This window comes from Coffea eugenioides, chromosome 9 (assembly GCF_003713205.1).
Source record: "Coffea eugenioides isolate CCC68of chromosome 9, Ceug_1.0, whole genome shotgun sequence".
Classification (NCBI taxonomy): domain Eukaryota; kingdom Viridiplantae; phylum Streptophyta; class Magnoliopsida; order Gentianales; family Rubiaceae; genus Coffea; species Coffea eugenioides.
In genome coordinates this window covers 23,231,613-23,303,399 of record NC_040043.1, presented here as the reverse complement: position 1 = coordinate 23,303,399, position 71,787 = coordinate 23,231,613, and the positions used below count along the sequence as shown (strand labels likewise).

General features: G+C 44.8%; 2 protein-coding genes across 2 annotated transcripts; both read left to right on the top strand.

The window, feature by feature from the left end:
• The first annotated feature begins 14,418 nt into the window (after positions 1 to 14,418).
• Positions 14,419 to 15,472, top strand: LOC113781917 (ribosomal protein S7, mitochondrial). The gene has a single exon (XM_027327785.1). It carries the CDS (start codon positions 14,710 to 14,712, stop codon positions 15,154 to 15,156), a length of 447 nt encoding a protein of 148 aa, XP_027183586.1. The 5' UTR covers positions 14,419 to 14,709; the 3' UTR covers positions 15,157 to 15,472.
• A 16,119-nt stretch (positions 15,473 to 31,591) lies between these two features.
• LOC113783853 (cytochrome c oxidase subunit 2-like) lies at positions 31,592 to 35,180 on the top strand. The gene has a single exon (XM_027330092.1). It carries the CDS (start codon positions 33,427 to 33,429, stop codon positions 34,867 to 34,869), a length of 1,443 nt encoding a protein of 480 aa, XP_027185893.1. The 5' UTR covers positions 31,592 to 33,426; the 3' UTR covers positions 34,870 to 35,180.
• The last annotated feature ends 36,607 nt before the right edge of the window (positions 35,181 to 71,787 follow it).

The following is a 71,787-nucleotide window of genomic DNA, read 5'->3' as shown; positions in this document are numbered from 1 at the left end:
AGGACTCTAAGCCTTCAGGCAAGCAAGCGCGAGAGAAGCAAGCAAAGTAGAAGTAGAAGCTTTGCCGGAAGCAAGACGAGGAAGCAGAGCTGTCTACGAAGCGGTAGCTTCCCCCGACCGACTAAAATACAACAGTCGCGACCCTACTTTGATTCAAAAGAAAGGCGAAGGGTTTGGCAACAAGCAAACGGCTTTCTAGCAAGGGGGGGTTCCAAACCTTAACTACTTAAGTACCAAAGGCTGCTTTCGACTGGTTTCATAAGGGGGCTGTTCACTACAAGCTATCAGCGCTCAGCGCTGTCTTAGATTGAAGGTCGACTTATCTTATTGCCGTTCAATCTCTAAGGCGGGTTTCCGCTGAGAACGGAATAATGTTCGTGTCCAAAGGTGAACAAAGCCCTAGCTTCTAGAGTTCGCTGCTTTTCCCAGGCCGGAGAAGGGCTTATACTGCTCGCCTTTGTTTGATATCTTCATTCAGTACCAATACAAACTAAAACTACACCAAAATAGAAGGGCCACTATAGAAGGTAGAAGTAGCTAGCCTATAGTGCCTAACCAAAGCGTCACGACAACATAAAATTAGCCTTATGAATGGAATCTTAAGTAGGGGGCTTAGCGCGCCCGCCTACCAATCAAAGAGGCTGAGAGTAAGCGTAAGCTCACCCGTAAGCTCTTCGAGCTTCCCTTCATTTGCTTCGCGGGAGCTGCACAGCACATAGCTGGAAGTCAGAGGGCCCATACTACCTGCCTAACCCTTCGCTCCGAGGGACCGTAGATCGGAAAGCGCCTTCTAAACCACCCCATTCATCCAAAAGAGAAGGGAAGGGGCCTATGTATTTGCATGACCCCTGCAGATTTAACCCTATCTACACCCGGAGCCACTCCCCTAGCGGTCCTGCCACCACGTCGCAGAACGGGAGCTCGTGTGGAACCTTTTATTTCTGGCGTAACAGCGGTAAAACGTAACAAAATATTACGGCCGCCTAACATAGGGGCCGGAGGTACGGTAAACTCGGCCAAAATATGACACCCGAAGGGCCCGGCACGCACAATCCTATCCTACCCGAGTCCGAGTTTACCCCTTGCACTTCGGGCAGCCGTCCGTAGCATCATAAGGAAGACCTCCCTTTCGAGGCCGCTAAGGAAAGAGTACGGTACATAGGAAGTTGGTCTTTCTCAACGTGGTGTATAGCACGAAAAACCTTTCGATACAAGATAGGGCCGTTCACATGAAAGAAAACATTTTTCCTTTCTTCTCTTCTTTCTCTTTCCCGAGGGGGAAAGAGAAAGAGGGGTCTTATGGGGGAGGCGAAAGGCTTGGGCCTACCTATCCCGATAGGACCCCATAAAAGAACGGGAGCTGTTGAGAGGTTCCATATTGCCGAGACGAAGGGCAGCACTTCTGTACGTGATCGTAGTATGTCACGTCCTCTCGTCCCCGCTGCATCGAAGAGTACCTATGCACTATGTTCCGGTTCACTGATAAGGAAGATAGATTTGGGGTGGGGGTCTACGATGTGATACTCAAGTATGACCGGGGGAGATAATGCTAACTATGGGTAGGAAGCAGGAACCATTATGTAAATAATTTCGGGGGAATTACAGATCTCTTATACTACCATCGATCGACAGAGCGGAACGACCAGAAAAAGAAGTTAAGTTAGAAAGCCGTATGATAGGTGGTAACTATCTTGTACGGTTCGGGGGGTAATCGGCGTACTCCGATCAGTGGAGGGTTTCTTTGGCTCTATCGAACATACAGGGAATTGGAGGTAGCATTCTACCGATGTCAAGTCATGGACTGGTTTCTTCAGCCCTTTTTCTATGTGTTGGTGTTCTATATGACCGACATAAGACTCGACTTGTTAGATATTACGGAGGTTCAGTGAGCACCATGCCGAATCTCCCTACCATTTTTTTCTCTTTCACTTTGGCCAATATGAGTTCACCTGGTACTAGCAGCTTTATCGGGGAATTTCTCATCTTAGTAGGAGCTTTCCAAAGAAATAGCTTAGTAGCCACATTAGCAGCGCTTGGGATGATTTTAGGCGCGGCCTATTCCCTTTGGCTATATAATCGTGCGGTTTCTGGGAATTTAAAACCCGATTTCCTCCATAAATTCTCCGATCCAAATGGCAGAGAAGTTTCCATATTTATACCTTTTTTTGTTGGAGGGGCGACCGTCCGTTAAACTACCAAAGAAATAAGGGTAAACCAATGTGATCATGACATTGTAGGTGCTTGCGATGGGACGGATGCGACTTCCCTCAGTTGGTTTGGGTGGCATAGCCCGTTGCAGAAGTCCCCCCTTTTTTTATCCATTTCTTTCGTCTTTATGGAGCACTTTACTAAACTCAAAAAAAAAAGGCTCGCGCTAGGCGCTTACCTTTTTTGGCTGAGCCCTATCGTATCTTGCTGGGTGGGACCGATAGAAAGAAAGGACGGGGGGCAACCATGCATGGTACTTCTCGACCCTGTCTCCGAGGGACAGTTGAACGAGCGACTCATGAATGCTGCCGGGTCGGACGAGCCAATAACTCGAACGCGTTCGGTCTGTTTTTTGAGCAAGAATCACAGCCTTACCTTATCTTCACCATGATACGGACTCCAAGTTCTTATGGCAGAGCACGAGGAGATTTATCATAAAAAAAATATGATGATGGGAATGGAAACCAGAAGCACGACTGGGATCTTCGTGGTCCAAGATAATCAAATCATCAGTAACAGTAACGTAAGCATGAGACTTTTTGGTAGTACCGGTGAACCAGATGGCCGCGGCGATGCAATCTGGGACGGAGGACTTGTAGTATCTCTCTAGATCTGGCAAAAGCGAAAGAACCCCTAAACATAATTCGAATGGAGGCTGACCTCTTTTTTTATTGATTCAATACAATAGGGGAAAAGATCGTACAGTTCCCTTACCGATACAAACTCTCAACGGATCCTCCGCGCGCTGGGCATACATACCTCTTCCCGCGTCTTTCTCGTGGCGGGAACAGAACAACAGAGAAAGACCCAGCCGACCGGCCCAGGGCGAGCTTTATTTATTTAAGAGAGAATGGGGAGTGAATCGAAAGGCTTCCGTTTCCGTTCTTGGTTTGGGGGCTTTCGGGCCTTTTTCGTAGTTGAGAAAGGGGGAAGGAGTCTAAATCAATGGACATTAATGAACCATCATTGATGGACGTTGCACATGACACGATCAATTCTACTCAAGGTCCGGCGCTAATAGAAGTTGCTTACTTTCCTAGTAGCGAAGGAAAAGGGCAGGGCTTTTTTCGTATTAATAGTAGGCGGGTCTCATGAGATCTTTTCTAGGATTCCTTATCACGCCACACATGGAGACCTTTCCATTGATAGATAAGAGGGCCCCCCTTGAACAAATTCTTAAGGGTTAGGTTACTACCTGCTTCTACGGAAGAGGTTGACTTTGTACCGCCCGGACGTCATATAGATGGGAATCCGGAGCGATAAGAACGAAAGGGTTGGTGTGGCCACAGCTACGACTACTGGCGCTTCAAAAGGCTTAGATTCTAAGGGCGCTACTGAAAGCCTTTTTTTAGGTCGTGTAATAGGGGAGGTGTAAGCCTCGAATTTGGTACTTCGGTAGGGCGAGCAGCCCTTAAACCAAAAAAAGGTTTGGAACCCTTCCCCTATTTCTTTTATGCATTTCAGTCTCTATTTGGCCCGCTCCAAACAAAATGAGAAAAAAGGGTCGGTCAATAGCATAGCTCTTTCTTTCCCCGGGCTCCTTTCGAAGGAGAGGCCTTCGTATTCCTAATCCGGTAGGGCCGGACGCGGCTTTGTTTGCCCCAGCTTGGCGAATCGCATCCCCGCACAACGACATTGTTTGTGCGCCCCTTACCGTTCTCGCTTAGTGTTTCAACGGCTGGGAAGGCAGTGGTAGAAGCGAAGCCTATCGCCACGCCGACCATCAAATAGGAGATTGGGCCCCTTCTCAAAGACCTGGCGAATGATGGCCCACCCCACCCAAGAGGGCTTATGTCATAGGGGAACTCATGGCTGGAAACAATCCTTATGGTTTGTTTTGATATCCGGTAGGAATAATAAGAATAAAAGTCCAGGTTGGTTGGTGAGCCTAGTGATAGGAGACTATCTAGCTTGGTTCGGAGAGCACTTGTTGGGTTAAAGATTTTTTTTTTGCTAAATGTTACGGCCTAAATGCTGAACTATTGACTCTACTTGTTCGGATGGGTGTTCACCCCAAAGTGTTCCCGGACCGCATGCATACATCCGTAAGTAACTTAGTGCAACATGGCAAATTTCATTGAGAGGAATCAGCAAAGAAAAGAAAAAGGGGTCAACAACATCTTTATGTGTATTTGAGAGATTGTCCTCGGGCTGAGGCTCGATGGAATTGAGTTCGTTGAGGTGTCTACACAGGCCTGTGGTCCTCTTTTATATTCTGTCGAGAGTTCGGATTGCTCCACCTAAGTTAAGTAGAACGAATTGGAAATGAAAAGGGAGAGGAAATTGACTTCTTAAGGTCGCTTTCCTGACCCGGGCTTTCATCCTTTTTAGCCTATCAGGAAGAGCTAACCAGACTAATGACCGTGAGTGCGACGGACACGGCAACCTGGTCCATGAAATCGCCATTACAAGCCGGGATGAGACAGTCGAGATAATACAATCTGTGACGAAATCATACGGCTATGCCGCCAGGGCGAGCAGTGCTGCTGTTCGGCAGTCACCCGCTTTGATCCTGACTTCTTAGTCATCCGTAGAGCTAAAGGGATTTTCTTAAGCCTTAAGCCATTCCCACACACCGACCGGGGTGGGTGTTCAGTAACTCCTACCCCTAATATAAAGGAGAAGAGAAATTGCTTGCGCGCTTCGTCAAGTGAGAGAGAGAGGATCTTATGCCGAACAGATCACCGGCTCCGAAGGCTCATTTAGGTGCCTATATTGGGGGCATCTTTGGCTCCACGGGTTTCTAAGGCTGCTAGAAAGCTCTCCCAGAGCTTCCATAACCTAGCTATATCCCACCTTCCTTGACTGCTCTAGACTGCTTGGCTTGCTCTTGCGCCATCCTTTTGTGGTTTTTAAGGAACCAACCCAACAACAGTCCTCGGCTTTGAAAGCGGATTGACCCTGCGCATAGCTCAAAGAAAGGCTTTCTCTGCAGGGGTCATGGGAAGAAACCTTCTGTGATCCCTTGATTCTTGCCAGTCATTGAGATGGGGAAAGAGAATCCATCGAGACTCCGTGAAACTCTGAGTAGTAATAGCAGAATCAATCCCGCAAGCGGGGGCCTTCCCTGATGGGGAAGCACACAACTCACTAAATGAATGAAAAGTGCCAAATCGTCATTTGAGGAAGTTTCATTTGAGAACTGCCATCTTTCACAATGGTGTCGAAATGGATCGAAACCCAGCGTATGCAGCTTTCTGAGAAGAGCTGCTCGCTCTCCCTCTTGGTGAAGAAGGTGCTAGCGAAGTTAATTAGCATCGGTTGACTCTATTGCTAAGGGAAGGAGCTGTGAGGTATTACCTGTTGGTTGAGGAAGAGAAGTAGAAAAATCCTATGCTAGTATTTTCGCCTTTGCTTCTGCCACTCTTGCAGCAGGAACACACTCTGACTTAAATTTGAAAGAAGGAAAGTAAATCGTCAATCAAGACTGGTGCTACCCGCGCTGACTCATTTTTTAAGACTATTCTCAGGCTCCGCTGACTAACTCCTGATTATTAGACTATCACCTCCCACTGCCTTCACGAAATCGTGCTTGAAGCTCTCGCCTTACACTCTGACTATTCCTAATGGATTCTTATTGGTACCTAGTACTTATTCGATTAGTCTTTTAAAGAAGAATTACCGTATGTCCTGTCAATTCAATAGTGTCTGGCTTCCCGGCTGTACTTCTTTGACTACTTCCCCTTCTTCTTCCCTTTACGGCAGTGAAGTTGCTCTCGTCTTCTTTAGTCGTGAAAGGTCCATAAGCAGTCCATTCCGAAAAAGCATTCCAATCCGTCTACTAATCAGCTTCATCTAAAACCTCAACTCTACCCCTAAGAGAAGTGGGGGAAGCCGAGAGGCAGGGTCTAGCTTTTTCTAAGTCCTGTAGTGGGCCCGCAGTGAATCAATCCTCCTTTCCTTTGTATTTGGCTTTGGCTGACCTGACATCCGCCTCTTCTTTTGGCTAGCCTTATACCTTCTCCTTATTTCGTGAAAGTAGACGACAAGTCAAAACCAGTTAGTTAAAGGGTGTTCTGTGGAAGCACATGTTATTTACAGACCTGTGGGTTCGGTCATTAGTTCTCGCGTCCCTGTGCTCCCCAAATGATGAAAGTCAGTACCATCCCGTTAAGGGACAGGTTTATAGGAGATATTTTGTCTGTCCATAACTCCCAAGTACTCGTAACGCTCAATTATTTGATACGCTCGGGTTCTTCAACAACCAAGGGATCGTTGTTATCACTTGATACGGACGATTTCTGCTCACTAAGTCGGAAGCCAACGCTATATCTCTTGCTATGGCCTTGCAGGAGCGAATTCCTATAATTGAATTGGTAAAACCACCTCCCCATCTCAAGGAAGGCCTACACTTCTTCTGCTGTCTCGTCGACCTTTCTCCTTGATGATTCGTCCAAACAAAATGTCATGCTTCGCACTCCTCGCACTTTCGGTTGATTCTTCCCAACTTCGAGAGTGAAATTGATCCGACCAACCAAACAAGGGTTAGTTGTGCGGTAGCCTGTACATACATGGCTAGTTACCAGGCAAGCCATCCATATAGGCATAACCTTCTTATATGCCATATATATAGCTTCATAGCCGGTAGTTTCCCTTGATTCAGCTGCATGTGAGGGAGGCAATTGTTGATGCAGAGAATGCCCTCTTTAATAAAAGAAGCTTCCAATCCCCTGCTTGAGAACCGGGCGTTAAGATCTTTCCATATGTCACTTCCTTACTAGGGATCCTTCCGTAGGAGTGCTTAAAGTCTTCCTATGATTCAATTGAACAACCCCCTTCTTATAGATGATGCAACCCTTTCATGTGCAATGGATTCTTAAACCTTCTTCCAATCCTTCCTCCAACAGCCTTTATTCCGCAACAAATGGTAAGGCTATCCCCGGCCCCGGAGGAGGCGGATGCGGACAAAGGGGAAAGGGAAAGCTAAGCTAGTCTTCTTACCGATCCGTAGCTTGAATGCGGCTGAAGAATGGCAATACATTGAAAGAATAGTGTTCGGGAGGGAACTGATTTAGCAATACAGCTAAACCATTAATTATCTATAGTATGATTAACAAGCTCTCCTTTCTGAAGTGAATGAGTTGTGTTAAAGTCGTGAATACGTAGGACTCGACTCTCCCTTAATTAGGTCGAGTAGTCCTTAGTTAGAGTTACCTTTCATGCAGGAAAACCTAAACATATTGTGGATGAAAACTGGGTAGACTCATTCATCTGCACTCAAGCGATCTACTAAACGAAGTTGTTCTTTAGCAAAAGAAGAGGTCCAGGAAAACTATCAGCTGACTAGATAAAACCACATCCCGAACCTCCTCCATAGCTGGTAATCTGGTAAGTAATTTATTATCCTCTTCATTGAAAAGTTTCGGAATGAGTTGAAAAATTGCTTCATCAATATAGTGTTCCTCCGAAGAAAGAAGATATTTTTGAAATAGGTTTCAGATAAAGCACTAATAGTAAATTGATCTTCCACCCAAGTATTGTTTGTTCTAGTCCTAGAACTATCATTTATAGTGCTTTTATCTGGCCTTGGGAGTTCTCTTAATCCAGTTGGTGGAGTAGTCCATTCCATCCTGCTTAGATTAGCGTATTCGGGAAAAAGGCTAGTCACTTAGTAAACTAGTAAGCTTTTCTCTCTTATGGGGGACATCCTTTCTAATAGGCCTTTCCCGGACAAGGATTAGCTTCTGATCTTCTTGCCCTTGCCTCTTCTTCTTGGCACGCTTTCTTGCTTTCAAGAGTTTCATTGGGTGGCCTTTTCGCTCCTTAAGAACTCAAGAACTTCGGAGCTAACTTGATTAAGCCATTAGGTCGATGGTTCTCTTCTTCCCGAAGCCAAAAGAAGGCAGGTTCTGAAAGAGCTCGACCGATGCATCTATTGATGTTACCTATGAATGCCTATTTGCTTTATTCCTTCATTCATGGAAAGCTTTATATCGTCTTCTTTAAGAAGACTTGTTACAAGTGATGAACCTTCCGCCTATTCGATTTATCGGAAGAAGTTTTCTGACTATAGATCAGATCAGCCTACGAAAAGACTTCCTTTACTACTACTACTCACGAACTGAGCTAGCCACTCCTTAAGAAGGAAAGGCAAGGCAGATGAAATTACCCCTTTTTAGAGATCCCCTCGTCACCTACTAGTGAGCCGGAAAGCTTAGGGACGCCTCTCATTTATTTTCCCCGTTTGACAACCCTATCTCAGAATGAGAATGTTCGGATGATTCTCTGGAACCCCCTTAACTAATAGATGCTTTAATACTAAAGAATGGGGATATATCGTTGGAAAAAGCAGAAGAAAAGGAGCAACAAAAGGACTGGTTGGAGAGGAGATAGAACGGCAGAATAGGAAGGCAAGTCTGTAACGGAAGCAAGCTCGCTAGCAAGCCATTGCGGATCCTCTTGAAATGTCATTCCCTTTATCTGATTGGCAACCTAGTCGATGCCATAGAGAAAATATGCTTTTTTCCCTCCCCATGTGCAATATGTGCAATAAGTTCCTTCACACCAGTCGTAAGGTCAAAGTCTGTTTTCAAGGGTAGCGGGTAAGCAGGACTAGGTCTGATCTCGGATCTTGCCGGGTTAAGCACGCTAATTAGAAGGCCCTTTGCTATCAATAAGAAGGAAGAGCGAGATGCGGCATTACTAGTACCAACTGGAACGGAATGGGATGACTGATAATACCACATTCCCTTTTGTTCTTCTTCTGGTCCGTAAAAAAAGCTAGAATGTAGAGTGGAAGGAAGGAAAGTGACTTCGTTTAGGTGCATAGCAAGGTAGCCCAATAGAGCTGGTAAACTCAGCTAATAGCAGGCATTCCGAAAGCAGAATTGAAACCCTTCTTCAAGGGTGCTTTAAATAAGAAGATTAAAAAAAAATGCGTATGTAAAAGTATCTGGTGTTTTGTCTTCTCGATCGAGATTGGGTTAGCGAGGAAACAACAATGGATGTTCCTACGTACCACATTAATTCAATAACATAGTTAGTTGGACAAATGAACAGGGGAATGCTACCTGATGGCACCAGTTCCTTCTTTCCTGATTTCTTCTTTAGAGACGAGTTACACCGGCCAATAAGGAGAGATTTTGGGCTTATCGGATGCACTTCACTAGCAAGAGGGTCGACTGAACACCAAACTGATCTGATTAAGTTTTCGCATCCTGTTTACATGCGATTTGGCGGGTCAAGTTCTTCGTTTCTCTCCTGTTGGTCGAGTTACTTCGTTCCTTCTTTCGCTGGTTGCTCTTTCGCTTTACTTCGCTCAGTTTCATACTTTGGGTTGGAGCACTCGCCCCGCAGGCACGATCAGGTCTAAATTGAGTGTGACCAGCTACATCGGCGAGGGAAAGGAAAGGTCGCGATCCCATCTGTATGGACCAAGGCCTTGTCACGAGCTGGACTCAAACCAACACTTCTTGGGAATCAAAGAAAACCCCAGCGAACTACCAAAATTCTTATTATCGTTACTTTTGTGGACCCGCTTCCCCACGCGGCGCGGGTGGGTACGTCCGGGGTTGGTAGTGTCAAGCGACCGACTCGCTTTACTTACACTAGCCCTACTACCAGGAAGAGCTACTCTTATTACGAAGATTTTGATCAACCATAGCGCTGATCAGACACCATGGCAGACAAAGAGATTGCAATACATAAATGTCTACCGTCACGTACATATTTAACAATAGGTAACAGTGACGGGACGACGACCAAGCTCACAAAGACATAAATCTTCATAAGAGGGGTAGCCCGACCTTTGCAAAATAGTCCGAAGCTTCCAAGAAAGACCAGATAGCAGGTCTATTTCTTGAACTTGCGACCGATAATGCCTTCTGGAAACAACAGGAGCATTTACAAAGTCAGACACCTTGATATCACTGGAAACTTAAATGAAAGCATACCATTTTAGATAATCAAGCCATAGCAGCATCCATTTTGCCCCCACCGTCGCCTCCAAAAAGAACTCATCGTCCCCGTGAAGATAGAGGTCTGACGGACAGGCAAGCAAATCCGCCGGCCTAAACGACCGCAGTACAAAACCTAGCCCCAGTCTAATAAATCGAAGGGGGGTTGGTTGAGTTGATCACATCTGTCGAAGTAAAGAAGACAGTCAATCCCAATCGATGAGAACGAAGTATTTGATTATTCGACAATAAGGGGGGATCTAGTAGCTGCTTAATCTATGTCAGTAGGTCTCGATACCTTATTTTCAGGTAAAGCCCATCGGTTTAGGAGGACTATCAATGGAAAGGGGCCGCCGATGCACGTCCTGAGATCGAACCAGCGACAAATCTGAAGTTCGAAATAGGAAAGAAAGTCATTCTGGTTCTTAGTAAATAAGCTATCAAGCGCCTATATTAACCAAAAGGGACTTCCTTCCAGCTGTCGTCTACTCAAGTTATGTGAAGGCAATCATAGAAGCCAGTTCGATACCATTGGGAGTTTCATCTGTCCCTTGTCCTCCATTCGAGGAACTTAGTTAAGGTATTACCCTGTTCGTTTAGTAAACATAAGTGCCCGACTCTTTCTAAATCCAGCTTCAAGCGAGCTCACCCGATGGAACTCAGGCTTCTTCATTGAAAACAACCGCCGGTACCAATAGGTACAGGAGGAACTGATCGACAAAGAAAGAAGTATGGAAGGGAAACCAACCAGATCGACTAAGAAAAGAAGGAAATGAGGGGTTCCCACCCGCACTCTTTTGACTGAGAGGCGTAAGAGAGAGGGAGTTCCCCGTTCTTTAATCGAAGCTTTAATCCCGCGACCCGGGACTGGATGAGAGACTGACTTTCCTTGTACTTAGGGCCAGATAAGTCTCATGGTATCTTCCTCTTTCAACTGAGCGGCAAGCCGAGGTTGAGTTCCTTTATGAAAAGTAGGGCTAAAAAAGAAAGGATTAGCAATGTTGCCCTTCCTTTATGAAGGCTGAGTGAGGTTAGCAATAGGATAGTTACTTGAGGGAGAGGTTCGACACTTAGCTCGGCAGTTAGGGTAGGAATTCCAAGGGGCGAAGAACGAAGCTCAACTAAGAAGTAGGTTAGGGGAGGAGTGGAAGCGAGACTAAGCTCAGAAGCTTAGGTTCTAAGATGCTCTTAGACAGGAGTGGCACTGTGAACTTCGGGAATGCAGTAGAGGGGCAAGAGAATAGCTTGACTTCGAGTTGAAGGTGCGGGTAAGGGTCACGAACGGGATCGTGTGGTACTCCGTCTCTACTGCCAACTCCTTTCACCAGGTCTTGTTGAATCTCTTTCATTTGCTTTGAGGGTATCGTATTATAGAGAAATGGCTGCATTTTGCTTTAAAGCCAAGGCACTAGCCTGTCTTACTGATCTTAGTTTGAATTGGCTCAGTTGGCAAGTGGATTGCGTGCCTGGGTAGAACCTTAGCTTACCCACAAGATGCAAAGATCGTAAGTAACTTAGCGCAAAAGCCATAGCCTATTTATCTTTTGAATTACTCCTTTTTCATTCGAAGTATGATGATAGGTCGATTCTCTCCCCGCGTGCTCCGCTTTATTTACTCATTCATGATCATTTTTCTGTTAGTCGGTATCTCTTATTTGGTTACTCTGGTATTAGATTCGAGTGACGTTTTTTGGGCCTTGCTCTTAAAGGCGGGGTTCTCTCTGGGGGGTCGAGCCCTCTCCTTGGCATTAGGAGCGTTGGGCTGCTCCGGCTTTATAGCCGAGGCTATTGCCTTTTTCATTAGAATCCTACTCGAATCCCCGCCTTCTATCGGTAAAATGGTCTTACCTGCTGGTAGTGCCCCTGCCCTTGCTTCAGGTGGATCCACTTTCTTTGCTACCTTTATAGTATAGCAGGTTGTTATCCCGAGTGAATTCGGTAAAATAGCTATTTCTTTCCGGTCAAAACCTGCAAAAAGTTCTGAACCTTGCTCCAAGCGCTGGGTGAGTTGGGCGAACCGTGCCCTCACCGCTTTGGTCGGTTCGTTCTGGCGGACGAATAAAAGCCCGCTTTGGGGAGAAATCCTGTTCCCGAAGTGGTTGCTACTCGACTGATGTCTTCATAGAGAGCCGCAGTAAAATGCCGCCTCTATGAGATCTCGGTGCTACTGCCCTGCCATAAGAGCATTGAGACTGTCACAGGTAGGGTTCGATTTCCGACTCCATACCCTTTTGGCTGACCTGCCTCCTTTGTGTGCTTTCGCCCTCTCAACATTGCCGCCCTCAGATCTAACGGAAGGTAAGCATATAGTTTCCCTAAAAGCAGGGCCAGTCCATTTAATCGATTTCTTTTGTGTTTTAATAACGGATGATAATCCACTTTTTCTCCCCTACTGTGGGAATTCTGTCTTTATTCACTAGTCATCTCGTATCTTAGCTGAACGGTAACCGGCTTCGCGAGACCATTTCGGTCTACGCTGGAGACTTTCTCAGTCCCTCTGGCTAGGCTCTTTGGGCCGACAGTTTATCGATCAACTAGATGACGCATTTGAACAAAGACAGAACGAATCAAATCCTTATATTATATACAATATTTTGACTGATGCCCGTGTGGTGCAGACTCTATTTGAATGGGTATTCTTGTTATCCTAGTTGAATTACGCTCAGTCCTTCATCTTACTGACCTGTGCATATTCACTCAAACCAAGGCAGGAGATAACTTTGATTACCCGTTCTGCACCTGGATGACTGAATTGAATGCTTCAAAGCAGAGTGGAATCAGGCCCCTAGCACCGAACCCTAGAAGTGAACTAGTCGAATTCAAAATAGGTTAATGAGTCCGCTGCACACTTTCTATATCCGTACCTCATGCCCCAGGAAATCCAATCATTCGACTGAGAGTTCCGATCCATGTACTGTGCCTCTGAACTAGGACTCCGGTTCGGGATCTACTGCGGAATCTTGGTTCTAAGCAGCAGGAGATTCGCTTTCTTAGCTAAGGCTGACTGAAAACGGAACAGAACCCAATACTGTGCCCTATTCGCTTTTACTAAGGAAAGGGAGAGAGTTGCCCCAGGGGTTAGACATTTTCTTATATGGAAGAAAATTCAATGATGCGACATTACTATTCGATTTCCCCTCAAGCTAGGCATCTTTCACTCCGTAAGTGCGTAGATTCGTTATCTAAGACTCCTTCCTTTCCTTCAACCAAATCATCATGCCTCAAAGCTTTGCTTACTTCAGTGGTTTCTCACTTTAGTTTTTGAGAGAAGGTGTTCACTCAGTGCAAAGAAAATGAAAGGAATTTGTTTCAGATAGGTCATGATAAACAAAAGTTTTCTTTGTCTCAGCTTTCTCCTGGGATAAGGTTTCGCTTTTTCTCCGAGGTAACTCAATCGTATGAGAGAGAAAGAATACGAAGCAAGGGAAGGTGAAGAAAGAAGATAAGGGGAAGACGATTTGGCATCTCTTCTTGGTAGAATAGGTAGAGAAGGACTTCCTTCAGAAAATTGGAAGAATAGGGCAACTCCATTCAAGAGGGAGGGAGAGCAACATTACAAGTCTTATTCTGCTTTGCGGGGTACGAGCGCGCAGGGCCCTTCAAATGCTCCTCGATCCAATTCACATTATTCAGTCTCAGCTCCTTCCGATTGTTGTCAAATAAAGTAAAAACTTCCTCTTCTCTGGGTTTTTGGTATAAGCCCCTTTCTATTTCGGATGGAAATTCGCGTTCAAACCCTGCGAAAAAAGCATTCTTAATTCTCTCTTTTCACTCGCTGACTTCAAATTCATTGAGACGAATGTCCCGTGGTAGAATCGGCTCCCTTTCCGCGTCGAAATCCGACTTGGCAGAATGAAAAACCTCCTTGTTGGAATTGGTCTCGTCCGATGCATGGCCGAGAAGGGAGGCCCCAGACGAAGAAGAAGAAGGGGACGGCGTCTCCGCCAAGCCCTTTTCGCCCGAATCGCCTGCTGGAGCCATCATCAACCACCAGCTCCCGCTATCCTCAGGAACCATAAGAACTGCTACTAAGAGACCAAACCACCCGAGACTCCCTCACTTCCCTATAGGTTCTTTAATAGGTTGAATTTGCTTAACACTAAGACTGAATAAGTCAGATTCTTATACAAGCCCCAACAGCAAGGGAGCACTCAGCTCCCAGCTACATACATTCATCCTTTCCTTATGTACGTTTGGGCTCCTCCTCATCGGGGAGCCCTTCACTCTCTTTCAGAGAAGGAAGGTCTTGAATTAGTTCAAGATCAAACAAAAAGTCAAAATATCATAAGAGAAGAAGTCCTTTGGCTCAAAAGCATCCTCACACGCTGTGTCATCTGCTAACGGAAGAGTGAGGCTAGAGGAATATAGTAAGAAAGCCTGCTTTTTGTTCTTAGGATAACTCTTGCGGCGGACTCCGCCATCTTCTTAATAACCAAGGCAAAGGTCATCTTTGGGGAAGACAGGTTGGTTTGAGGACCCCTTGGTCAAAGGAAAGATGGAAACAGGGGAGTTGGCTGAGAAAGATGGACAGTAAGGATTGCGTAATATAAATTATTCGGCCTCGTCATCGAAAGCGGCTTCCAATTGCTCGGAAATTATAAGCTATATGGGGGGCTTGGATCGTGAACAAAAACAATTGATCAAGAAGTTGGTCAACTTTCGCATGAAAGAAGGTAAAAAAACAAGAATTCGTGCTATTGTTTATCAAACTTTTCATCGCCCAGCTCGAACTGAACGCGATGTAATCAAACTTATGGTTAACGCCCTAGAGAATATAAAGCCCATATGCGAAGTGGAAAAAGTAAGAATAGCAGGTACTATTTATGATGTCCCTGGGATTGTAGCCAGGGATCGTCAACAAACCTTAGCTATTCGTTGGATCCTTGAAGCAGCTTTCAAACGACGTATAAGCTACAGGATAAGCTTAGAGAAATCTTCATTTGCTGAGATACTGGATGCTTACCGAAAGAGGGGAATTGCACGTAAGAAAAGGGAGAATCTTCATGGACTGGCTTCCACCAATCGAAGTTTCGCGCATTTCAGATGGTGGTAAAGTAAGACCACATAAAAAGCTCTTCCTCATTCAGTCAGTAAGATATGGTTCCTCTTTCTTTTTTGTTTGAATCTTCATATAGAATTTACAATTCCTCATACTCCTCCCTTCATTCATTGAGTTGGAGGAATCCATAGGAGGCCCGCCCGTTATGCATTGCATGAAAGAACCTTTCTTTGTATGACTTCTCTTTTGCCTCAGGTCGAATGAATACGAAAGGGGGATCAATCCAAAAATAGGCCATGAATGAAGAAGTAGTGGGCCTTTCACCCTCTTTCTAGTGACTCGGGGAGCTGATCTGATAAATGCACTTCAAAGGGGAAAAAGCTAGGTTTCCCGTGTTGGTATGGCCGGGCATAAAAGATTTTGAAGTTCGGAAATCAAGATGGAAACAGGGGAGTTGGCTGAGAAAGAAATATTGAGATATGAGAGTGGGGTCCATCATCATTCATTTTCTTTTTCGGAATTTTGCTTTTTTGTTTCGGTTTGCTCTTTCGTATTTTTTATATCAAACAAAAGAAAAGGTGGATTATACCACTATTTCGATTCTTTCTTTTTCTAATAATATATATATATATCTATTATCTACGCATCTTCTTAGTGGCTCATTTAGGTGCTTATGTCAATTGGGCGCTACCCTTTGTAATTTTAGGTGTTTCCGGAAAGGAGATTCTTGTTCATTCTGAGACATCAAGCTCGTCCTCGTGGACGGAGGATTCCTTCGAGATGCGCGTCTTGTTAGAACCATTTTCCGAAGAAGGCACCTCGGTGAATCCAACAAGGGTGGCGGCCGACGAAGCGGGCCCTTCGCACCAAAGATCTTTTGTCCCAAATGCTAGCTTGGAATCTTCACTAAGGAATCGAATTGTAAGACTCGAAAATGAAGAAAGCATTTTTCTACTAGATAAAGAAAAGAGAGAATATTGGAACGATATTAAAACCGCCCTGGATCAAGCTCCCTCTCAGAGAGAGTATAACCAATTACTCGAGTTCGAGAATAGGGATCTCCAAATCCGGGAGCGGAAACACTCTTGTTATTCTCTTTTTCAGCTAGTCCTTTCTGAAAATCCTGTCTTGGGGGAAAATGCCCCCTACAATCCTAGAGAAGCCTTTCTCGACTTCTTTGACGAGAAGCGAGACGAGCTTGACGCCCACCCCGAATGGAGCACAAAAGAAAGAGACACCCGAGAAATCAAATTCCTGACTCAAGTTGAGCAAGATCTCAAAAAACGGGGCGCCGACTCTATCTATATGAAACAAATTCTTGGATTTACTTAATTGGTTTTTTTTTGCATATTTTAACGGTTGAGGGGCAGCTGACCGAAAGGAAAGCAGGTAGACCGCTGCTGATTATTGGAAGAGTTTAGGCAGGTGCCCTTTACTGGATTGCTTTTTTGGATTTGATTTTGAACCCGGACCACACCTCATACCGCCTAGGGAATAGGAATTCCACAGTTGACGATTGGGAAATCGACCGAATTGTCAGTCTGAAGAACGAAATTCTTGACAGAATGATCGAATTAGACCACAGCCCGTTCTGGAATACCCATCGAAACAGGCTAATCCGGGACTTCATACAACCTCCCCAGGGCGGGGAGTATAGAATTCCTGTTTTAGAAGCGAAATTGGGGTCTTTATTTGGAGAAAATCCCGCTAGCTCCTGTTTCTATAAAAACCTTATTAGATTGCGGGACTCATTCCATATAGATGCACCGTTTCGTGGTCCTAGAGGGAACTGAAAGGTTGGTCTGTTCCGATTCTTCCTTCTATCTTGGTATTTCATTGAGAAAGACCTCTGACGCGGTTAAGGGGCAGCTGACCGAAAGGAAAGCGGGTAGACCGCTGCTGATTATGAAAGCAGACCACACCTCATGGGCGCCCGGGCCGACCGACAGGCTAAGGGCAATGGAAACGAAAACAAAAAGGGAACCTGTGCCCAAAAAGAGAGGGAGAGAGATCTCTCGTTAGGTCTGGGGTCTTGTCGGTCCGGAGGGAGGGGGAGGGCCCATGTTAAACAAATGGGGCTCACAGAATACTTCAGGGCTGGAGTGAAGAGCCACAAAAGCACCTGTCAGGAACTGTATAAAAAGGACCGAGAACTACATGAGGTCTGATGCCCACTCCCTCGAAAAGATGGAACCTGGGCTATGTAGGCACCTAGTCGCTCAGAAGTAGCGGTAGATCGACCTTTAAGGTAAAAAGGGCGATATAACAGCCTATACTTTATCTCAGACATCGGACTATTCCGACTACACCTTCTTTGATCCACTACTGCTGCGGGAAATGACACTAATCTAATTTCCTTTTCATGGCCTATGTCGAAGGGAATAGAATGACGGTCTCTGCCTTTGCAAGCGCAGGATTTTCATTAAATGAATAGATGTTATTAGCTTATTATTCAATAGATAATAGGAAAGCTCCTTTTTCCGTAAAATAAGAAGTGGTGCCCTTCTATCTCTAGCAGGTCTGTTGCTCACGTGACCGACAGTGATAGATCTGTCACTTACGGGGAGGAGTTCTGTTATGAGCGAGCTTTCTTTCAGTCCATTTCTATATGTCATTGGCTGGAGAAGATTGATAGACGTATCCGAAGCGAGCACTATCAGTACAATCTCTCTTGCTGTTTCGGATTTGATCCTATCTTTTGTGCCTTTAAGCCTAATAGAAGTTCTCGCACTTGAGAAGGAATATCTTTTTTAGTGTCTTTCTCGAGTTATCAATTCTTTGACCATTTATATGCCGAGCTTTAAAGCCAATGACATAGGGGAGTCTAGCATTCACTCTATCTATCGATATAAGGCTATTTTAAGGCAGTGTAGTACGATTACCTGACTACAGTACTTTAGTAACTCAAATGCAACTTTACCTTCAGCCAGAAGGAAATTAGAAACTTATTACCAACGCGGATTAGCTCTTAAGACTGCTCCGCTCACTAGGATACCGTCTTACGCGGTACCCGGTCTCAGACCGGACAGAACGAAAGGACTCTCTAGCTCTTTCTGTAGCTAATCGAGGAGAAGTTCTCTAGACATCCCTGGTTGTTACCCTTTATAGGAAGTCAACTCTTGCCACTCCTACCTCAGGTTATCAGGCATCAGGAAAAAATCACCTAAATTTGAGTTCTAAATAGAGGGGAATTACTAAATGCCATAAGATCCCGTGCTATCAGGGATCTAGGCACAAGCTCCCATCCCTACTAAGTCTTAGCCGAAGCTCCAGGCTAATCATCGGCTTGGCTTTACACCGTTGATACTTCATTTTCGCTTTGAAAAGGCATTTTTATTGTGGTTGCTTGCTTTATTAATACCTTATCTTTTGCGTATTAACACAGGCAACTCGAGCAAGAAACTTACCTATATGGTTATAATGGTTATTAATTATAAAGCTTGCTTGATCCGAAAGAAAAGCTTGACAGTGGAATCTGATATCCCATCTCCTCCTCAAGAGAAGAATCTAAGGTTTTTCAGGCGGAAGGATCTTACATCTTTCTAACCCGAACTAGAAAGCCATTCCCATCATGGAACCCGTCTACCCGCTCATAGCTCGTACCCAACAACTAGGGTTTTTCTCTCTCGCTCACCGGGAGAATGCTCTCAAACTCACTTGGATGCTGGCATGTGTTATTGACCAAATCAGGTGATACACAACCAACCAGACCTCGGGGGGTTTACATGTGCCCGGATGTACCTTCTTATCCTTACCCAAGGTTCACTCACTTTTTTTTCCTCTCAAGCGCCGGGGGCTAAGTTACCTACCGCTCCTCTACTTTCAGTCGAGCAATTTCATACCTCTCGCCCGACTTATTCGTCTTTCTTTCACTCATTCCTGAAAGTCAGAAGCCTAAGATGAGTAAGCAGACTACGCTTTCTATTCCCGCCAGTCAATCCAGGGAAGGATTCCTAGAGTTGCTAGTAGGGCATTCTTACCTTAGTTTCTTTCTAGTTCACATTGAAATAAGTAAGAGAACAACGCAAACGCATCAAACGAAACCAGAGAATCCGTTTTCAACTCGAAGTTAGAGATTTGACTTTCCTGAACCAACTCTGGAAACTAAGAAAGCGGCTTTCCTATTTTCTTTGAGCCAAGCTTTCCGGCTAAGTCGAATAGCTTTTGCACCTATCCCATCCCTGTCAGTCGAGTGGTTTAGTATTGCTGTAAGCCCTTCCCTTGACGGGAAGTTGCTTTTCCGGTTGCTTTAAAGACTTTCCGATCCCGGTATTCGATCTAAGTTAAGTTTCCCTTTCCTCTGCGCGGATGAGGGACTTGTTGAAGAAGCTTTCCTTGATTCTCTCGGAACTACTTCTTTCAGTCTAGCATTTTCGCCCCTTGCCTCAAAGTCTTAGTCCAAAGCGTTGGATTCAGAACTTCTCTTGTCGATACCCAACTTTTGTCTCGTACCCAAGTTTCTAAACTACAGTTGTAGCCACCCCAAACCCCTGTGTTAACTGCCTTCAGCTGGGAACATACTTTCCGAAGTAAACCCCTATTAAGAAGGGAGACTCACTCTGCGGGGGAATAGGTTTAGCATTAACGTCTTTCACCTCCAAACCTTGATTCGAACCTAGTGTCAACATCTGCGAACATCGCCTCGATTTTAGCTTTAAGAGAAAGCCTTTATCGAGCTTTCCAGGCTCTCGTGGTGTAAGGTGGCTGCTAGGAAGGCCTGGGAGGCCTGTAAATCATATGCCTTGACTGTCTGAACCTGTTAATACAAACATGAGTCTTTTTCTTGTCTTCCTCAGGAAGGAAGTCTTAGGTAAGGCTTCCGACTGAACAAGCGAAAGAAGGAAGGGTTGGGAACCCTTCCGATTGCAGCGATAAGTCAAGCGCACCCGAAGGGACAGCGACTGTTGACGAAAAGCTATGTGAAGTAAAAGAAGAAAAGGTCGACGATTGCTACTAAGAACCTAACAGACCCGACCCGCTCCAGTTCCTCACACTCAAAGCAGGATGCCCAGTTAGAAGGGAATCCCCTATGGTTTAGTCTACCCTTTTCTTCACGCGGGCAAAGCCACCGCCTTGACAAGCGTCAGGGAATTCGTTTTCTAAAGTCGCGAAGTCTCTGGGTCCCTCACACCAATAGTCAAAGGTCATCTCTCTCCACATCTTGAAAGACTTTTCAGTTCATTGACACATCTTCTAGCCATTTCTGATATCTTTCACAGTGGGCTCCGTTCCCCATGGATGGAATAAGAGAAAGAATCCCCACGGCCAACACTTTCATAGTCTAATTGATTCTCTTCATCTTTGTCCAAAGCCTTCCCCCTTTGGCAGTTATGCCGTAGTTCCTTTTCACACTTCCAGAGGTAGAGTGACTGCTGCCCATTCCAAGAGGCTATTCAATCCTTTTCCAAGCAAGAAAGAAAAGAGACTCAAAAGGGTCTATTGACTGGATGAAGATAAGACTTGACAGTAGCACTAGCGGGAAAGAGAGTACCAGAACCAGATGGTTTGACTTGGGAAGCGGAGTGACTATCTCACTAATAGTTGGGAAGGTATGGAGGGACTACTACTAATGGATCACACACGCCATCTCGTCCTTCATTGATCCGGGAATCCAAACATTGGTTGGCTCGGGGAATCACCAAATAAAGGTGAGAAAGCCCCTACAGATATTCAACTTGACCCAGAAGCCTTTCACCTAGTCGTCATGCCAGCATCCAATCGCATCTCCCAAAGGCCGAGTACGAAGCCCAGGGAAGGAAAGAGGAATGAAATAGCTCGACTGAAAGGAGAGGAGCGAAGCCAGGGTTAAGTGCCACATTAAAGGAAGGCTCAAAGCCAGGCCTTAGGAAAGATTCCCAGGATCATAAAGAAAGAAATTGATATGATTCAAAGACTCCCGACCAGCCTTTACTAAAGCTACAACAGCTTCAGCCATATACCAAAGAAAAGATAGGCGAAAATCCATCAACCTCTGGGTAACGGGCAGGCTTTTCTCTTTAACCGGGCTAGCGCTTCGAGTTCAGGTGCGACTTCGTGATTAAAGGAAACTGGCCATCTATGCTTCACCCAGGTTGCTCTAAAATCCTATCCCAGCACCGCTTCACTCGATAGCAAGTGAGGAAGCGAAAGCGAACGAAAGAGAAAGCCCAAACTAACCGAAGAAGGGTTTTTTCCGTAGAGGAATGGAGTTAGCAGTAAACAGTACGAGTGGAATAGACGAAGCCAGTAAGTAAGGAGGATGCCGGATCTGTGAAGAAGCTTAGAGGATCAGAGCCAGGGATGAATAAAGGTTAGACGCGCCTAGTATAATAAAAAGGAAAGGCCCAAGGGGCCCAACTAAGGCGAATAGAGCCTGTGTTTCGACGAGCTAGTTCAGGGTTACACCAAGGATAGTAACAACCGGTGCAAGGGAAGTCAAGCAGTTCATCACTGAGATTCGCTCTGTGCATCCCGACTTGAGCCATGATCAGGAGGGTGTTCCCTCACCTCTTTCTTATCAGTTGATGATGCCCGCCGGAGAATTTGGATTGAAGGTTTGCTCGTTGGTCTCGTATCAGTTCTCCCACGATCATCAAGCTGCTGGACGTGTACTGGAAAAAGGCCATCCTCAGATGAGCTGGGAGGAGCATTAGGCCTAGTCTGTACCGGCCCTTCTTCCACAGCCTTAGAGGAACTGGCTGTCTGGCCTTGAGCTTTTGCTGGTTTGGGTTTCCAATTGGGCTGTTTTGGCTTAGCCACAGCCTTTTTTTCGGGAGCGGTTAGAGTCCACCCTTTCATGGGCTGGGTTTGAAAATGTAGGGGTAGAGACTCCCTGTATCCTATCCTTGAGGCTCTGAACGTCATCCGCCTCCTCCATCTCTGCTCCCTCCAATTGATCCAACACCGCAAATCTCGAACTTGTGCTAATCCCGCCAAGATTGACGCCGTCATTATTCCGATTTCCAGCTCCATTAACGGTTGACTTATTCCCAAAGATTCTGTCCTGAGTTTGCGGCTGGACATCCTCCATCCGGTTATCCACTTCCCTATTTTGGATCCCATTAGAAGGACCAGCAGTATCATCCCGGCGATTGTTGCCTTCCGGCCGCCGGTTCCTCTGTGCCGGAGCACGTGACACCGCTCCTCTCCGCCGAGCATAGCTGGGCAACATCCATGGCCTAAAACCCCCAGACGAGTGATCCTCCTCCACCGGTTTTGCAGCCGTAGTTTCCCCTGTGTTTACAGACCCCTCCTTGCTAGGGTTTGCATTATTAGGGTTTCGCATGCACGTCTCAGCCCGATGCCCATATTGGCCACATTCGAAGCAAATCTGGTGAAGTCCCTCGTACTCCACTGCTTGAGCCTATCCCAGTAGATGGATCATAGTTACCAGCGGCTTTGTTAGGTCGATCTCTACACACACCCTGGCGTATCGGCCCCGAGTTGAAAAGAGTGCTATGGCGTGAAAGGATCCGATTCTAATCTAGAATAGAGATCGGATCTTGTTCTGCAGAAGATCCTTAAAAAGGGGGCCCTTTCCCCATTGTAATGTAATGAAGGTTTGGTCTTCAGTCTACCATTCCAATGAAAATGCCTGGCTATTCAAAGCTAGCGTGGTAAGGAGACGGTGAGTGAAAGTGAATCGGTTAACAAGACTGAGGAAGATGCCTAGCTAGTTTTGAACCAAAGCAGGAAAGTGAAATAGCTAAATCGGAAAGTTAAGCCCTAGATTAGCGAAGAGCCTCCCAAGGAGCTCTCTCCGTTTTATCTAATTGGACTATTTGCTAAAGTTCAAAGGCCAGTTTGAAGAAGGTCCAATGGTCCCGTAAGTGAAACTGCCGTTCCAAAGCTTTCTAGAGGTGCCTATAAGGAGGTGGAAAGAAATCGGATAACATGATTCCAGCCGTAGTTTATTGGCTGTTAGGTCGGTGAAACTGTCCCTATAGCTAAAGGAAAGCCAGTAGTTCGAGTTCGCGCTCTAGTTCAGGACAGGATAGTATGGGACCTCTTTCTTAGGGCTTTGGAAGCGAGAAATCAACCTCCACAAGCACTCGAACATAATTTCCATAGTCACCCGCGCTCATCAATTCTAACGGGGTTGCCGGCAGCCTTGGCAATCCCAAGTATAATCGATGGATGCCAATCCCAACTCAACAATCCTAACCCAGCGACAGAAGTACGAATTTTGTATGGCCACTGCTGAAGTCGAAGAACACCAGGCTTGATATTCAAGATTCCACGAGCAGCCATTTTGTACCTATCGGCAGAGGAATCAAACTGGATGTTGAAAAAAACCTTGACCCAGGGGTATGAGCTTCCATGGGTATTGAGGCGACCACAGGGCCTGTAAGCGAGATTTAAGATCACCAATCTTCCATGGCTTATCCCCCCTTTGGCCAGCAATAAACGTGCAATCAGCGAGGATGAGCATTCATTAACCCGTCGTTGATATAATTCCTCGTCCACTGTAATGGCGAAAGAATCCCCTTTTTCACCGGGATCGTGATCAAGCGGCGAATTAGAATTGGAGTTACCAGAAAAAAGAGATTTGTTTATCAATGAAAGAATTAGATGAAGAATGTTGTGGCGCAGCAGTAGTCCCCGAGTATGTGTAGATGTCAAACTAGGGTTAGGGTTTGCATGCCTATGAACCGACTTAGAAGAAGTCAGGGCAGGATGAGAGAGCGAGCCGACTGGCGAAACATCATCGGAGAGTTTGAGGAGGAAGGAGTCCCAGGGGTGCCGGAAATCATTGGCCTGGGTGGCGAGTTGTTGGCGCCGGCAGCCATAATACTAGACCTAGGGTTTAAGGCGTGAGGGAAGGGGAGAGAGATGAAAGCTAGGATTAGCCGGTGACTCCAACCGCATTTCATATCATATAGGGTGATTGCTAACCAAGTCCCCTCTCCCTTCTTATTCTGCCTTCAAGCGAATTAGGCAAAGACAGCCGTGTAAAGAAGGTATGAAACTCTTCTATTAACTTACATCTTGTTAAGAAAAAGAACTCCTAATAAACTCTTAAGGCGCCTTTCCTTCCTCTTTCTTTTAGGAGTGAGATATGTAACCTTAGCAGCGGCAGGAGAAGAGGCGATTCTTTAAGAGAAAGAAGGACAGTAAAATGTATTATTGCATCCTATAGAGGCGAACCGTGGAAGGAGAAAGGAGTGAAATAAATAGGGGATAGGCGAAGCTGCAAATAGCGTTTACCCTCCGGAGGGAGAAGGAGAGAGAAAAGAGGAAGTCAATTAAGATGCTAAGCCGGGCGTTAAGAAAGAGCTGTTAAACCGTGCGACTTAAGAACTCGAGGATATTCTTTGGGTAATCTGCCATTCGTTCGTGTTAAGAGTGCTTCGATGCAACTGCTATCGAATTAGCTCCTGGGGTCCGGAAGAAGATTTTATTTTGGTTAAGCCTTCGGCACGGTAGGAATGGAATCCTTACTCGTGAAACCGAGCACAAGATCGTCCGCGAATCGAGCATAGCAGAGTGCTTCATCTTCGACCAGTCGTCGATCAATGGCAGTCAAATACAAGTTCATGAGGATCGGAGATATTGAACTTCCTTGCTATCAATCTTTCCAGCTACTGGTCTTCCTTTCCTAAGTCTGAGAAAGCGGTACTTCTTTGATAGGGGACAGATCCAATGCAAAAACTCTTACTCTATCTTCTCGGTTCACTTCACTCCTTTGTTTTTAACATACCTTTCATCCGAACTACGCTACCATCGGACTCCTCTTATGATCTTTTTCGCGTAAAGGGATATTTAGATTCTACGATCCTTCCCTCAGAGCTGATTCGACAACTGTCTTCTATCAAATAGTGTCGAAGGGATATAAAAACAAGACCGTCTACTAAAGCACCAAGAGCGTAGTGCCTTTGCTGCTTGCCTTGCTCTGCTGACCCTCCTTGGGAGCTGCTCTTCCCCTCGTCTGCTAGTAGCTTTCTCGTGGTGAAATCAAGAAAAGAAGGACCTTTCCGGAGAACGACGCAGTCTGATCAACGCGCATCGCTTTTTGGTACCGACATGCAAAGGTTTCCTACTTGGGCAGATTTGACCTTGTTTGCTGGTTCAATCGGTCCATTTCCTTATCCTCAGGAATCAAGTCGATGATGGACAGATCTCTCCGGGGGAATTGGCTAGCGGGATCTCTTGATTGACCTCGGCGCGGTTATATGATTTGTTTCGAGTTTCGACTGATTACCTAGTTAACCAGGAAAGCGGCTAATCCAGATGGTTCGAGTTCTGTTCCTGACTTCTACATCTTCCACTGCGGATTCAGATGTTGCTTCAACAGTTACGCCGACAAAAGCAGGTATGACAACTGTGGCATTTTGCCTTCAACCAGATGATTTAATAGCAACACCGGCTATTCACCCAACAACTCGAGCCAACGATAGAACAATCTTTTAGAAGCGGTTACTTCCTACATTACCAAGATGAAGGCCTAAACGGAACCAATACGAGCAAGCCGACCGGCGACTAGAGAAGACACCCTTATTGTTTTTGTTTTGGAGACAGGATTTTCACTTAGTTCCTTAAGGTTTTTAGCCTTACGAGCTAACCAATTGCTCTACTCCGCGGCAAAGGGAACTTTCAAGGATACATCTTCTATGATAAAGCGCTAACAATTGTTGGGCGAAGAACTCTAACTCGATTAAGGGACGGGCATAGGCATACATTTAAACAAAGCAGGCTGGGTAAGCTTTATCACCTGGACCTATAGCTAGGTTTTTCGAAAAGTAAGACAAAGACCTCAAAAGGCAAACATCTGTCCTAGTCCTAATCAAAAGGCTTAACGCAAGCCAACCAAGGGTTGGAATGTCGTAAGTGGAATTGAATTCCATCATCTATTGAACGGAAATGATAGTCACACTGACTTAGTATGAATGGGAGGACACTCCCACTGAATCGAAGGTAGAAGGAAGAAAAGCCCCTGGTTCGCTATATATAAACCACTTGTTGCTCCATAATGACCACTCGACTTCTATTCATAACGGATTTCTTTATTGGGGAGGACTTTTGTTTGAATCCATCTCCAGAACGTTCGACTGCTTTGAAGTGATTCTACGGTTTAGAGCATTACCAATTAGCTCCTAGTAGCTCTTAGTAGATAGCCGGGCTTTATACTTCCCAACGACTTATATTGATTCGTTCCCGGCCTTGAGAAATGCCCCACCAGAGAAGCAATAAAACCTTCATTCGATCGACCCTCATAAAAAATGAAATTCCACCTCCTTTCGTTCGTTTCACCCTCGGTCGCCCATTCCCTTTCCCCCACGAGTTGTTGCGAAGAGGCCAGGCTTCTTCTATCACTTGATCCGACTTCAATAAAGGGAAGACTATAGGCGCAGAGGGTTCCGACTCGACCGTTTTCGGGTTGCTATAATTCACTTAAAGTAAAGCAGATGAATGGATTCGCTTTCTCACCCGTTCCCGGAAATGAATTCAAGATTTGCCCGCATCCCTCCCCCTGAGAAACCCGGAGAAAGAAAGCAGATAGATGTATGTCTGAGCTAAACCAACCTCCCCTTGAGAGATAGATAGACTCCTTCACTAGCGTTATAGGGGTTCCATAACACTCGAGTAATAAAATACCTCGCCATGATCTTTAGATGCAAGTGAATCAAACCATCTTTCTTTCTAGAATGCTGGGGAAGAGGTTGGGGATGGGTTCCGATCGAAGAAGAAGAGGTGCGATATGATATAAGGGGTTACCCATGACATATAGATGCTTGATGGGGTGCCTGGACGGGGAAAAGGAATCCAATGCTTGAGAAGGCAGCAAAAGTGCAAGCTAGAGGTCGTCACCGATATTCTTCTACGTGGAGTTCATTGGAAGGAAGCACCCAGCCCAGAGGTCTAAGATAGGGGTCAATATGCTATCCAATCGAAACCCGCGAATGAACAACCGGGTTACCACGAATTGACTTTTTCGCCCAGCATCTTTCTCAAAGGGAGGAGAAGTAGAAGATTGGTATTTAGGTTTGGAAAGAGTCTGGTGCCGATGAGGTGCAAGATTCTCTGCAGCTTTCTCTCCTCCGATTGAAAATCTGGATCTCTTTCCTTTGAAACATCCGACAGAAAAAGCAATATAACATATTTGGGAAGATAGACTTGGGAGTTCTTTACGGAAAGCTCTTTCATTTGCTTTAAAAGTTCTTTTAAGCCTAGTTAATCTTCTCTTGGGAAGAGGAACGAGCTATAAACATTTAAGGTGCTGCTACTTTCGTGTAAAGTTCAATCATTGCTTTCCGTGCTTGTTTTTCTTGTTGTTTAAGTGCTTTGCTGCTTTTATGCTAATTCATCTGTTCTTTTCATTCCTTTTTTGTTCACCACCTCCTAATTAAACTGTATCTCCTCTGTTCCCTTTTTTTCTTCTTTGTTGAAAGATGAGCACGGATGATCCAATCAACTCAATAATCATCGAGAAAGAAATTTTTTTTAGCAGCCGGTCAAAAGCCTTTCTAAAGCTTTGAAGGTCTCCCATTCGACCGGTGCTTTAACTACTTACTTAAATGTAAATTTTTTTAGAAGAGTTTAGTTTTGGGGAGAACAGAGGGAATCTACTCGCAACGGGTCGCACTAAGGAAAAATGACTACTGACTCACGCATTGGCTACGGTCGATCCTTCGTTCAGGGGACAACAAGGGTCTTACTAATAGGGCTAGAGAGCTTTGGAATGAAATCGCGCCGAACGGGCCTGTCAAGTTAGGCCTTCGTAAAAAAGTCCACAGGGCGTTAAGCTCGGTGAGGTGGGTTCGAAAGACAGAGAGTTGATGAGGAGGCTTTTCTAAGAAAAAAGGCATGGTTCTTTCAATTCCGCATCCGGGGAAAGCAGCTTCCGCTAAAAACATATCTCCCAAGGATGTACATGGAGCGTTATCCGAGCTTATGATGATGAGGCTGAATGGTGGGTGCGTCTGGTTCGGACCTAGAACGGCGGATCCTATCCCCTATCCAATGGGTATGCCCGTGGTTGAGACCATCTGGTCCTTATGTTCTTGGTCACTTTTCTCTCATACTTATTTGACTTCGCCGCACTACCTTTGTAGGCTCGAGTTCTGAGGCAATTCCACTATGAGCAAGCTATTCCGAAGCTTGAAAGAGAAAGGTGGATAAGAGCTCAACAAGCGTCTCATAGACTACGTGGAGAAAGAGTGGAAGTATCGCAGGCAGCGGGGGATAGACCGTTTCGTTTGCAACTGACCGATGACTTCACCCCAGCTCCTGAGTATGTAACCTGGCTAAGAAAACGCGTGGAGACCAACCACGGAGGCGAACATGAAGAAAGCTAGATTGACCTTCATCCGCTCAATTACATCGATCCTTGCCCGCGGATTAAACAAATGTTCGTACTTCGAAACTATTTAAATAAAGATGGGAAACTCCTTATTTTCCTGCTTAGACAGAGGCCTTGTCAACTACATATTCAAATTAGCATGAAAGTCCTACTTTAGATGATAGGCCTCGCTTCGCTCTCTCTTGGGCTGTGAAAACGGTGCGAAAGAAGAGTTAGGCTACCTTGAGAGCTTCCCCGGTTACTGAGTCTGTGATTGAATTCTAAGTATTTGCTTCCATCTCGAAATGCTCTTTCATGATTGTATGTACACAAGTTCTCGCGCATAAGCATAGCCATATGATGAGTTGAAAGCTTCAGAGGTGGGGAACCCCTCTATAATGGAGCATATTCCCACTCTTTTCTGTGTTCATTCAATGCTTTGCTTTGCTTGTGGATTGGAAATGCGGTAAGGTCAGCCCCTTGGTATGCTAAGATTAGTATCACGCGATTAATCCACTCACTTGGCTAGAAAGAGAGCAGCTAGCAGTTGAAATTCGGTACTTACAAGCCAAAGATGCTTCATTCCTCAAACAACAGGATTCACTGGTAGCTGAATTAAAAAAGGCTAACGAAGGGATATCCAGAAAGCTTGCAGAACTGGAAGAACGAAGCCCCGAAACTCGACTTTGAATGCCCACAGATCTGCTGGAAGTAGGCACCCGAAGATGCCAAAGAAGCTAGCCACTATCATCGTATAATAAGGCAGAAGCTAAACTCTTTGGCCGCATGAAGAGCTACACTGCACTTTTGTGACTAGCTGAAAGTAATCATCGATAACGCCTTGCACGCCCACCTTCCCCGACACTTTGGCTTAGTCTTCTTCGTTTTCCGCTACGCGCCTTCGGGTAGGATGAAGGGCATCTGAACGTAACGCTTCCTATAGTACTCTCTCTTTGACTTTCAGTCTAGTGCCAATTATATATTGTATTATAATGAAATGATGTTAGCATATATAGCGTCAGATGTTATGAAAGTAGGGCTTTCGTAGAAAGAGAAAGCGAAGAAATGAAATCGAAGCGCATTGGAATCATCGATCATATAGAATGTGTGCCGCGAGTGATCAGTCTGCGCAAAGGTAGAATAGCGGATTGGCTTGTCTTGCCTCTATCTTCCCGGGACTCCTAGGGCCCTTTCAATTGGCCTTGTCTCGCTTAACTCGTCGAGTAGTGATTATCCTGGAATGAAGATCTGTTCGAAAAGTCTCGCCGTATAATGATTATTATTGTAATAATACCTAGCCCCTGCTTCTATCATTGGTGCTATCATCGTATAATAGATCACTCCTGCAGGACTTTTTTCTATCAATGGAATAAGAGAAGGTAGAAAAGAAAGGGATGGATGGCCGGGCATTGAGAAGGAAGATCTAGTGATTTCTGCAAAGGAAGTGGTAGCAGTTGATTAAGTAGAGTCGGTTGCCGGGAACTCTGATTTTGTTTCATAAGCTGCTGCTAACAAGGTGAGAGATTCTCTCTTTTAGCTTAGCACGAACTAGAAAGAGTCTATCGAAGCCATAGAAGAAGGGGACAAAGCCCCGAAGAGATAGATTTAGATAAGGCACGGGGCCAGACGCGGCTTCTTTCTTTGATTCGATTATGATAAGCCCACGGTGCGGTATACTTCACACTGACCTCATGGGAGCCTTTCAAGGGCATAGAAGGCCGTAAGTTCGCCTTTGGAATTGGAGTTAGTTTCCTCTTCTTGTTCTAAGGGCATGGCTTTCCCACATCTTATGAAAAAACTTCTTTTTTAGAGGAAGAAGCGGAATTACACTGTAATTTTGAACTAATGAATCAAGAACAAATTGTACTATATGGTCATGCAACGTCCAGTGATTTGGACTTTATGGAGAGTAATCCCCTTTCTTTCCCTTCAACTAGTACCGCCTCAACTCTTTCTTCAACTAGGTCGGACGGGCAAAGCGCTCCCCCTGAGTTAGAGCGGGTATTTGATGAAATATGTAAGGAATACACAGAGTGGGTGGTGAGAGCCGGTAAGCAATTACCCCCACAATGGGACATGCCCGACCTTGTTCGGACAGTAGTTGGAGACGAGGGGATTAACATCCCAGGCTTTCTCACGGATTCATATTATGATATCATGTTGCATGGGTCAAATAGTTGGTTATATCAAGATATTTTACAATTTCTTGATTTGATCAACTATACCTTCTAGTTTGTTTTGAAACAGAGTGATTTTTAATTAAAGCGGAATTCTCCCTTGACTCGATCTTTAATTTGAAGAAATGAATCTTATCACTTGGATAAAAAACCTCTGGCGTAAACATTCCAGAGTAATAAACGTAATGCGTCCCGATGCCAAAGCTTCCTGCTGCTCTTCTTCCTCCTGTTCGACGATAAAAGGAAAGCAGGCATAAGGCAACATAGGAATATACAGTACACAAGCAAGCAAAACATACTTATATAAAGAAAGCTTTCAGTCGCTTAGCGGTGCACCTATTGGCTTTTCTAACACTTCTCTACTCCTCACTTCGCTCCTTCTTTATGTGTGAGCTAGTGCAAGTAAAGCTAGTTAACACCTCTCTGCTCGGACTCATAAGCTTGAACAAGCTCCAAAGAGAAGAGAAGGAAGCCGTTGCTAAAGCGGATGGCGGGTGCCGATGTCTTGAGTGGTGAACTACAAGTGAAGCCATCCAGGTTGAGGACGAACTACTTTAGTTAAGTCTTTTTTGGCAGACAATAACTAGGCCAGGGGTCAGGTCAATCTCAAGATCACGAGCGTTCCGCTTCCGGACCTAAAAGTCTTGCTTTTGGGAAGTTTGTAGGGCTTTCCCGTGCTCTCATTTTATGATAAAGGATCAGAGTAAGAGAACAAAAAGGGGAATGAAAAGACCTGAGAAAGGAAATAAAACGAAGAAACTAATGGATAGAACTCGTACCGGGGAATTGAAGCACTAGATGAAAGATCTCCGGAGCGTAGGAAAGGCCCTCTTTCTCTAATTCTAATATAGGAAAATTCCTCTCAACGAGAGAATCTAAGCGCTCGGGACCCATATTCCCATGGTTCCCTTCGCTCCACTAGCCTTAATTGGCGAATAGAAGTACCAAGGGTTTATCGTATATAAGAAGACGGCTGCTTTTAGGAATGATCTTTCCCTCGAAGTAAAATAGGAATGGCTTGTACTTTACTTTCTTTGTCGAGATTTTCTTTGTCTTCAGTGCCCCTCCCCGTAGGTAGACTGCATTGGATGTAAAGAGTAGACTGATTCCGCTTCAAAGCTTTGGAATCCCTAATTTTTCTTTTTTTAAATTAAAGTCCCTTGACTCGATCTTTAATTAATTGAATTATGGAACGCCTCATCTCTACTTTATTAGAACGTGGGGTCTTTACACCCAAAGAACTTCATTTCATCCTTCGATTTACATGGACTTTTGCCCTAGTTTTGCTTTCAATTCTTTCCTTTTTACTTGTTTGGTATGTGACCACCCTATTCAGTCGCTATACGGCTTTCATGGAGGCCATCCTTACATCAAATAAGGAAGGCGGAGATATCACCAGCGGCAGAGGTAGCAGCATCTAAGCCAGTATCTGGGCCAGTTGGCTTCGTCGACTCAGCAATTTAAGTGGTTGATCTTGAACCAATTTGTTCATCAGTTGCCCCATTACCCGGTAAACTCTCCTGGATCAATAGCATTGGATCGGGAATGTGGCCATTTCACTATAGCCCATTGATCCACAGCGGATAGAGACTCTTCGACTAAGACATTGCCTTTCTATTTTAAGACTGTTCACATTTCACTGGCCAGGTTCGAAACTCTCTTCCCTTCGCCCCATCATGCGAGATAGAGGAGATTGGGAAAAAATTGTCAGTCCGGGCCGGGAAATGCAATTCATAGAGCCCCTAAGCGTTTTTTGCCGTGACAGCTCCACGCCAACATGCTACTGACGTTTAGGTAAGGCGGGGGACGGGTATGAGTTGGTCATCCGAGCAACTAACCTGGTAGGTTGGCCGGGTTGGTTCTCCCCGTCTATGAAATCGCATTTGACTCACCACCAGCATATGAATCAAAGTAGCAGCAATTTCGGTTTCAGTGCGGAAAATCCAGCAGCAGTTTCACCAATTGATTTGATTGACCACCCAGTGGAGGTAGTAGCAAAGTCAGTGGTTTCCCCCGATCCGGAACCGGATTCGGGACCAGCATTCTCGCCTGTTGGAGAAGTCTGTAATCCAGTTTGAGATCCTCCAGGGGATAAAAACCTTATTGATGTTGATTGAGAAATCAGCCTCGGAGTTGAAAGGGTTGGTGTGGCCAGAAGTGAGAACTTCTTGAAGCCATTTATCCATCTCTATCAGTTCACTCCTCTTCTTCCAGAGAGGCCCCCCGTAGAGGAATTTGTTCACGTTCACATAAGGAAGCTTAAACAAGACGAATTCTTCAAATGCGGTCCGAAGAAGGGAAGGAAGTTCTTTTTTTTCAGGAAGGCGCACTTAACCTCATTCGATGGTGGGGTTGGTCTCGCTTCAGAAGGAGCTTGGGTTCATATTCGTCCCGGCTCTTTGAAAGGTAGCAAAGGGTGGACGTTTAATTCCATCAAACCTGTCTTTCATGCCCCTACCAAGGGAATCGTATCATCCATGGCGAGTGGTATCCTATATAAGTGAAAAGCTTGCTTTTAGGGGTGATCTTTCTCGATTTCGGAATGGAAAAGCTTGGTTTCGGGAAAAAGAGGTGTAACTCAAAATTGCTTAAATAAAGCAGCGTAGAAAGTCTTGCTTACTAACTCCTCCATCTAAGAAAGAGAGGGGAAGGTTGAAGCTCATAGGCAGTAACCTAAGTCCTAAGAAGCTCCAATCATGCTACTATGCTTAACATATGCAAATCAAACGAAGTTTTCTCGGAAACAATTTGCAATTTCGTAAGTAAGTCAGTGAACTTTTTCCCATGCTTTTCGTTGGTCAACAACCAACAACCGTTCTCGTTTAGTTCTCAACAAGTCTCTCTCTTTTTTTGGGGGGAGCGGATAAAGAAAAGAATGAACCAAAGAAAATGATTGTTCTAGAATGGCTATTCCTCACAATTGCTCCTTGTGATGCAGCGGAACCATGGCAATTAGGATCTCAAGACGCAGCAACACCTATGATGCAAGGAATAATAGACTTACATCACGATATCTTTTTCTTCCTCATTCTGATTTTGGTTTTCGTATCATGGATCTTGGTTCGCACTTTATGGCATTTCCACTATAAAAAAAATCCAATCCCGCAAAGGATTGTTCATGGAACTACTATCGAGATTCTTTGGACCATATTTCCTAGTATCATCCCGATGTTCATTGCTATACCATCATTTGCTCTGTTATACTCAATGGACGAGGTAGTAGTAGATCCGGCCATTACTATCAAAGCTATTGGACATCAATGGTATTGGACTTATGAGTATTCGGACTATAACAGTTCCGATGAACAGTCACTCACTTTTGACAGTTATATGATTCCAGAAGATGATCTAGAATTGGGTCAATTACGTTTATTAGAAGTGGACAATAGAGTGGTTGTACCAGCCAAAACTCATTTACGTATTATTGTAACATCTGCTGATGTACTTCATAGTTGGGCTGTACCTTCCTTAGGTGTCAAATGTGATGCTGTACCTGGTCGTTTAAATCAGACCTCTATTTTGGTACAACGAGAAGGAGTTTACTATGGTCAATGCAGTGAGATTTGTGGAACTAATCATGCCTTTATGCCTATCGTCGTAGAAGCTGTTGATAGGAAAGATTATGCAAATCGGGTAGAAAATCTATTCATCACAAAAACCGGGGGGGTTTCTTGGCTCCAGCACTTCATTACAATAGCCTATTGTGACGGACGCAATTGGACACCTCCGGTAACACCCCCTTCATTAGCAGGACAAGAACCGGTAACCCCACCCGATTCACCGCTAATGGAGTCTTCCTCGAGTTCGGAATCCTTGAATACCTTTAGAAATTTGATCACGGCGAATCATGAAGCGGATCTTTTTCGACGCATCGCTTTTCTGGAAAACCAGCATTTGTTTGGGCTGCCTGTACAGACCCGCCCCGGCGAGTATGCGGAAATAGTGCTAGGACGTTTCAATGGGGCAGTAAATGTCCAGCACTACCAATGGCTTTTGGATTACTTCAATTTCCATCTTCAAGTAGATGAACGAAAGGGTCTTTTACAAGACCGACTTCATACTCTACTACTTGAAGAGCCGAATCTGGCTCAGATTCTACGGGTGTCCCCGTACACTGACATCCGAAGGGGGGCCTTTGATTTTCTGGAAAATTCCACAGAATCTCTGAATGCCCTTCGGCATGCTTTTCAGCGGGATCTGATGGATGGCCTTTTGAATTCCTATATGGACGACCTTAACAGAAGGGGTAGGAATGCAGACGTTTACCAGGGGTTCTATCGATATTTTATCAATGAGGACTTCCGGCGCTTCCATAATCTGCCCTTACCATAAGCACGCACGCCGGGGAAGAAAGAGTCTGAGGTTGGGTCGGACGTAAATGGAGGCACCGTTTGTTACTATTGGACAAATTTCTCCTTTTGTTTTCTTCTTGTTCTTTGCCATAACGCCCATTCTGGGACGAGTTGGAATAGGAATTCCTAATTCTTACACGGATGAGACTGATCAGTGAAAAATTCTGACACCAATCATTTACAAGCGCATGAGTTTTCTAGTTGGCTATGTTGATATAGGCTTAGATAGGAATAAGATAGTCTACTATATATAGGGTGAGAATGAAGAAGAAAAGAGACCGGAACGACACGGAAGGAAAGAGAGAGGAATTTATTAAACAAGCTTTACCGTGCTAACCAGAGCAGGAACATCAAAATTTAAGACCGAATACATGTGGAACGACATATTAAATAAATAATACGTGATCTGATTTGATAGGCTGCCTGCAGAAAAAGTTTACCGACCACATAACAATTCATTCTTGTGTGTAGCGCGTGGGGCCATGTCTCCCGAACGATCATAATACGCCCGCTCATCTAATATCAAATCAATCGGTAGATCTCACTTCCCTTCCCCCATACCATAGCCGGAAGGGATAGCGTATCTACAGAAGAGAGAGTATGGGCTCTTACCCTTAATTTAGTATGGAGCACCCCTTCAAGTTTCAGATCTTCCAGATGTAGAGACAGATCCAAAGCCATTTGATCGAGATCGAGTAGCTATAGCGGATCTATTTAGAGATCGGAACCCCGTTCCGGGTACACCCATTTTAGTAGCAACTGCCCCTAAGCCGGTAGGTCTCGTTCAAAAGCCACTTTTTTTGATGTGTCCCAATCAATGTGCTCGGTGATGATGTTGTCATCGCTGATGCGCAAGTTGCCGAAGTTGATTTTCAGTGTCTTCAGCCAATTTCAACTCAAAAATCTCTGATTTCTGACACTGGTGCATTTGAGTTTGCTAAGCGCTTTTGCGTCAAGGGTGGGCGCGTGGATTTATCTGCCATGTCTGCTCGTTGTTTTGTTTGCTTGCTTACCATCATCCATATGGTCTGATGGCTATATGTAAAAAATATCCATTCATTACGAAGGTTCTCTACCAAGGATAGGTGGTGGAGGTTATAGGGTCCTTGCTTGCCAAACTCAGTCATACAAGATCTCGTCACTTTGAGCGGGTTCTTGCTATGTACACCAAGCCTCGGGGTCCCAATGACTATCCATTAGAATTGTGGCTTGGCAGAGTGAGCTTTCGCTTCCTTATCTTCGAGGTTTCATTATCTCCTTCCTTCTTAAATTACTTAAATTAAAGGGATGAAACCTTCGGATTTAAAGGTGGCTCCTGATGAATTATTTCCAGCAGAAAGAGTCCGGGACTTCCTTGCTTGAGTGGTCTTTGCTCAGGAACTGGATGAAGGATTGGCTTCGGTACGTCCATTGGTACTGGAGTGTCGCGAATTCACCGGATGTTTCCTTAAGTGACTTCTTTTCTGCATCAGTCTATGAGAAAGAATGGAGGATCAGACGCGAATCGAGTGAGCTCATTCTCTTGATCTACGCTATTTCAAAATAGGGATGGGAAACAGACCATAAAGGCGCAGCTACTATTGCTTGCTGGGAGAGAGGAAACGGGCTTTAGGCTATTAAGCCCGAGAGAAGCCACTTGACCAGAAGGAGAGGAGCTACCCCTCTTCTAGTAGTTATCCCCTGATCTGATATCTATCATGGATGAGGGAGAAGATGAGCTAAAGTCTGGACTCTCCAAGTCCTCTTTCTTTCTGCCAGCACTCGATTTCCAGCTAAAAGCCACTGCCTCCCTTATCTTATATACGCTATTGATTTAGTTGCAAGAAGAAAAGAGCTAGAAGCCATCAAGCAATCGCACTCAAAGCGGGTATTCTTTCTCCCAGTCTGTAGTTCTCACCCGAGCTTCTGTATTCTTCTCTGAGGGAGGGAGGGAAGATTCATATCCCACGGTGTGCTCGGATGGTTCCGCTCAGTGCTTGGAAATGGGATCTGTTCCGCTTATTCTCATGGTAAAGCCTTTACCGTCCGGGTTTCACTAATCCCGGTTGCAGACAGACCAATAGTCAACAGGAAGCCTATTTGACTCAACATAGGTCTCAACTGACATTCTTGCTGGATCAGCGATTGAGGTCTCGACGAGCCTTCCTTCAGGCGCTCTCTAGTGCTAATCATCCGGCCTGCTGCCTTCTTTCGGGTGATTCTTCTTTAGCAGCTTGAAAATGAGTTTACAGGTTGCAGTGAGGTTTGAGATGAAGCGGGCAATGTAGTTGATCCTTCCCAGAAAACCCCAGATTTCTTTCTCGGTTCGTGGGATCGGCATCTCCTGAATGGCCTTCACTTTATCGGGGTCAACTTCGATTCCTGCATCGTTTGCATACATTTCCTATCCGGGAAAAGGGCTTTAAGGCGGAAAAGGCATATAGAATGGTAACGGCTAAACAGAATCAATGTATCCTCATAAAATAGAGTCCAGTGGTTCGAATCCACTTCTAAAAGCGGGTGAAGGTGGGGACATTAGCAACCTCAACTCGAGACGAGAAGGGGCACCTGAATTATCATAAATGAAGAGATTTCGCAGATGCGGTCTATGGACTCTTGGCTACTGATTTGAGACCTGGAATGAGGAAGTGTCCGCTCTTGAATTGTAGGGAAGCCCCTCTTTCTTTTCACGACATAAACGAAAGGAGAAGCTTCGGGGCGGAGAACCCATCGCTGTCTCGGCTGTGCTACCGGAGGCTCTGGGGAAGTCGGAATAGGAGAGCACTCATCTTGGGGTGGGCTTACTACTTAGATGCTTTCAGCAGTTATCCGCTCCGCACTTGGCTACCCAGCGTTTACCGTGGGCACGATAACTGGCACACCAGAGGTGCGTCCTTCTCGGTCCTCTCGTACTAGGGAAAGGTCCTCTCAATGCTCTAACGCCCACACTGGATATGGACCGAACTGTTTCACGACGTTCTGAACCCAGCTCACGTACCGCTTGAATGGGCGAACAGCCCAACCCTTGGAACATACTACAGCCCCAGGTGGCGAAGAGCCGACATCGAGGTGCCAAACCTTCCCGTCGATGTGAGCTCTTGGGGAAGATCAGCCTGTTATCCCTCGAGTCACTTTTATCCGTTGAGCGATGGCCCTTCCACTCGGCTCCGCCTCCCCTCCAAAGGCTGGAAAAAGAAAAGAAGTTAACTGTCCAAAAGAGGCAATTCGCTAATATGGAGCTGTTTATATCAGCTTTATTTCCTCTGACTCCTCCTCCCAGGCTGGTAGAACTATCGGATTCCCATTCACTCAGGTATTCATTCTTTAAAGCCTTGAACCGAGTGTGGGCTCGATCCCATCTCTGGTATCCCTTCCTCTAGTTAGGGATGTCGCATATCAGCCTCAGTAGCAGTCGCACATGCGCCGTTAACACTGTAATCGTTGATGTCGCTGATGCGCTGTTAGGAAGAGAGGCCTTACATACGCAATTTGAGTGGCGAACTAGAAGAGAGAAAAGACAAGGAAAGATTCTTCCCCCAGCCTAAGGACACCGATACCAGGGCAACGCATTCCTAACACTTCTTTAATGGAGGATCGTTATCAAGAGCAGGATTTCTTCGAGTTGCGGGTGCCGCTGAGGAGCTCGGTTCGGGTACCCCATTCTTTTAGAGGGTCGGAGTTGAAAACAGCTTTACGTTAGGAAAGGGATAAAGGGATGCGATTCCTCTCCTTTCAGTCGAGTCACTTCATACCTCTCGTTGAAAAGCAAAAGTTCTCTAGAGTAGAAGGCATATCCTGGATCGACTAAGCCGGAAAGGAGTCAGTATTGACTTTCACGACTATCAAGCCAGGAATGAGCTGATATCTCGGAGTTTCAATCAAATGAAGGATGCGATCCCGTAATAAGTGTTGGAGGGAAAGAAAGCATTCTCAGAAGGAGTGAAGCTCGGAACTGTGAGTTGAACTCTTGCCCGGGGATGCTCCCAATCGTTAATCCTCGGATGTGATCCAAAGGGATAACCAACCTCAACCGAATAAGCCGAAACCGTAGAAGAAGAAAGGGCAGAAAGCTGAATTGATTGTGATTGACGTAGCTTCTTTCCTCAATTAACTTCTTTCTTACGAGATTACATCACATCTCTTTCGACTCTCTTCACTCCCTTCACAGAGGGGAAAGTCTGACTCTTCCTGTCGAGGCAGAAGCCTTTCGTGTCCTTTATCAAGGGAGGACTGACAAAAGAACCTCAACAGACTCGGGATCAGGATCCGATGCAACTCTATGTCGAGCGACTTTATCCCCTGGTCGAGTGACCTTCGTACCTCTCGCTCCTTGTCCTTCCTGGATCTTTCAATCAACACAGTCCTTAGCCAACATCTATATAATAAGAGTACGTACTTCTGTTTGAAGTACGACATTCATTCAGCGCTGCAAAGACGATTCGTGCTAGCTCTTCTCTTCTTTAACTAGTTACATGTTTAAATATATATTGGGCTAGTTTACTAAGCTATCAGTCTACATAAACCTAATGCAATATTGATTACACTCCTTCTCCTTATACCCACAAATGCTATTGGCTGAAAGAGAGTGAAGGGACCCATAGGAATAATGGGGCACGAACGCAATAAGTAAGAAGAAGAACTGATGCTGTTTATTGAGCTCAAAATGGATGAGAGAGAAGGTTGTTCTCAAGCCACTATCCAAGTTAGCTCCTCCATACATGAAGATCCACCCGACAGTGGATTTGCTTTCATCCAAATCTCTTCCCTAATCCGCATCCCTATATCCTTTTAGTAGAAGACTTGATCTTCCATACACCAGATCAAGATCAATGCGCGAGAGAAAACATTATCCTTAGCCATGCATTCCAATGCCCCAAACCGGGGTTACTAGTCAATGTACTAGTCACACTTACGGCATAAGCGATGTCCGGGCGAGTGCACGTCATTGCATACATTAGGCTTCCAACCAAAAAGGCATCAAGCAGTTAATCAGGGGTCTTAATAAGCTCTGATTAAGATAGTTAGCGATTGCCAATAGCCTCCTCAAGTTCAAGGGCCCACCTCAACGAAGATCCTAGTTTCCTTCTCTGAGGAGGAATCCCCTGGTAGGCTCGCCTACACGACAGACTCTGGAGCTGGTAAAAGGAGAGTGTTTGCAATTGGGAATTTTTTCTTTCAAAGGAACCTTAGCTTAGAGCTCTTCATGATTTTCTCATGAAAGTCTTAACCCTATGGATGGGACCTTTGACCAGGTCTGTCCTTTGGATCGCTTGAGGTGTTCAATGAAGGTATACTCGTATGATCTAAAGTCTGCCACCTATCGGTGGCCGCTTTGGTATCAACTATGTAGAGTCTTCACCCTCTTTTGTCCCTTTGTTTCAGACTACATCCGCTTCTTATATAGATTGGTACCGTTTGATGTACCTTTCATGAAGTGGATGTCTCCCAAACGCCTTGCACTGGAAGGGAGGTATTTCCCTGCTTTCTTTAGAACAGGGCAACCTCTAGGTTACTACGCTTCTTGGCCGCTCTTCACACTTTCCCATTACTATTTGGTATGGTGGTGTGCTGAGCAAGTGTACCCAGGTAAGCGCTTCACTAGGTATGCCATCCTTGGCGATGACATCTGTATTGCAGACTCCAAGGTGGCCAAGGTATACCGCGATGCTCTTGATACTTTAAAGGTACAGGTTTCATTACCTAAGTCTTTGGTCTCTGAGATCGGGTGTGCCGAGTTTGCTAAGAAGTTGAGGGTTAGGGCTTTGACTGTTGATTTATCTCCAGTCTCATTCCAAAACCTCTTAAACTCCCATCACATAGCAGGAGCTATGGCAGTCGAGTTGAACAAGAGCAAAAGGACTGACCACTTCCCTGTCCCGATAAGAGAGGAGTAGGAACTTCAATAACCCAAAAGTCTGGGGAACTTCACTACCTGAACCAGATAGTGTCGTGGGAAAGAGTAATAGGGTTGGGGCTTGTCTCAAAATAGGCTTCTTTTCGGTAGATTCGCACTACAGGCTTGACGGAGTTAAGTACTCCGCAGCCCATGGGAAGCGAGGAAACAAGAGTTCCGGTACTACCAGACGAAATAATCACTGAGCCGTATCAGCCAGACGAAGCAAGAAAGAGTGCCAGATCATCCGGGCACAGAAAGTCTACCAACTGTAGATGCAATCTTAGATGCATTCTGCTATGAAGGAATAACCGATCTGCCCCACCCAAACGATACAAGTAAGAACAAGAAAGCCCCAGAGAAGGGACTCATGTATGTTGAAGCCCGCATTGAGGAAAAGGCCTGGCATGGCCAATTTTAAAGAGCCCCGCCGACTTCACTCGACTAAGGCGGAGCTATCAATAGACCTATGAGGGGAGATCCTGGTTCCCCAGTGAGCTAGGGACAAAGATGCCACTGCTCTTAGCAAGAATGGCATTTATGCGGATTCACAGTGTTGAGAATGGCCAATAGACATCTCTTTAGTAGTGAGTTTGAGAGTGGTAGGGCTCACCTGTCCATGATAATGGAAATTATTCCCAAGAGGAGCAAATTCGTCTAACGTCGTTGCTTACAGGGAGATTGAATCAACATCAAGAGTCCCGTCCTCCTTTTGATAAGAGTCAGTTCCTTCACTACTCGTACTAGAATTCTATTCTTGACTGGATCGTGAGCATATATGAAATCAATCGAAAGCATTGGTACTGGTTGGAATGACTCTGTCTCACTGGCAGGCATCTTTCGACCTGAGGTTCACTGGCTCAAGGGCAGGACAGGGACAGCTACTTACTAGCTTGAGGAACCGAGCTAACAAAAGGCCTAGAACACTGACCGAAAGTCCTCTTTGCTGCTTAATGGCCTTCTCTGAGGTTTTTCTATACCTCTTCGCTCGAGTGCATTAGTATAGGCCATAGCGTGTATTTATGAAATCTTACCAGGGGCCCCTTTCCCGGATAAGGAAAGCCCTTTCTTCTTGGGGCCCTTGCCCTTGGGACTGACTCCTTTAAGACAGCAACATCAACGCTCGGCTGCTGACCTTACTATGCCTATTGTTGTAGAATTTCTAGTAAAGATGTACTACAAGCGGAACCCCAGTCCCAGTCCCAGGCTATAATAGCTAGAGCAACTTTTCCCAGTCCTTCTTTCTGATTAGCACTCACGAAGTGCCTCAGATAGCACTCCAATTAGATAGAATCGGCCCGCCAGAAGAGATAGCGGCTGGGCAAGCGCTAATTGAATAGTCCTACTAATCCGCTTCAGACTACTCATGATCTGAAACCGAATAGACAGACAGAGTTTCCGTTGATGCCAATTATTCTCCGCTTGTTCTTCCGTAACGGATTATTAGCTTTTCCTGAACCCCGGATTGCTAACGTGGTTCGATAAAGTGTAGTCCGATCTCGGTCCTAGCCCGGACCATCCGTCCTTACTTCAGTCGGTACAGACAGAGGGGGATCAGGGGGGGAGCCTTCCCCGGGAGCCGAAAATCTGAAAAAATATTATCATAAAAAGCTTCTGGGATGCAAGAATTCATCCCTGACAAGAATTCCTCCCTTGCTAAAATTCCTTACTGACAAATATTCCCTCTATGTGAGATCACGGAGCATTCTCCATATTCAATCATCGCATCACATCTCGACCTTAGCCGATCTCGGCCGGCTACTAGTACCCCGCGGGGCTATTCACTAGAACGCATTGGGCCTTAAAATGCCAATTATGCCACCTAAAGGTAGCTCTAAGGTATCGTCACCCCTCTCCTGAGCTAGACCCTCGTTCTAGAGCCCTTTAGAGCCAATTCGAGCCGATTCTAGTCAACTTTCTAGCCAACTTAAGATTCCGATTCCAATAGGGAACCTGAAGAGAAGGGAAAATACCCTTCTCGTTTAGCTCTTCTTGCTTTTGTATCTGCTTGCTATAGCTCCCTTACAGAAAGGAAGCAACGGCGGAACTGCCTTCTTACAGAAAGCAAGCCAAGTACTTCGTTTCGAAAGCCCTCGATCTAGTGCTTATGCGCCAAAGAAGGAAGAAAGTTATACATACTATGGTATTAAATAAAGGTTAGTTAGTAAAAGTTCCCCTTACTAGTTCAAGTAAGCAAGTAAAAACTACCTTGCGGGGTCTAGCTTCTTGCCCTGATCTTTACACCCCTGTAAAAAAAAAGAATAAAAAGAAGAGAAGACTGAACTTCATTATTCGATACCCTTGACCCATAATGAAATCAGGAACTGGTTTGAAAGCTTCACTCATGAGCTATCTTACTAAACTAAAGGAATTCCAGTTTCCTAAACAGCCTAGTCCTAAACAACAGCTTGAGCCGATACAGCTGATGAAAGAAGATCTCCCAAGTAGAAAGGGCCTTAAGGCGTCATAGGGCCGTCAGACTCTTCTCTCTCCGTAAGGCATGGAATAATTACTACTTCCAAAAGCTGTCCTGAGATTTATTACACTTGTAAAAGAAATAAAAGCAAGAGTTCGGGAGTACTTGCTACGTACATGGCTTTCCCTTCGGGTTAGTAGCTCAGTTAGCCTGACATCATTGAATTTCACTCTTGTAAATAGAATAAATGGTTGTTCCAAATTTCTTAATAGTAAAGGATAGGGTACCGAAACTCTATAAGACTACAAGGCGTCATGATCTATAGGTTTTCTAGCCACCCGAATCAAGGACTTTCCCATGCACACTGACTTCGGTTCTCTTTCCTCAGTCAGTGTGTTAAGCAATGTTTTTCATTTCACTTCTTTTCTTGGCCCCACTTAAGGTCAAGCTTTCCCATCGAGAACAGGATTAGCAATGGCTAGTGAAGAGCTGAAGAAAAGCTATTCTTTCTTATTAGAGCTTGAAGCCTAAGACGGATAACTCAAATAGTGGAATTCCCGGATCTTACTTCACTACTTTCTTTTCCGTATGATAGTCACAACTCCCTTTTTCAAGGGATGTGACTCAAGCTATCAAGAAGGGATCTAATCCAGATATTGACCATAAAGCACACAATGTCATTTACAGGTCATTCAAGGAATCTCCACTCAATCTTATTGAATAAATGCTCCCTGAAATCTTCCTTGAAGGCGATTCCCTTATCGACGCTTCTTTCTCCTGTAAAGTCGAACCTTGTTAGGAGTTAGTCTTTCCCAACCAAAAAACGTTGATGGTATACCTTAAGAGTAGTCAAAGCTTTCAATCTCTATCTATCTATTAGAAGATACAAAAGGCAACTTTCCACGTAACCTGGCTCACTTGTCACGGCCTTAGCACTCCGCTTTCTAACGCAACCGTGCGGCACCTAAGCCCCTTGTTAGCTCAAGCCAGTCAACCAACCCACTAGCACAACACTTAGGCTAGAAGAGAAGAGTGAACACAGATAAAGAGAAATTAGATTACTCAAGAGAGGATTGCTACAACTTCTGAGGATGCCCACAAATGAGAGGCTCACCCCCATGATCTACTAACGGGGCAAGTAGCATCGATATTGGTTCAAATCCAATTCGTGAGATAGAAATGATCTTTAGACGGTCATGGCCATAAGATGCTCTTTTCCTCGGAGCCGTCGATGTCGATAGAAGGAGGTTGAAAGCGGCATTTATTCAAAATGTTTTGGGGGCAAGCCTGAGGTTCAATTCTCTCTTTCTTGCCTATAGTCATCTTACCTTCTTCGTAGGAGTTCAAGCTATCTGCATTTCAGTAGTCTCTCATTCACGTAAGAAATGAGAGTCAGTCTGCATGCTTCACAGCCCTCTTTGAGCTACCTTCTCCTCGAGGTATGGTTTGAGTCCTGGTGCGGAACTCCGTTATAAAAGAGAGAAGTGATTCCTCTCTTTATTTATGATAATAGGGGTGACGCTCTCTCTAAACTTCTTTTTTAATATGCCGTAGCGCGCCCCTATCTCTAAATAAAGCCGCTTGGAAGACTCTTCGCTAGCGAGGCTGCTATTACAGAGGAAGAATTAGACCTTACGCTTATCTTTATGTTTCGTTTGATTGAAAAGTCAACCTTTCCTTTCCCCTTGAGCGAGGGCTTCCTATCTCCTCAGACCATTAGGGAGGTGGGAAAAGGAGATTCTCTTTAGTCAAAGAGGCCTTCTCGTGGATTTCGCCTTTTTTTTTGAGGGCTATCTCGTGCCTCTCAATTCCGACTTAACTTCTTTGAAGTGCCTTGTTTTATCTTTTCTCTCGGTATGGTTCACCACATGCCTGTGATCGACCTTTTTCAAGCTAGGCTTGGTATGGGTGCCGGTATCTCAGTCTGCTTTCCCTGACATTGGTAGTACGTACTTTCAATTAGTCTTTACTTGCGTGGAAGTAGTTCAAAGCTTTCTTGAGATCCATCTCTCCGCTATCTAGAAAGTCCCGGTATGCTCCTTACGCTCGTTTACTAGTTATAACCTTATGAAAGGGAAGCACCTTTTTCTAGGACTCCAATTGGGTAGGCATATACTGGTTATCCATAGGCGACTTCTCCTTATCCATAGACAAATACTGGGACAGGTATAAAGTCTTACCTGGCTATCGAACTCCAGAAGATGAAAAGATAGCTGCTAAAAAGCAGGATTTTTTCTTACACTGCAACTCGATCCAAGGCTGCAACGAGAACTTAAACTCAAAAATGAATTTCATCCTGCCCGAGAATCTGCTATCTCTAGCCTCCTTTACTCCTTCTTCCTTGTCTGATCCTATCCCAAGGCTTGATGATATGCTTGATGAACTACATGGCTCTAAAATCTTTTCGAAGATTGATCTCAAGAGTGGGTATCATCAGATTCGAATGAAAGAGGGAGATGAATGGAAGACAGCTTTCAAGACGGTTGCACGAGTGTGTTTCATGTTAATTAGCACTTTGCAATCTCGATTCGAGGCAATCTTCTTTGCTAGTGAAATCTCTAGGTCTTCCCGAAGTTCATTCAGCTTGTACGCTGGTACACTATGGTAATTTCCTTGCCTTGAGAAAGCACCTATCCATTGACCTTGACTAAGTACTCCTCCTGCGCTGCGCCTCCAGGTCCAGGATTTCCCTGACAAGAGCTATCTGTATTCAGCTTAGCCCATCCGGCTAAAGTGGAATAGAATCATTAGCAAGACATCTATATAAGCGTTCTAACATGAGTCTCCTCTTCTTACGACAATTGGCCAATGTAAATCCTTAGCCCAGAACCTAGGTCAATCATCTCACATGGAATAAATGATAGAAAAAGGGAAACATAGTTGAGAGCAATCCCGCAACTCCTTCGATCGAAGACAAGTCTCTCACTTGAACTGATCCAATGGCCCAACATCGATCGAGACCCGGAGACGGCACTCTCGCTTTAGTAGTCCCATTACGGGCTTCTAGTTTTGATTGGAAATATGGTTGATGGAAAGGAGGTCTTAAAGGGGGTATCGGGGATTCCCGGATCTTGGTAACATCGGACGCTAAAGGGCCTATACAACAAAAGGAAGAGGAGGTTGCGGATTGATTGCCTGATTCTTCGATGAATAAGACTCTTTCCAAACAAGGATTAGTCTCATTTAATGACAAATCCATATTTCCTTCTAGGGATAGTTCTGCTTGTTTCACTTCCTCAGTTGAGTGAAAAAGAAGAAGATTACCTGCTTCCAGCCATTCTAATGAAGTTCTATCATTCATTCCCAAGGCTAGACCCTGGTTTTTAATCTACGTCCAATTCCTGTCTCAGGGCATGCCCCTTAGCGCCCCGGTATATCGAACTTCTTTTGGTTCGTACAAGTACGACTTTTTGACTTATTAAAAGGCTTTTTGTTCACTTGCGCGGGACGGCACTTATTTCTTATGTGATGCAACTATAATGCTTGAGAGGTATAGTGATCGGTCTCAAAAGCAAGATGGGAATAGTCAACAAGAGAGCTCGAATAAGAACGAATGCTTCTTAAACAAGTCACTCTTCTGAGTTTGGGGTAGGAGTGAAATGAAGACTCTCCTCTCGGAGTTTCACTCTTTAAGAACTTCACCAGTAATGAGTGCGGGGAGGAGCAGAGAAGCCCTTGAGAGATGAGCATCTTTCTTGGAGTGAAGCTAGTAGAGGAGTTGATCCGCATCTGACTCCAACTCTAGTTGAAAAGGGGTTTGAATCTTGGAGTTGAGAACTACTCGGCAAAGACGGAGAGTTTCGAATCTTATAATATGGCTCTTGAGGTGGTAACCTCAGTCTTCTTTCACTAGGAAAGGAAATAGAAACTCATGAGCAGGAGTCAACCTTCTCCCAATCTTTATTCAGTTGAGGTTGTGATCCCAACCTTCGAAGATCCTTCTGATGATGCTCTAGTCTCGGAGTTCAAATCAAAGAAAGAAATCTCTTTTTTTGGTCGATATAAAGATAAAGAAGAAGAACTTCTTGCTAAACCCGAACTCTAGGCTTTAGGCCGAAGGGAGAGACAAGTGAACCTTATATCCTATTTCAGTTGAAGACAAAGACCCTATTCCCTGGAGTAAGGCATCCAAGTAACGGTGGAGCGGTTCGAGAACTGCAACGTCGACCCATCTTTGATGCTAAAAAACTTTAGAGGCGATACCTTCCTAGCTCTAGCTTTTGTCTTCTCGGCGAATGCCCAGTCTCTCGATGAATAGTCAGCTCTCCCTTCTATTTAGGTTCTTCTAGAAACCCGGTAACAAAATAATCCAAGAAGAATCTCTCCCTTGGACGTTGTTGGCCAAGAGAAAGGAATGTTTGGCACGACCAAAAGCGGGCGAACAGAGTCCCCATGAGGCTCGAAGGAATTGAAGTGATGGCAGCAATCAACATCAAGAAGACTTGGGGAAAGCATACCAAAACGGTAATGAAAGGTCTTGCTGGTAGTAGACCAAAACAATGGCAAAATCTGAAAGAAGGTCGTATGTAAGGAGGGATACATCTAAAAACTCCTTTCCCAGCGGAGAATTCCATATCTTTTGGCCAATCCATTTTAACAACATAACATATCATACGATCTAAAGTAAGAATACCACGAACAATCAAAGGGAGATCCTGAGTACATTGGAAAAATGAATCAGAATGAAGATGTAAAGAAGCTAAGGCATCAGCTGCAGCATTTGCTTCCCGGTAAATATGCCGAATAGAACTCTGACACTGACGAAGAAGGCAACAAATGTTGGAGACCGTATAACAAAGTGGCCATTTGATCAGCCCCTGTGAAGAGAGTAATGACACCAAAGATTGAGAATCAACTTCAATATCCAGATGGAGATAACCTCGAGCAACACATTGTTGTAAACCATGGAGGAGAGCTAATGCTTCTGCCATTAAAACATCACAGTCACCAAATTCTTTATAGAATGCAAAGACCAACCGACCTTCATGATCGCGAAGCAAACCACCGCCCCATCGCATAAAGCTTTTGTCCAATTCTAAGATTGGGCACTGGTCAGGGAAAAAATAGCCCAAATCAAACAAGAAGCTCACAGGAGCATTGATTGGTTCAGGAGCTTCTCCGCCTGATCCTTAACCTCGCCTTCTTGCCCTCGCTTTGCCAGGAATTGATAGAAAAACGACCATCCAGCTATAGTTTGAGGTGTATATCATAAGTGACCCAAAAAGACGATTTCTGGTAGCTTTGATGCTATTCCTGTAAAAACTTCTTTCGTGAGCTCTGTCTTGTTCTCTTCATTTGTTGAGACAGATGTTCTCGATGAACAAATATGCACTAGAGAGCTTCCAAGCTTTGGACAAGCATCCCCTCAAATCCCCCTTTGTACTCTACTTCAAGATTTCTTTCTTTCTTCACCTGATTCAGCCTTTGTTTGTGCTGCGGTACATACATAATCTTGGGCATGAGCAGAATCTCTAGTATTTCGAAACCTCCATATGCCTTAAGGCAGCGAGAAGTAAGAACTCGAAGAGGACAGTGGAACTAATCGAGGGGATTGGATTTTACATCAAACCCTTAAGGCACCTATGACTATTGTCATTCAAGAAAACTAGTTCTTGCGCTTATAAGCGCTTGTCAACCCCTTAATGCTCATTAATGAATAAGGGATATAGGCTAACCCTTTCCCACCGAACAATTAGCTTACCGAGGGGGCTCTTAAAAGGCACCATTGGTTGGAGCAATCAATCGCCAAATGAGTTTTTGCTGTGTGGCTTTTGAGCGGATTCTTTTCCGGGCTAAATAGCACCAGTGGTGCGTAGAACAGGCGTCAACCTGAAACAAGATCTGGTAGAAAGGGGGAATTTCAAACCATCCTTCTCTGCCAAAACAGACCTTTTGTAAACTTCTTCGCCCTCAAGCCGGGGGACAATGGCAACGCTGGTCAGGTCTGTTCCATCTCGCTTCTAAACGCTTTCCTGCAATAGATGGAGATGCTGCTAGCTCTAGCCCGTCCTACGCCGTAGGCAAGGTTGAAATCAGAGAAATCCCCTTTTCCTAGGCAGGGATGACTCACGAATAATGGGCACTACCACCTATGCAGCTGTAGGAGGTGAGAATTCGGGACCATACTCTAATTCTTTGTGTTCAGCGGACTCTACTCCACCAAAGAAAAGAGACGAATGAACTACTCTAAGTATCCATTTGGGAGCTAGAAATGCTATTTTTGGTAAAAAGGAAATTCCTGCAAAGCAGTTCCTGTACAGGTACGGAAAGCCCTTTTACAGATCTATGTCAGCGACTGAGATCCACTCTTTATGATTCCTTGCTCTTTCTTGCGCTTCTACCTCCTTCTTCTTATCCAAAATCGTCTGTTAGAGAATGATCTGTTGTACTATAAAAGCAAATCGGCTCTTTGAAAGTGGGGAACGAAACTGGCCATACTGCCACTTCCCTAGTCACTTTTCTTACTTATTCTTACTCTATAGCACTAGACTAGGGGAGTCACTTTGCTCGTCTAATGCTCTTCCTTGTCTTGGGTTTGGAGGAAGGACAATCCCTTTTTCCTTTGAATTTGAGACCTTTATCCCCGACCCCAAGCCCTAGTTTTCTACCTTTCTTGGGATTGGCTAATGCCGATTTCCTTCTTATTCTTAGAGCCTGGTTCGTACCATGCCTGTTGAAAGTTCCTTGCCTGTAAACAGAATACTAGCAGACATGATTTAATAGCTCTTACAGAAGGGAATGTAATTGATCAAATGGGGGAGCCAACCGCTTCGACGTCTTCAGAGTCAGAGAAGTGGACAAATGCTGCTAGTCTTTTCGACGAATCAGCTGTGGCACTTTCATTAGCATTACCTTGTGTAAAAAACAGGACTTCTTTTTTCTCTCTAGCTCTCGACTTAACTAGAACATTTCTTTAGCTCTTTCGCCTAGTTGGGGCATCAAGAACCGGAATTGATATCACATATGCCCTCCTCTTGGGTCCATAGCTAGCAACTCACCGTACCAAGCCCGGCAGCCTCACCCCCTCGGGAACTGAATCCTACCCTTTTGATATGTCAGCCAAAGAGCCCAGATGGGAGGAGACTAGTCCGGTCAACAGATACGATATGATACCTCCTCTTCAGTATTCTCAGTACTCCCAGACCAGGGCTAGTCACTTTTGATCCCCATAAGTACGACAATCTCTCCTCCTTCACTCGGCAGGGCACGGGCATCAGTCTTAATAAAATAAAGTACGTTTCCATTTTCACAAACAGAAAGACGATTGATTGAAGCAGGCAACGAAGGGGACTGAGAGTGCACTTTGCGAAGCTTCTTTTATTTTAGATAAGAAGCGGGATTGTGGAGCTGTGAAGCGGCAAAGCCGACTATAGATACACCCCACTTGCGCTTTTAGCTTAGGTTTCTTAGTTAGGAATGACCACGGAATTGAGTTAGGACTTATCCTATTTGGTTTGGTAAAGGAGTCAACCTTAGCAGCAGCAGACAAAGAGAGTGTGACCTGAGCGTACCAAGAAAATGAGGCTGGACCAAGCCCTACCGAATGCTCTCTTTCTATCTATGCCACATCTCCCATGAACGAAACCAAGAGGGAAAGACTTCCACGTACTAAATAGTTGTTTACCAAGACAAAGGGTACCGGGATGGATGAGAACTGGAATGAGCTCCATGGGGAGCTACACCTGCGCTTAGGAGCAGAATCCTGTCTGACTGACCCTACCATGATTGAATAACTGAGCTATGCCATGGAGGAAGTCTTTCTTTGAATTGCTTGATGAGCTCGATTGACATTTCTTTATCGCTAAAGCCCTTACGTGGGTCCTTAGTCTTTCATTCACCCATAACTTGGCTGGTCACCAGCTTTGAATCTGCTATGACCTTCACGGACATCGAGGCAGAGTGCTGCTCGAAGCGCTTAGGCTCTTTGCAAGAGTAGGCTGCTTATGTCATTCTCTTTTTCCTCTTCTGCCTTTTATTTTAATAGGGTGTGCACGTGAAATGAAAAGGAATATTCAAGAAGAAGGCTGATTAAGAAATTCCTTGTGTACGAACTAGGGCTATGACTATGATGAGCATCTACTAGACAGAATCCGAAGCATCTAGAGCAGGACCTATTCTTTCAGGGACAAGAGGGGATTCGAGTTCGAGAGCAGTTCCTTCTATGCCTAGTGGCTTTGTGGAAAGGCATACCTTTACTTTTCGAAGACAATGGATTGGTTATCTTACAGTTCGGTAAAAAAGAAAAAAAAAGAACTCCTTTTTTCCTCTAGTTCCGACTTAAGAGTTAGACTAGGCGATCTCTTCTTTCTTGCCCAAAGCCTCTCTCCTGATCTTGATAGCACGGGAAAGACACTTTTTGCGATGAGGCCATGCAAGGAAGGCTCTTGAATTAGCATTACGGCCTCTTTCCTTTGCACTCGCTACCTTGTGGCCATACCCAGAAAAAGGCCTTTGCCCAGTTCTTTCTTCTTCTTCCATTAAAAAGAGAAAAATGAAATCACTTTAACAAAGCGAAGGGACATTGCTTACAACTCAAAAGGACGGGATTGAGGCTAAGGTTTGAAGACGTGAGACCGGAATTCAATTCCACGACTACAAGCGGGAGAGGAAGGAAAGGGGAAGTTGCGAGTTTTTCACTATCCCGAATGCTTTGCTTCGTCCCGCACATGATTGGTGTATGTTTCTTTTAAAGCGTATACCTATGGATGGGGCTTCGATCAAGAAAGGCCTTTACGGCGGGAAGCGCACTTTATTCTCGTTTGATTTGTCTTCGGCCACGGATAGATTGATTTTGACATTTCAGAAGCTATTGATCGAGAAGCTCTTTAAAAAAGAGTGCGTTGAAGCTTGGGTTGACGGGATCGCTATCAAGGTAGGGACATGACTAGTGAAACCAATCCTGGGAGTAAAGCATAATGCATTCTTCCTCAATATCAAGTTCACCAACTACAGTGATAATGGTTCCGTTCATGGGAGACTTTCAACTGATATGATATGAGGATACCACAACCAAGTTGGCGTGGATCCAAGGTGTGCTAGCAATCTTTTATATATTTAAAGTATATCCGCTACATGGAATAGAGTTGACCGAACAAAGGGTCCTACTTGGAGATTAAGTCAAACTATACCTTGCGCGGTTCGGTTCAAGTGGTCCCATCATATGCACGAACAGCTGTAGTGAGGAGCAAACCAGGAAGGGTAAAAAGAAAAATACCTTATGCTTGTATCCACGATAACCCATATTGCGTCGTTTCCAGCTTCCAAAACAAGCAGAAAAAAAAACAATATACCGTTGTCGCAGCTCGAAGTTCATCTCAATAAAATGTCAGGTCAGTCACATGACTCGTCCTGTTAGTCGAGCATAGCTAACTACCATGACGCTACGCTGCGCCTGCACTTGCAAACAAGGCTGACGCTATATAGCCATATACGCAACGCTCGGGACCACCTCCCTTCGCTTCAGAGTCTTAGGCGCAGCTCTTCTAGTCAGAGAATAGTCTAGTTGCGAACCTATCCTATTTATTAAAGCTTCTATCACGAATGGGAATCGTGTGATTCTTTCTATCCCCGTACTTTCTCGCCCTTTTATGGAGTTGTATTCCCTAGGTTATGCAGTTATCTTCCCTCTCTGAAAGAAGGAATTCGACAGAGTCGGTCTTATTGAGAAATAGACATCTCCGAGATAGATCTTTTTTTTTTCGTTTACTATTCATACGTAACTTCGGGCTTTAAGCATGCAGAAAGTCGGATGGCGATGTTGCTGTTCTTGAAGGTTCAAGAAGGAAGTTTCTTTTCAGTCTCTTCTTCCTAGGCAAGGTGCGTAGCGGGATTCTCTTTTGAAAAAACTGGCAAGACGAGTGAGAGGAGTGGTATGGCGTAGAAACTCGAACGTAGTGAGAGGAGCGTAGCCAAGTTCAGAAGGACTTTTTCTGATTTGCTTCGATCTCATGATCCTAGTATACTGGCTTGAGACTCGCACAAGATGCACTGTTGCTGACAAAATTGACAAGAAAGCTCAACTATATAAAGTTATTCAAATTGATGCACAGGGAGCGGGTATTTGGCTCTTCTGGATAGATGACCGAATGAAGATATACTTAGTATCAAGCAACTTTCAGGCTAGCAATTGTCTTGTCTACGAGGGGGGAACAGAACCAGGGCTAGACGAAGTATTGCGTATAGAAAGCAGAACGAGATTTGTGAGGCAGCAATGCGAGATCCCCTTTTTTTCATATTGGCCTGGTGTTCAGTGACTGGCCTTTTTCTTGTTGTTGTCGAGTGCCTGCAGCTTTACTTCTTTCTCCCATGCTTTTCCTTGGTATACCTCTACAAAAGATTAGAGGAAGACAATCATTTCACCGATAGCAATGAGAGTCACTCTACGTGGACTTCCCAATAAAAGACGGACAAGGGCTACCAATATGACAAGCTGCTCTTAGGCTACTTCTTTCCTTCTATCTTCTTTCGCTTATGCTTCTCCCCGAGAATCACTAGCTTTCCCTTGAAAGGAGGTTTGTTTTGGGATTGATAGATGTTCATAACCGGACTTCCCGCTAGCATGCCTAGCTGCCACAGACATCATAGTCACAAGGGAAAAACCAAAGTCATTCGATCTATTTAGACCATAAGATAAAAGGAAAGAAGTAGCCTTAAGTAGGTCGAAGATTCTATTGGTGTAAGTGATCGAAGGCTTGTTATTTACATTCGAGATGCAACTCATATTAAAGGATAAGCGGTTGAGCAACCGACGACTAACGAGTAATAGAGCATGTGCATTCTAAGATAGAAGATCCGCTTTTCTCTTCCCAGCTAAAATATCATCTAGCTTTCTGCGTAAAACATGCCTATCGGACATTCTAGAAATGTCAGCGAGTGGCCATTTGAATTTCTTTATAAAAAAAATCTACTGATTGAAGGATCGTTTTCTTGGAAATGGCTATGAATCCGCAACAACTCAATAAAGAAAAAAGACAGGATTGACTGAGCACAGCGGAAGAGAGGATCAGGGGCCTCGAAAGGAGGCTGCAAATGCTGCTTGAAGAGCAGCAAGCACTCATAGTGGGAGCGATCCTCCTTGGTGACCAGGAAGACTAGAAGAGTCCGTCGATGCAAAGTAGTGTTTTTTTTTAATGCATGGCTTTCTTTAGAACTACAGAGCAGGCCAAGAGCATATGCAGCTAAACTAGAAAGTCGAAACTAAGAAGCAGAACCCATTGCTACTACGAACTCGACCCCTTTAAGACTGATTCCTTCAGAGCAAGACTTTGGCGAAGAAATCGCTAACAGGCTAAACTCCTAGAGTTCGGGTATAAAAGCCTACTGAAGAATTGGATGCGCATTAAATGTTGGCAAGGGACTTTTCACTCTTTTGACGTCGAGAAAGACTAAAGATGGGAGAGCACGCACAGACATCCTCGGGAAAGCACTAATGAACTACGACATCCCTGACACTTATGCGGTAAGATACCAAGCATCCGATATCGCCTACAAAGCTAAGAGGCCACTGGCATTTGATGCCATCCGATAAGGGGGACCTCTTTCGGCAAAGAATTATACCAACGATTCGAATCATTATGCTCGATAAAAGGAATAAGGGAAGCTCAAATAGAAAAAAGCACTACTGCAAGTAAGATAGCGGGGATGGCAAGACGCGCACCTCTTCCGCAGCAAGGAACTTTTCCTTAAAAGCCTAATCCCGTTCCTTCGCTCTCCGGACTTCTTCCTTCGGCTAACTGCACTTGCCCCTGACTCTTGACCTAGCTCTATTACTATCGCTATGATATTCTATTACTATCCTCTATCCTCACCAGGAAATCAATCTATTAGTGTTACACCACTCTAACCCTACCTTATAATATTATCTATAGTCCTCCCCTCCACTGGAGGAAAGATTGCTATGAGTGAGAATGCAACTACTCTTACACCTGCTGTAGAAAACGGCCTGGTAAGAGACTATACTCCAACGGGAACTTCCGCTCAAACTGAATCCCCAAGCGCCTTAGAAAGAGAGGGCTTAGTTAGAAAGGCCTTAGAAGACTGACGAGGAGACTGCTCTACAGGGGACTGCGGTGGATGCAACTAGGAAATATTAAGACTCGCTGGAACTAATCATTTAAGCGGGGAAAGATACGAAAAAGATCCATTTTGAGACTCGACACCGTAACGCACATTTATGATTCCAGCCGAGAAGACTAGTCACAGAAAGAAAAACAATGAGAGCACTACCAAAAACTCTATCTATTAATCAGTATGGCTCCAACCTGGAACTCCCTCATCTCCCTTCTTATTCTGCCTTCAAGCGAGTTGCAGTCTTAAGGCTAGTGATAGAGCAGGAGTCTCTCACAAGGCACTGTGAGCGGTCTTTAAGATCCGCCCGATGATATTGACCTCAAACTAAAGTAAAGATAAGCTTGGAAGTGTTTAAGCTTTTTTAGGAGCAAGTAGAATAAGATAAGACTAGGGTAGACTTTCTCCGTCTAAAGGTATGTATAAATAAGGCTTGTTACGAATCTCAGATTACCATAAATAAAATAAAAGAAGCTTTACGTGCGCCAAACCCTTTTAATTGATGTACATCGAACTGAAAAAACTGCTAATACTAATTTTCTCAATTTCAATTACAGTTTGCATGACACACCATGTGTAGCTAAAGGAGCGATGTAAGAATGATTATCTTGCCTGTGACACCCCCTAGAGTAGATAGATGGTTTCAGGTAGGCATAGATAAAGAAGGCTGGCTCACAAGAATAGGAATCATTTTCAGCGGTTCAATTCATTGATGAATCTATCTATCGGATTAGTAGCCCAAGCCCTTTACTACGTATGAATTCATGCTTTCGCTATGTGCTTTTTTATTTGAATTCCAACTTTTGTAGAGTATGCAAGGTCCCCTTTTTGCCCTTTGGTTGGTAATCATATCGGCCATAACGTGGTCTATCTGGGTTGGTCTAACTCCTTGGCTTGGATATGGTTTATTATTCCCGGGTCACAGTAAGAAAGGATAAGCTATATATAAATATATTACCCTGAAAATCAATACACCATGAATGGCTTCGTAAAGCTCCTCGCAATATATCGTTAGGAGGATGGGACGGATTGGAAAGCACTTTTCCCATAGCCACTTCTACCGGTATCAGATGCCCACTGGGCTAGGCTTATACGATCTCGTTGAGAAGCTATTTCTAAGAGCTAAGAGGAAGGAAGAAGAATGGACTGCAGCAGCAATAGCAAGTTTAGGATTAGCGCACCCTTGTCGAGCTAGTCTTTTCTTTTGGCACCATCTTTTTGAAAGGTGCGAAGCGCTCTCCTTAAACCATCTACAAAAGGGTAAAGGGAGTGAGAGAAAGGAACTGATTTAGCGACGAACTCTTCTTTAACCCAAAAGGTCGTGAAGCGCATTCTCTTTTTAAGAATCTCTTCCCTGCAGTTATTCCTGTTCTTGGGGCTAAGGATGTTACCGAAGGTGAGGGCCTTTCCCTCTAGGGCAGTGAAGTTCGTGCTAAATGACCGAACGAACGTATCTGGTTGCGAGTCTTCTCCTACTGAGAAGAGAGCTGCTTAAACAAAGCGTAAACGCACAATCAAAGGAAAGGAAGGTTTCCTTGAATCGCCATCACCAGTCAGCCTATTATCATTGCCTTGAATACGAATATAGCGAAAAAGTAATTCAAACCAGTTTTTTCACTCTAAAGTCAGACAAGTTCTCTTTCAAGCGTTTAATCCTTGGCTCGCGTACAAACAAAACCCAACCTTCCAACGAAGACAGATCGAGGGAGAAGAAGTACTTCGACCTAAGATCACCAACCCCAGCCCCAAATCTTGGGTAACCAAGCCCGCCCGCCAGAGATGATTGGCGGTTTATAAAAACAAAAAAAGAGGGGTCTAACAAGGAAACTTTAGGGATACCTAACAAGGCAAAAAGGCCAAGGCGAGAAAGATCCTACGCAAGGGTAAATTCTCTTTGCTAAGATGGATCTTTTAATACGAATAAGCTGTTCTTCCATTCCTCCTGTTAGCCATTCGAACTTCTAGCTATGCCCTTTTTTCCTATCATTCGCTTTCTAATATCCCATCGCTCCAACCAACACATTTATAAGCTAAACCTCATGTCAGTTCAATCTTCTCATGAACCTGAATCATTTGCTGAAGCCTCCAATCATTCTTGCTGGAGAGATGCTATACAGGAATAAATCAATGCCCAGGAATAAAAAAGACTGAGTTTCATTGCCTGCAGGGAAAGAGATGCCCCTTTTTTTTTTCCAAGAAGATCAATGGCAACTGGCACTTAAACTATATATCCCTCAAAACTCTCTTACACGAACTCCTATGTTAAATAGGCATTAGCAATAGAGGGGAACTCCCAAGAGAACTGGATAGTTTTCTCACTGAAGTCGAAATAGATGGCCTTAAACCATGTTTAGGAACAAAAGAAAGTCCAAGTGATCTCTCGTTCTTGGGGAAGCGACTCTTCTCCAGAACCTTGAAAGGCATGCTATCAGCCTGAAAAGGACCAGCGATGGCGTCTGCCCGATCTACTCGTTCTTATGGGCGAGCAGTCTCACTCCTCGTAGCGTAGAAAGAGGATAATCGTCCTTGAGAAACTGCAAAGAAGACGATTCGCTACAGCACCTGGCGCATTACCCCTAGATCCAACCCCTCAGTCTCAAAAACTTCAGCATGGATAGATAGATGCCATACGGCCGTTAGCTATTAAGTATTTCGTATATAGTAGGACCCCGGGTAAGGGCTGAATGCCAAACCAGTTCTCAATAATAAGAAGAAGGTGGTGAGATGCCTAGGAAAGATAGAATGGGAGTTTCTTCTGAGCCTTATTGACTTGCGCCTGTGTGAAGCCTTTTCTATACTTACTTCGCTACATGGCTTCGCCCACTTCCTTCTCTGGATTACAGCCTGCTTAGCTGCCCCTCAGCCGGTGGCATATTTGAGAATCGAGGTGCTAAAAGAACGTAGGAATAGAGGGGGGACCTATCCTCTAGCACAAGACAGCAAAGTCAAAACACCTTCACTACTATTAGTGGGATTAGGGGGAATTAGAGGACCGAAGTAGGATAACAGGGGGTCCAGGGGGTTGTAACCGACCTGGAATCTAGTTAACGAAATACAGATTGGACTTGTCCTTAGAGAGCATAGAGCCCACACCCACACACAAGGGATAAAACAGCGCTAATTGGAAAGCCCTATAAGACAGGTTAAGGACTGATCGGAAAATTAGAACAATGGGGACAGAGCAAGCCCTTTATCTGCTTGCTTGCTACACTTTCTCCTGGAGAATTGGCAACTGATGTTGGAATGGGTATGCATTTTGATTTAGGACCGGTAGCAGGCGGGAATGCTGCTTCTACAGCAACCTATGATTTGCGGGTACCTTCCGCCTTTGTGTCTCTTGCTCGCGTCTCTCTCTCTTATTTAGAAAAAGTAAGCAGAGGAAGTGAAGGTTTTTTGGTCTATCGTCAGCTCGCAGGTTTCGTTTTCTTCACTGATCTGAAAGAAACTTAGCACTTGCCTTGGCTTTTCTTCAGGTGTGACTCTTCGATAGAACCTATACTTGTGATGGTTTCCGCTGGAAGACCTAATATGTTGATATGATTGCGAACTTAATAAACACTTCCTTCCCGGCTGAATATGCTTTAGCAGATAAAGACTCTTTGACGGGCTACTCTCCAAGCAGCACGACCTCGCTACCTCCCTCAACTGCGCATTCTATTCTTTCAAGTAAGACAGCTCTAAATGTGCCTATTCCCCCGGCTATCCACTTCCCGTAGTAATCAAGCTCTGTCGGATCTCTTTGAAGATCCTTTGTTTGATGGATCCGGTGTCGTGCTGCTCAAGGAGATGCTGTGGACCTTAGGTTTCTCATTAGATTCTGTCTTTAAAGTAGAATGAAAAAAGATCTTGAGTTTTTAAACTGGCAATTAGTTTCAACTTATCCTTTCAAGGTTGGTTTCGGGCAATGAAGCGGGTCAGACTCTACTCTTCCCGGTACGGCCAATTGAAAAGGGAAGTCATCAGGCTCGAGCATAGCAAGAGCATCGGGAGTGGAGCTGATTAACCCGAGTCATGGAGTCTGGCTGAATGCCTACTCTTATTGATCGGCCAGTTGAAGGCAACTAAAAGGCAAAGATTCATCAGATACGGCCCTATCATGTGAAGTTGAAGCCAGGGAAGCAGCATCTACTTTAATTGATGATTTCTCACCTTCAGCGGATCTCTATACTATATTACATCAAATAGAAGCGATGGTACAGATTTTGACCTAACCAAGCTAGTATGAAGAATCTCAGCTCCGATCATGATGGGTGACTGCGGGAGATTAGTTGAAAGCAACTGCCTCGAGAGCAGCCTACGAAAGAGTTCCGGCTATGCCTGGCCATCATAACATTCATAAACGAGATTGATAGATGAATAGAGGAGTCCAGCCACAATCATTATTGATTCGCCTGGGAGGAGTTCAACCGCTCGAACTCAGAGAGATGAGCCTAATAGTTCCCCAAGCCAAAATAGAGAGGATAAGAATGTAACTATCTAATCGGGATCACAGTTCCGACCATTCCTTTGATGGCCGAAAGGTGAAGAAGTGTTTAGCCACACTCTCCGCGGAACAGTCTTATCAAAGCGCTCTCTTCAACCAATCAAGCAAGACGATGGAATGAAAGAAAGAATAAAGTAGCTCCGCAGCTCGCCCAGAAGAAGATAGACCCGCCACTATAGATTTGTCAATCCCTGGGCTTGGCCATAGAATATATATTTAGATATTCTTTCTAAAGAGATAGACGGCATACTCAGACTAAGATGATTCATCTCAGTTCATCAACTGGCCAATGGCCAAAAAGAGAAGCAAGGGTATTAGCGGAACGAGCTATTCTATTTTCATATCTTGAAAAGGCAGCGTTGTTGATGTTTTTTCATCGAGATTGGCTTTGTGTTCATATTCCCTTAGGGTGATATAATTTCTATTGACCTAAACTCAAAGCGCTTAGCTATATATATCGGTTTTCTTAGTTTTCTTTCTTCCAAGGTTTCGCCTATCCCCTATTTATTTCACTCCTTTCTCCTTCCAGGGTGTTCGGTACCAATAAATCCCCGAGTTCCTAACGCCCGGCTTTGCAGCTGAAGCTAAATCCGCTTCTTGTTCTTCTTTCTTTTTCCATATGTAACTACCCCGATAGGGGAACTCCTAGTATGAAACTCTCATTAAAGAAAAGAGAGAAGCGATCAGGAAGGGGCGGCTTAAGAGTGAAGCTTTAGTTGTTTCCCTTTACCCGGTGGAGAGTCAGAGTATGAGTTAGTTCCCAAGTGTAAATACTAATAGAATACCTTCCCTTCGGTCTTGACTTTCTTTCGAGTTCGAGCTAGAGCCTTGAGTTCTTGTTCTAAGTATTGGAGCACCTTATTATTCGTAAGGTAATAATTCTTTTAAGAAGCCGGCTAATCGTAACCCCGTTAAGAAGGGGAGTAGCTCATAACTCTAAGAGAGTGAGATCGGAATGCTACTGGAAAAGGACCAATCTTCCCCCTTCCGTTTGGGAGTTTTGAATATCTTAGCCCAGGGAAAAGAGATAGATTTGGGTAAGCCAATCACACGCGTATGGGAATTTACTATTAAGTATTACTCTTCGGAGCTCAAAGCGCCGCTAAGCCTCGAAAGAGAGGAGAAAGACAGGGAACCACTTCAAAAAGAAGCATTCCCGAGAGTCCCTTCACTGTTTAATGCTTGAGTTACACTTCCAGCTCCATATGAGCTCCTAACTCCAACTCCGATATTAAGATAAGAGGCCGGCAAAGAAGAGTTTGAAGAGTCACTTAGAGGAAATGAATTCCTTGGGGTTTGAGCTGCTTTACTTCTTATAGGTTACATATGGAACTCATAAACTCAAGACCAAAGGGGAGAATCTGGCATCGGCTTCTCTTCAACGAACGGCAAAGCAACTCCCAAAGAAAAGAAGAATTCCTTCTTAACAGCAAAGGCATGGTGGATCTAGCATCCCAGCTACCTTTTATCTCACTCAAACTCTTAACTCATAATTATATGAAGTTGGCGAGGCGAACCTGAACCACAGAAGGAGAGATTTTGGGAGCGGGTGTAATAAAAGTCAAATACTATGAATATCCCAAGCGCGTTAAGGAGAATAGATACTATTCATATGTTATAGTCTTCCCAAGCGTTAGAGCTTCTTTTAAGACTAGGAGTTAGAACCGGTCGTTTTGAAGGCGAGACTTTCTATTACAAGCAAAAGAAAGAACAACAAGAAGGGGAGATTATACTCTGCCGGTAAAGCCGCGTCCGTAAGGAAAGGAGATGCCCCAACCACCAACTCATAACTCTTCTTTCGGAGCGGGAAGCCGGTCGTCTTGGAACAAGAACTCAAGCTCGAATTACTTAGGTGATCATAGAAAGACCTTCGGCACTTAGGTCGGGTCGGAGGATCGCTAGCATCCAAGGGGAGAAGAAGCAATGACGTGGGGAATAAGCATTATTACCTTATTAGGAGTTTCCTTTTTCAGATAGGAGTCTGTAGAAGCGAATTAGGCAAAGACAGGTAAAGGCAATTCGAATTGGAAAGCTTTAGATTCCGGCGTTATCCTTTTCTTTCTTTTAGGTTACATCCGGTAATAATAAAAGACACTCAAGATGAGAAGAGGAAGAAGAAGCTTACCCGTGTGTTGAACTCGGGGTCGGAACTCAATCGAATGAAAAGGACCAGTCAACTGGCAATTGGAATGCCTTGCTCTTCTCTGAAAGTACTTCCCCTTCCTTACTTGTTTCATTTTGTTACCGCCCCTTAGATTCCTCGAGCTTGTAAACATGACTCTTTCCATAAAGCATTTCTCGTCTGTCGCCCGGTCTGATTGAGGGTGGGACCTGATATCTTAGCTGCTGCTTTCTCCGCACCTTCGTCTGCTAATAGCAATACAGTCAACACCTGCGCCTTTCCCTGAGCCGGATGCGGATATGCCGACATTTGCAAAAACCTTTAGTACTTCTGTCAGAGTTCACTAAAGCTATCTTACTTCCTTACTTCCGAGTTCGCCACAGAACCAATCGGGAAAAGGAAGAGAAGAGCTAAAAAACTTTAGAGGCGATACTTACTGCACCCGATTGCTCTGCACAGCCCTATTAAGCAAACTTCAACCCATGGAACATAGCCCAGAGCTCAGCCGTAACATTGGTTGCTATACCCACTTTTGCACAGAACCCTCCTTGCCACATGCCATATCAATCCCTGATTAAACCGCCAGCTGGACTTGCAGCTTTTTGTCCTTCCCAAGTACGCAGAACTCATTCCTCGCTGTCCAGCCTTTCGATCCATCTTTTTGGTAATGTGACATCTGAAGCAGCATGGATGTGGGGAAGTGCCACATTTCATGTACCAAAGAGAGTAGGCTTGCAATCCAAAGGGAGGATGACTCGAGGGCAAGTGAGCTTGAACTTCTTGTTCGGGCATTAAAGCCTGTGGATGTCTTAGATCCCCTTTCTTGGCCACGGGCCAGATGCAGGGATTGTTACTAGATCAGCTGTTCCAAAAGATTGGCTACTATCAGAAAATAGGACGATACATGAAAGAGCCGACCATCATCGATCAAGTAAATTGATCTCCTTCTACGTTCGAATCCACCCCTAAGCTTATCTTCCTACAGAGAGTGGCGCCCGGGACTTCTTTGTCTTGGTTAATAAGCAAGAATGGGAGTTAGTATGACTCTTAACCGAGTGAGAGAATGGCCCTCTTCTAAGTTATCTCCTTGATTTTGAATATGATGTAATCCGCCAGAATAAATGGAATGAATGCGTATCCAACCCGCTGGTTGGGCGCTCCGGCCCTTCCCTAATAGTCTCCTTGCCACCCACTAGTTCGCCGTTTGCTTGAAGTAGAGTCGGGCATTGCCTTAGCTGCCTTATTTATTATATGTGATAGTTATCAACATAGCTCGTCTCTTTCTCGAGCAAGCAGACTAGCTTTGTTTTTGTTGTTCGACCATGAGAGTAGTTGCTCCTTGTCCCGGGGATGGTCAGATAAGAAAGGCGAAACTTGCCCCAACATTCCTCCATACGTAGGAGATCGGGAGAAAAGGAATCTCTAGTTTCGAATGAAAAAAAGGGATATGCTGCTAGGGCGGTTGGGGAAGGTAAGTGAAAAGGGGGTGAATTACCTGGACTTGCAGCAGAATGCACCTATGCGTGGTCTTTTGTGATAGCCGAAGTGCTATTTATTTAGCCATGGGGTGAAGTAAGCAGACTAGGAATCCGTATTTCATTTTGGATTGAGGGGAGTCATAAGCCGAATCAAACGAAGAATTATCCACCGAACCGTTCGCAGAAGCTAGGCCGGGCCCTTATTGGTCTGTTCGTTTGGAAGAACGATCAAAACCACGAAAGCGGGATCGGCTCACTACTCCACATATTCAGAGTCCTCTAAGTCAGACTTATAAGCAACCCAATCTCGATTCAAAAGCAATTACATCTCATTCCTCTCTCCATTTCTTCTTTAATAAGAGGGAAAGATCCCTTTTTCATACCGTCAAGCAGCTGTGATCTTTTTTTTTTTTTAGTGGCAAACCCCGATTGAATCCGACTTCTATGAGCAGACGATTACTGAACACTTTCAACAGAATGCCTTTTTGCGGCAGTTACTATTTCCGGTGACGAGTAGCTTTCCCTCTTAATTAATGTACCCGGTCTACTCTCTATAGCAGCCTAGTCTTTTTCCTCAAATGTCATTGCAGATGATCTTCTCTTCTCGGGCAGTTAATCAATATCCCCAATATCGGAAATCAAAGTACGAATGTTGTTCAGGCAAAAAGGCAAGGTAGATGTCAAAGATGGCGTCTACCTTGCTTTCATCGAAATCCCCGACTTTAGAGAGTCGTTCTTTGAGATACATTTTCTTTGCCTGCTGATTTTCATCCCCGTTTTTCGTTCTTTTGCGCAGGGGCCTTGATATTCTCTTTTTGGCATTAGCCCATACATATCCCTACCTAAATTGAATAGACCATTGGTAGAACAAATCTCTCCATAGCTTTCTTCTTGCCCACCGTTTGTTGTTGTTGAGAAAGACTAGTAGGAAAGCGAGAAACCTTCTATCTAGACTGCCCATTGAATCACTAAAAAAAGGAGTAGATATAGATTTGAAACATTCTCCCATTGATTAGCTATCTCAAGGCTGTCTTTTTTGGGTTGTAAAGTCCGCCTTAAAGGCATGAGATAACAGCACCCCATAGGGGTAGCATCTTATAATTACTCGGTAAATTCTTATTCCAGCCCAGCACTCGCAGCTTCACTTCAGGAGCAGCCTCACAAAGAAACATAGGGAGTTTGTTGAACAGCACGGCATTCTCTGAGTTATTCACACTAGCCTGGAGACATATGAACATAGGCTAATTGGGATATCCACCTAAGGGCAAAACGGAATGGAACAGCCGATTAGGAGGGATCAGATCGGAGGTCCCTTAACCTAAACCTATTAAGTAAGAAAGGTCTTTTGAAAAGGGCCGAAGCTGCATCAACGACGGGACTGAGACTTTGAAGGCCGGCTTCTTCCAGCAAGGGAAGGGTATAAGATAAGCTCGAGAAGTCGTGACATTCTATCTCACCTTAACAGCGCCTTCTTATTATTTTCTCTTGACCGGGATCTCCTAAGTATGGCTACAAAGAGAGCTATGGAGCCTAGCTGAAAGCTTGACAAGGCCTATCTGCCTTAGTGTATTCGGCCACCCAACCACTCACGGAAAGAATGAGGCATTCAAAACCAGACAAAGATTCCTTCTGCTAGGTTTGCTTTGAGGTAACCGCTCGTCTTGATGCTGGCAGTCAAGAAGTCAACTCTAGTTGCTTTTCCTTGTCCGGTCGGAAACAGGTATTCTCTTTATGGTGTAAGGGTCGGCAGCAAGCATAGGAGCTAAGGTCGAAAGCGAGGTGGAGTGAAGCACGGTCGGCAACAGCTAATTGGCTCAGGCGATTCTTGTTGTTGTTGCAGGCGTAGGGTAGGACCCTCCTTCGAGTTTCAGAGGTGAATCCTCATATGAAAGACTCCCATCCCCGGAGAAAGCCCCCCTTTGGAATCGAATTCTCCATGGCGAGGGTATCATATAATAGAATAGGCTTGTCGTCTCTTTCCTGTTGATGCGACGGTAACTCGAGATAGAATATCTTAAGATAAGAGAAGAAAGCTCTTTGCCTAGTTTCGGATCGTACCGTAGAAAGCACTACTTCCGACTTTCATTTTCTAGTTGCGTGTACTTCTCTGAGTTGTCTGGGAAGCAAGGTAGCTCCAGGACTCCGAAGTGTTCTTTGTTCACTCTTCAAGTCGATCATCTGAAGCCAGCTATCTAATTTCTATCCGATGCCAGTTCAGGGTACTCCACTGAGAAGTGGGTATGATGCCAAAGCGAGAGTGAGAGTTAGAGTTGTTTCGCAGTAAATAGTTAGTGCTCTTCTTCTCGGAGAAGTCAATTCGATCACGGCTAAACGTTTGTAGTCCTAATGGGTTCCCAACCGTTGAGATGCCATTAATAAACAGCACTCGAAACAAAGAGGATTACCCAGCTGAGCCGATAGGCATTGAAATTGCGAGTGAATGCCGATAATTCACCAGGGTTCGGATAAATGGTTTCTTGGTGCCAGGTCTCTAGGTCTTGGAAAAGTCAATCAATGAAGAAATTCTGTCTCCAAGCAGCCAGGTATTGCTTTCACTGAGACTGGAAAGGAGAGTTAGGGTTGCTCGACCGAATAGGGAGAGTGAAGCAGCTAGCTAGGGAAGATCTATAAGCCAGGGTAGGCTTTCTCCGAGTTAGACAACACGGAAAAGCAGCGAAGGTTAAAGCAGCTAGGGTAACTCGAGTTGGAGGGCTCCAACCAAAGATTGGCATACGAGGAGTCACTAAGATGTTGACAGGCTCTAACCACGGATGTCAGCTATTGAAACAACTTGGAAGCGAAGCGAAGCAAACAAAAACAATTGTTGAAAATTCAACTCAACTCGCAGGAGAGGCTGGAGACAAGGAACTATCAGCACTGTAAGCAGAAAGGGCTAGAGTTTCACAGAGGGGTCATCGAGCTAGGTCAGAATCCTCAACTTAAGGCTAAGGTAGACCCTGATCTCCTCATAAAGCCAGCAATGAAGAGCAAGAAAAACTCCATAGCTACCGCGCTTCCTCCTTCTTTCTAATAGGGCTTGGTTAAGGCTCGGGGTACTGACCTGACTAGGTCTTGCAGAGCCTCTCTATGCATTAAGACTAATTCTTAGCAAAAAAAGCACAAAGAAGGTAAAGTAAAAGAAGGTTCGATGGAATTTAAGCGAATGACATGTCTCGTCTCGATTGATTGATCATAGACAGAAGAGTTTCCAGCCTATGGCTGCCCGAATGCAAAACCTGAATTCCCGGATAGAAGAGAATCCATCTCGGTAGGGAATTGGATCGTAGAAGATGGCAGAGCTATCCAGAAGGACAAGAGATCATCCCAACACAACAGATGACCGGGAAATCCACAGGTTCGAGAGAATGGTCCAGCAAACTGACGAAGTCCTATTTCTCAGCAGCAACATCCGCTGCAACAAGTTACGAAAGCTTTCCTTCTGCTCACTTCGACCTCTGTCTCTGCTAGTACCTACTTTCCATAGTTATTGGTCGAGTAATCTGCCTTCCTCTCAGTTGTTGAGTGAGTACCAGAATCTTAGCTACGGTTTATTCTGGTTGAGGTGGAATCTCTCTTTTAAGATCTTTCCAGCTACCTGGTTTGAGTTCACAGCTTCACCCCCCAAACCTTTGGTTAAGTTAGCATCTGCTTTCTCTTTCTCCTCTCTTTCGAGGCTTAGCGGCGCTTGATAAGTTCTTAGTTACATCTGTCACCGGTTGTTTACTTACTTTCGTAGTTCACTAGATGGCAAGGTTTAGTTCCTTTCAGCTGTCACAGGTTTACTTACTGACTTATGTCACAAAGCTAAGACGCCTATGAAAAGAATCGACTTATAATGGAGGGTTACCCCGAGGGGGAAGAGAGCTACTTCAGAAGAGTTCGTCGGTAGGGCAACTCCTTAGAGGACCAAACTCTCATAGCATCTTTCGCCTGTAACCTCAGACTTTCTGCTTCCATCTGCATCTTCCTTCGGTTGCCTGTGTGGCAGAAATCATTCCTCGCAGTCCAGGCATGATGAACTACCTGCTGAAATGTAAATTGCCAGCCTTCACTCTCATGCTTCCCTATCTGAGCTCCTCCAATATTCCAGTCCACCCAGCTTTCCAGTTCTTTTGCTTTCAATTCTGACCATTTACAGGGATCTACCAACTTCTGCCAGATATTTGATATGCATTCACAATCCCTGAGGGCGTGCAGGCTCGACAAGTTGCTTCCCCGCCCGGTCTTTCTTCCTAAATAGAGGACTGAGTTATGAGCTTTACTCTGAGCTAAAATAAGTTGGTTCTTGTCTCCGGCCGGCCTCGAGTCATTCCTCTTATATTAGCTCGTAGCTAGTATAGGAATCATAGGCTTATTCCGAAGATTCTTTTGTGAATTCCACGTGCAAGAAGTTTGACTCTCTAGGGCTTTAGCTTAGCTTTCCTTTTGCTTTGTCTCACGAGTCCTCCCTTGGATCCCGTTTTTGGGTGTCACTATAAGCACAGGATGTGCTCCTAGCTGTAATAAAAAGCTTTGCTCGATTCCTAAAGAATGGGATAATAAGGGCATGGCCTAGGCGATCCTATAAGTCAAAAGTAGATTCTCTAGCCCTGGACTTCATCCCTTGCGTAAACCAGACTAAGTAGTCCATTCCGATGTTCTGCCTCATGCCCACTGCAACTACTCGTAGCAAGTCCTACATCCTCGATGCTTTCCGCGCCGAGGAAGCCCTTGTAGCTAACCGGTTTGCTCTTAATAAAGAAAAAAGGCGTGTTGTTTAGTATAGACTAGACCTAGCTGAACCTTTTACTAAAATATTAGGTTGTCTTTGTTCTTTTCGGTCAATCAAACATAGAGTTAGCTTATCCAACAATCAATCAGAGCTGCCGGGCTCAGCGAATGCAGCCTTCACTCATTCTTGGGCCTTCGGGCCCTTAGGGACGACTCCAGTCAAGCAATACAAAGAATGACATTGACCGGCCAGATATCACGTAGAAAAGACAGATCCGACCCCTCACGGGGAGCCTAGTCGAAGGAGTAGTTCGCAGAGCACTATTGAAAGGCTATACGCAAAGGAGCAGGGGGCAGCTATCTGGGCTATTTAAAAGGGAAAGTCTTCTTGCGTGGAAAGGGACAGTGCGGGCTACTATTACTAGTAAGGCTGCAAAGACAGCTATCTTCTCCTTGCTTGCTCCCTGGGGTTCCCCCCAAAAGCACCATTCCCACTAGCTACGAGGAAGAGCTACCTAGTATCTTACAAAAGAAGTTGTGGACTCAGATATGATGCTCGTACTTATATTTTGATTTCCCTCGGGAAGAGACCCCTTCTTGGCCCGGGTATCCTTTTCCCAGTTTCTCACTTTTTTCTCGATTGCCAAGCCCAAGGTTAGGGAAAGGGAGAACGTCTCGTATATATACGATAGGTTGGAATATCTTTTCTGTACTATGCTGCCTTTGGCCCTGCGCCTGGTCTTTCTTCGAAATTGCCTTGGCCTTTCACCGGATATGGGCTCGATCCCTTCCACCATCCCTCCACCACACAAACTTCTTCGATTTCAGCTTCCAAGGGTTCATGTCGATCTTCCGGAAAGTACGCCAACAGATCTGCCAGGGCCTGCCCTTTGACTGCATTGGGTTTTTTCAACTCTTATGTAAAACTCTGAAAGTTGTAGCATCCATTTACCCAACCGCCCTGTGATGAAAGGTCTAGTCAACATGAACCTCAGCGGGTCCGCCTTTGTCCTCAACACCACTTGGAAGGCGAAAAAGGAATGTCTGAACTTCGTTGCCGCAAAAACCAAGGCCAGGCAGTGTCTTTCCATGGGCGAATACCGGACTTCAGCTTCCCTTACTACCCGACTCAGGTAGTAAACCTGTCTTTCGACCCCATCTTTCTCTGGTCGTGGACTAAGATTTGGTATTTTCTCACCATCTGATCTTCTTTTGAATTTCTTTGATGTCCTCCTTGGATGCGCTATCCGTATTTGGGTCACAGTTCTCCTTCTCCACCTCCATATTGGTGGCGGAGACGGAAGAAACGAAGCTGCAGGTAAAACCTAGAGAGAGAGTTTTTTTTTAACATCCAGGGTGTGTATTAAATATCAAGGAAACCACAGTTTGGAGTGACTCACGGCGAAAGAAGGTAGTCGAGGGAACCCTACAGCTGGATTGAGTTCACTTACGCTTGAAATCAAGGGACGAAGGGTTGCTTTCATTTTCAAAAGCATAGTTATGAGTAAGCACAGGATCCAGAACAACGGGCTCATCTATATAAGCTAAGCGAAGAAAAGGGTATCAGATCAAACAAAGACTTTAATCTTGGTTGCTAAAAGCCCTAAAAGGGTTGGCTTTACGCCAACAAGGGAAAACAAAAGACCTGCTACGGATTCTAGGAGTCAATTTCCAGGTCTTGTTGGATAGGCAGTATCCCCGCCCGAGTGCAAACCAGAAGCTATAGCCCCCAAAAAGGAAGGCATAGTTATCTAAAACAGAGGTAGTGGGCCAAGACGACGAAAGTTTTGATTCAACAACAGATAACCCCGAAAGGCAAATAAACTCGATCATCCCACTGTGGAGTAGGAGGTTGTCACCGACAGAGCGCAATTAGACCACAACTGAAAGGAGAAAGACTCGCCATGGTACATTCTGTTCAGAAGTTTCGGCATTAGCTATTATATTAGGCACAAAATAGTCTATGTAGACCACCAGCATCTGAGTCAGCAGAATCTAAGCTAGTTTCGGGTGGAAGAAGGGCAACAAGGGCATAAAAAGCAAAGACATAGGCTGTGCGGGCACTAGTCATATTAGCGGTAGAAAAAGTATGGGAAGCTAGGATGGTATGGGCTGCAGCATAAGAAGCTACGTCACCGCAGTTCAGTTAGAGACAAAGGCCCCTGCACTCTCTAAAAACAACAACAGAGAGAATTCCCGATGTGGAATAAGTACAAAGTCCAAGCCTAATTGCTACTTTGTAAGAACCAAAACTAATGAAAGCAGCGAAGGTAGCACCCACATGTAGAAGTATAGGATGCTCCCCACCTATGGAAGCATCATTCCTTCTAGTTCGTACGGGCCCAGAAGCGGCTTTACCACCACCTCGTCTAGTTATAGTGATAATGATAGGGGTACCGGTTCCGGCAAAGGTATACAAAAGAAAAGTAAATTGCTTGCATAAGATCCATATCCATTGCTAGCTGGATTGAGAGGAGTGCTTTCCCGTCCCATCCATATCCGTTGAGGGCTTGACCTGCCTAGGAGCGAAGCAGCTCGACTGAAAGGAGAGGAGCGAAAAGAGGAAGGTGCCTCCTATTTTGAATTCCTTTTTGTGGAGTTAAAGAGCTTAGCTTCATAGCTTCCCTGAAAGAAAGGGGGGCAGAAAAAGCAACAAGGGGTAAGTTCGCTAAGTCCAGTCAAGTTAGTCTAAGCAATTCTGCAGTAACTTCACTTGATACTTCGGAGGACTAAGGCGAATATTTACCCACACAGCCGAAAAGGGAAAAAAATGTTAGTTAATTCAAGTTCCATTCTTTTATATTCTATATAAGAATATTAATATGGAAGAATCAGAAAGGGAGACCCGGTGAATATGGTAACTTAGATTTCCGAATCTTATTATGCATATTGTATATATAGCATATCATGTAATTGAATTCGTGAGATCTGCTGGGCCATTCCCAGAGGAAAAGTAATCCAAATTTAATTAGAGCTGCGATGAGACATTAACTTATCTATATCCGTCAAAATAGGCGAAAGAAAAAAGGGTGCTTTGGCGTGATGCTAGTTTTAGAGAGCCAGATTTCACTGGGTTATTAATGAATTCCTAAAAATAGGGGAAAGGAATAGTTCGACATTGGCCAAGCCTTAGCCCTTTCCACCACCCCGCCTAGTTAATCAACAGCAGAGAGCGTATAGGAGATGAAGGCAGTGCCCCTTACACGAATGAAAAGACTTCTACCACTTCGACTGCTTATGGACTGCTAACGGAATGGTTTAGGACGTTCGTCACTCAACAACGTGAGCAAACTCAGAAGTTTTTGTAAACTCCGAGGAGAACGAACTAAAGCAAAAGAAAATTGGAACTTTGCCGTAGAAGGCTAGCTTTCAGAATAAGATCGAGGCGGGAAAGCTGTTCTTCGAGTGAAGAGTTTCAAAGGATCAAGGAATAAGAAAGGGCTACTCGCCTAACTCTTTAGAAGTGGTATTCCACGACCAACGTCCCTGATTCGAAGAGGTAGCTTCCACTTTTTGCCAAGGCTGGGGCCTAAGGACTCTCTGGAAAGGCACACGAACAGGCATTAGGCATTCTAGCTTAGCCTATCTGCACGCTCGCTTGTTATGTTCGTCGTTGGGAATTTGACACGGGAGGGACGGGGCGCTAGGCAGGCTTTTCTTTTTTCTCTTGTGTACAGTCCTTTGTTTGAACCCCCCTATGGTGCGCAGCTCTATACCCGTCTTGTGTGACCCTGCGAGTAGCTCTTTAGCT

Coding starts and splice junctions, on each gene's coding strand:
- LOC113781917 (XM_027327785.1), top strand. CDS start 14,710: ATGGGGGGCTTGGATCGTGAACAAAAACAATTGATCAAGAAGTTGGTC.
- LOC113783853 (XM_027330092.1), top strand. CDS start 33,427: ATGATTGTTCTAGAATGGCTATTCCTCACAATTGCTCCTTGTGATGCA.